A 72,089-nucleotide genomic window follows, 5' to 3' on the forward strand; every position below is an offset into this window, starting at 1 on the left:
AGAGAAAAATCTCCTGAAAATAAGCTTAGAGACCTAGATATATACGAAGTAAATGACAGAGAATTCAGGATGGTACTTCTGACAAAACTCAATGAGTTCCAAAATGAGTCATATCAACAATTTCAGGAATTAAAAAAATAACTAGATGAGCAGAGCAAGGAGATTGAAACCCTCAAAAAGAACAGATCTATTGGAGATAAAAAATAAAACATAAAAACATAATGCAAGAGTTGAAAAATGAAATAGCAAGCTTGGGAAATAGAGTCAATCAAATGGAGGAAAGGATCAGTGATATCTAAGACAGAAATCTAGAAATAAATCAGAAAGAAGAGAGAAACCGAAGAATGAAAAATACTTAAAGAGAAATACAAGAACTAGCTGATATCATCAGGAGAAGAAACATAAGAATAATGGGCATTCTCGAAGGCAACAAAAAGGAGCAGGTATTAGAAAGCATTTTCAGACAAACGGTTGATGAGAATTTCCCAAATCTAAGGAATGAGCTGGAGTTTGGAATTCAAGAAGTCAATAGGACGCCCAGTTATGTGAACTCCAAAAGGCCTTCACCAAGATACATTGTATCAAAGTTATCAAAAATCAACGAAAAAGATAGAATTCTCAAGGCAGCCAGGGAGAAGAAAACAGTAACTTATAAAGGAAAATCCATTAAATTATCCTCAGACTTCTCAGAGCAAACCTTACAAGCCAGAAAGGAATGGAATCAAATATTTAAACTATTAAGTAAAAGGAACTACCAGCCTAGAATAATGTATCCAGCTAAGCTCTCCTTTACATATGAAGGAGAAATAAAGACCTTTCCAGATATACAAACATTGAGGGAATTCTCTACTATGAGGCCTGCACTACAGGAAATACTGAAAGAGGTCAGTTCACTTAAAACAAAATGAAAAAAAAAACATAATTAAGAGTAAAGTGACTATCAGGCAAATAGAAGCAGAAGAGTGCAATCTTTACTAAGAACAAGGCATTATAAGCTTAAATAATAAGAGAATTGGTATAGCAGGTAGTAATGTCCATTCAGCATACATAGGGACAAATTGAGATAACAACGACTGAAAAGGGGAATACTCAAAGATCCAAATTCACAATGGGGAATTGAGATAAGGCACACGCAGAAGAAAATAGATGATTTTATGTATATAACTATCCTTTTCATACTCATAATGGTAACCACACACCAAAGATTCAGAACTGAAGTATGTAACATAAAAAAGGAAGAACCAGAGGGACAACCCACAAAACCCAACCACAATAAAGAAAACAGAAACACAAGGAGAAGGAAGCAATGGAAACACCATGCTAACAGAAAGCGAAAAATAAAATGGCTAAAAGAAGATCTTATATTTCACTAATCAACCAAAATGTAAATGGACTGAACTCAACAATAAAAAGGCACAGAAATGTATACGGCCATGCCACCCTGAACAAGCCCAATTACATCTGATCTTGGAAGCTAAGCAGGGTCAGGCCTGATTACTATTTGGATGGGAGACCACCTAGGAAGACTAGGTGCTATAGGTGTAAAAAAATAAGGGATTGTAAGCTGACAATGTCCTTGCAATCTGTGAGGTAAACCAATGGTTGCCTCGCCTATAAATAAATTAAACAAACAAACAAACAAATAAATAAATTTCCAATTCTGTCATATAAAAAATGAAAAATAAAATTAAAATATTAAAAAGACAGAATTGCAGATTGGATCAAAAAACAAAACCCAACCATATGCTGTCTCCAGGAGACACATCTCAGCTCCAAAGACAAATATAGACTCAAAGTGAAAGGGTGGGAAATGATATTGCAAGAAAATGGCATTCAAGAAAAGCAGGAGTAGCAGTACTAATATCGGATGAAATAGACTTCAAAATAAAAAAAGTTGAAGAAAGATACAGAGGGACAATTCATAATGATAAAGAGAATCATGCACCAAGAAGACTTAACACATTAATATCTATGCTCCCAATCAGGGAGCCCCGAAAGATGCAAAGCAATTACTAACATAACTAAAGGAAGAAACAGACCAAAACACTATCATAGTAGGGGACCTAAATACCCCACTGTCAGATATGGACATATCATTAAAAACAGATAATTAATAAGAAAATAACATCCTTAAATGACACATTAGACCAACTGGACATAATTGACATTTACAGAGCCTTCCATCCCAAAACAGCTGCTTATACATTCTTCTCTTAATGCACATGGAACATTCTCAAAAATCTACCACATACTGGGACACATAGATAACCTCAACAAATAGAAAGTTGAAATCATACTAACTCTACTATCTGACCATAATGCTTTGAAATTAGATCCACTGCAAAAAGAAATCAGGAAGAACCATAAATACATGGAGATTAAACAACACGCTACTGAAGAATAACTGGGTGAGGAAGAAATAAAAAGAGATGTCAAAAGATACATAGAAACAAATGATCATGATGGTACAACATATCAAAACTTTTGGGACATAGCAAATGTGGTCATAAGAGGAAAGTTAATAACATTACAGGCCTATCTCCAAAAACAAGAATGAGCCCAAATAAACAACCTAATGCTTCATCTTAAAAAACTAGAAAAGGAAGAACAAATGAACCCTAAAGTCAGCAGAAGGAAAGAAATAATCAAAATTAGGTCAGAAATAAATGCAATTGAAAACAAAGAAACAATTAAAATAAATGCAACAAAGAGCTGGTTCTTTGAAAAGTTTAATAAAATTGACTACCCCTTTGCTAGTCTTACTAAAGAAAAAAGACAAAGGACACAAATAAAGAAAATCAGGGATGAAAGAGGGGAAATTACGACTGACATTGCAAAACTACAAAGGATCATGCAAGAATACTAAGAAAAAGTATATAATACCGAATTTAATAACCTTGAAGAAATGAACCAGTACTTAGAAAAATATGATCTTCCTAGCCTGAATCGAAAAGATCTGGAAAATCTAAATAGACCAATTAGTAGCAGCGTGGAAATTGAAAGAATCATCAAAAGCTTAACAAAAAGTAAAAGTCCAGGACCAGATGGCTTCACCAGTGACTTCTACTGAACATTCAAAGAAGATTTAATACCTACGCTCCTCAAACTCTTCCAAAAAATTGAAGAGGCCAATATTTCATGAGGCCAATATTACTCTGATATCAAAACCTGGTAAAGGAACACAAAAAAAGAAAACTACCAACCAATATCGTAAATAGGATACTAGCAAACTGTATATAGCAACATATTAAAAAGATAATACACCACAATCAAGTGGGCTTCATCCTAGGGGCACGGGGATGGTTCAACATATGAAAATCGATTAATGTGATACACCACATGAACAAATTAAAAAATAAGAATCATAAGATCATATCAATAGATGCAGAGAAAGCCTTCAACAAGATATGGCACCCATTTATGATCAAAACACTTAACAAAATTGGTATAGAAGGAAAGTACCTTAACATATTAAAGGCCATCTATAACAAACCCTCAGCCAATATTACACTTGATGGTGAAAAACTAAAAATCTTCCCTCTAAGATCAGGAACAAGACAAGGCTGTCCACTATTGCCACTATTATTCAATATAATATTGGAGGTCCTAGAGAGTACAACCAGGCAAGAGAAAGTGGGAAATGAAATATCGAACTGTCATTATTTGCAGATGACATGATTCTCTATATAGAAAATCCTAAAAACTGCATGAGAACACTGCAAGAAACAATAAGAAAATACAGTAAAGTTTCTGGATACAAAATTAATGTTCAAAAATCAATAGAGCTCCTATATTCTAATAATGAAGTGTCAAAAAAAGTGGGAAAATAATTCCTTTTGCGATTGTACCAAAAAGAATAAAATACCTAGGAATAAATTTAGTGAAACATGTGAAGGACCTATATAATGAAAACTACAAGGCCTTGTTACAAGAAATTGAAGAAGATACAAAGAAATGGAAAGATATTTCATACCGTTGGATTAGAAGAATCAACATAATTAAAATGACCATATTACCTAAAGCATTATACAGATTAATGCAATCCCCATCAAAATCCCATTGGCATTTTTTAAAGAAACAGAACAAAAATCATCAGTTTTGTATGGAAGCACAAAAGACCTCAAATCGCCAAAGCCATCCTGAGAAAAAAGAACGAGGCTGGAGGCATCATTCTGCCCGACTTCAAATTATACTACAAAGCAACAATAATCAAAATGGCATGATATTGGCAGCAAAACATATACACGAACCAGTGAAATAGAATCGAGAGTTCAGAAGTAAACCCATATTTATATGGGCAAATAATTTTTGACAAAAAAAGCCTGAAACATACAGTGGAGAAAAGAAAGCCTGTTCAATAAATGGTGCTGGGAAAACTGGAAAGCCACCTGCAAAATAACGAAACTAGACTGTTGTGTATAACCACATACCAAAATTAACTCAAAATGAATTAAGGATTTGAATATAAGACTTGAAACAACAAAATGCATAGAAGAAAACATAGGAAGTAAACAAGAACCTTGGACTTAAAGAGGATTTTATGAATTCGACCTCAAAAGCAAAGGAAGTAAAAGCTAAAATAAATGAATGAGACTACATCAAGCTAAAAAGCTTCTGCACAACAGAAGAAACTGTCAACAAGGTAAAGAGACAACAATCCGAATGGGAAAATATATTTGCAAGCAATACCTCCGATAAGGGCCTAATATCCCAAATATACAAAAAATTCATATAACTCGATACTGACAAAAAAAAAAAACCAATCTAATCAAAAACTGGGCAGAGGACCTAAACAGACACGTCTCCATAGAGGACATACGAGTGGCCAACAAATATATGAAAAGATGCTCAACATTGCTACCTGTTAAGGAAATATAAATCAAAACCATAATGAGATACCATCTCATACCTGTTAGAATAACTATAATCAACAGGATGAGCAATAACAAATGTTGGAGAGGATGCAGAGAAAAAAGTAACCCTCATGCACTGTTGGTGGGACTGCAAATTGGTACAGCCACTTTGGAAAAACTAAGAATTGATCTACCATATGATTCAGCAATCCCTCTACTGGGTATTTACCCCAAAGACTTGAAAACTCATGTCCAAAAAGATATTTGCACAGCGATGTTCATAGCAGCATTATTCACAATATCCAGGACATGGAAGCAACTAAAGTGTCCTATGATAGATGATTGGCTGAAGAAGCTGTGGTACATATTTACAATGAAATATTACTCAGCCATAAGAAGAGTTGAAATACTGCCATTTGCGACAACATGGATGATCCTCAACACGGATGCTAAGTGAAATAAGCCAGAGAGAAAAGGTGAAAATCACATATATGTGGGATATAAATCACTTATATGTGGGATATAAATCTAAAAGCAACAAAGGAACAAGACAAACAAACAGAGACTCATGGACATGGACAATGGACTAGTGCCTACCTGAGGGGAGGGGGTGATGGAAGAGGGGGTAGGTAGACAGGGTAAAGGGGGTCAAATATAGAGGAATAAGGGGAGGGTGAAGTGGATAAAGGGGATCAAATATATAGTAGCTGAAAGAAACTGGACTTTAGACAGTAAACATACAATAGAATATATAGATGTAAAATTAAAATGTATGCCTGAAAATTATATAATTATATTAACCAATGTTATCCCAATAAACTTAATAAAAATTTTAAAATAATTTAAAAAATATATTACATTGGCAATCCTTCTAGCTTATCTACTTGACATATGAGGGCAAAAAGCTGAACACAAGGTGCAATTAATAGTCTTGTCACTTTCTGTGGACACTTGTATTTAGATCCCATTCATACTTAGATGGCATATCCACCCCACTGACTCACCCCACCATCAGATAACCAACTTACTGGACATCCCCAGAGCTAACAGGGAAGAACAGAAGAAAACATAGACAAATGGACATCATTGAGAGTCAGTAGAACTGCTGAGGGGACTTTATGAAATTGAGTCTCTGAAGCCTAAATGAAGAGCGACAATCAGGAGTGGAGAGAGCTACTCTCTCCCGATAAGCTATTAGGTTCCTAGTCCAATTCAGCTAGATCAGGGTACTAGGGCAATGCAGAGGAGGTGGCCAAAAAGTTTAGTTTATCGGTCATCCCCAGAATTACTCTTCTCTAAATCCAAATCCTGCCAAGAACTGTGTTTTTCTAACTGCTGGCCATAACCCACTCATGGGTCATGAAATCATAACCAGTATGTTAAAAATGCAATAGTGGCACACTGCCAGAGGCTCTTTGAGTGGCAGGCAGCCAAACTCAGCCCACGCAACACCGGAGGTTCTTTCAGCGGTAGGCAGCCGGCCTTGGTCTGTGTTACAGTCTTTCTTAAAAACTCACAAAGATCTGCAGGCCTCAGACAAACAGTAGTTGGCTTCAGTGTAATGTGTGCCTCTCACTGAGTGACCCCAGGCTTGGCAATGATGCCAATTCTGAATCTGTATTAACTAAATAAATACCACTCACACATCCCTGGTGTATCCCTAAACCCCAGCCTCACCAAACTCATGTACTCCATGAGGCTCTTTCAGAGGCTGAGCCTTATAGGCAGCTGGCAAAGGTAACAGGCCTGGGAGGCCCCCTGTGCCTTTGGCTAAGCAGACGCAGGCCTGGTACTCACGGCAGCAAGCCTTGGTTAACAATGTGGCCTCTCCCAAGTGCCTCCAGACACTTTGCAGGATCTACTACATAATCTTGGGCCAGTCACAGGCAGCAGCTGACCTTGGCCGGCACCAAAATCCCTTGCAAGAGGCCCCAGAACCAATACACTTGGTGGTTCACTTCAGACAATAACAGAGGACCACCTGATTAGCTTTACAAGTGGCACAACCAAAGGATGGTCTCAGCAAGCACCAGAGCCTGCTGGAGTGAATCCTGATCCATAAAGTTAGCCCACACACAGAAATGTTTTAATTGTGGTCATGGCCGATTATCACATCATTTCAGTCTGAGGATCGATTTCGCCCATTGACATTGCAACACCAATCAGGCTCAACTACAACAGGAAGGCACATGCAACCCACACAAGGGACAGTCCTGGAGCACCCAGCTCAAGTGATCAGGGACATTGCACCACTGGGCACCACAGGACACCTACTACATAAGGCCACCCAGCTAAGATTGTCGGATGTAGCAGATCTATCTAATACATAGAAAGAAACACAAAGAGGCAGCCAAAATGAGGAAACAAAGAAACATGTCCCAAAAAAAGAAAAAGAGAAAATTCCAGAAAAAGAACTAAACAAAATGGAGATAAGCAATCTACTAGATACAGAGTTCAAAATACTGGTTATAAAGATGCTCAAGGAACTCAGTGATAACTTCAACAAAGAAAAGAAAGCATAAGAAAAGACATATAAACCATGAAAATGAACCAATCAGAAATGAAAAATACAGCAAAAAAATTAAGAATAAACTAGAAGACATCAACAGTAGCTTAGATGAAACAGAGGATTGAATCAGTGATTTAGAAGATAAAGTAGCAGAAAACACCAAATCAGAAAAGCAAAAAAAAAAAAAAAATAGAATTTAAAAAATGAAGATAGTTTAAGGGACCTCTGGGACAACATTAGGCTTAACAATATTCACATCATAGGGGTACCAAAAAGAAAAGAAACAATTGAAAACCTTTTTAAGAAATAATGACAAAAAAAACTTCCCTAATCTGGGGACGAAAATAGACATTCAAGTCAAGGAAACACAAGAAGTCCCAAACAAGATGAATTCAAAGAGGCCAACACCAAGACACATCATAATTAAAATGACAAAGGTTAAAGACAAGGAGAGAATCTTAAAAGCATCAAGAGAAAAGCAGCTAGTTACAAAGGGGCTCCCATAAGACAAACTGAACAATCTGTAAGAAATGGATAAATTCCTAGAAACAGAATCTTCTAAGGCTGAATCAAGAAGAAACAGAAAATCTGAACAGACCAATTACTACTAAGGAAATCGAATCAGTAATTAAAAAACTCTCCACAAACGAAAGTTCTGGACCAGATAGCTTCACAGGTGACTTTTACCAAACATTCAAAGAAAAATTAACACCTATCCTCAAACTGTTTTTTAAAATCAAGAGGGTAGTAGGCTCCCAACCTAATTTTATGAGATCACTATTACCTTGATTTCAAATTCAGAAAAAGATATTGAGAAAAAAGAAAATTATAGGCTGATAACCCTGATGAACATAGATGCAAAAATCCTCAACAAAATATTAGCAAACCTAATTCAGCAGTACAGTAAAAAGATCATACACAATGATCAAGTGGGATTTATTCCTGGGAAGTAAGATTGGTTCAATATCCATAAATCAATTAACATAAAATATCACATAAACAAAATGAAGGAAAAAATCCTATGATCATATCAATAGATGCAAAAAGGTGTTTGACAAAATCCAGCATTCTTTTAAGGTAAAAACTCTCAGGAAAGTAGAATTAAAGAGAACATTCTTTAACATAGCAAAGATTATATACGACAAACCCACAACTAACATCATACTCAATGGAGAAAAGCTAACAGTGTTTTCCTTAATATCAAGTCAAAGATATCCACTTTCACCACTTTTATTCAACATAGTATTGGAAGTCCTAGCCACAGCAATCAGACACACAAAAAAAGAAATAAAAGTCATCCACATTGGAAATTAAAAGTAAAACTGTCAGTTGCAGATGACATGATACTATAAATAGAGAACCTTAAAGATTCCATAAAAAAAAAAACTATTAGAACTGATAAGTGGAAGGTATCGGGATACAAAATTAATATTCAGAAATTGGTTGCATTTTTTCTCTTCTATTTTAACATTTTATTTAAACCAGTATAAGCACCATACTTAATAGAAGACTATCCCAAATAAACATGTGATATGGACTGTCAGAGACTGAAACCACAGCTTAAGAAGTTGTGTCAGTTGTTGATTTTGTTAAATGATGACAGGGGACTGTTAAAATTCACAAGACTAAACCATTAATATTTCAAGCCTCTTGAATGAGATTGTACTGGATCATATAAATCAGTGGGAACTGTCCTGGCATGTTAATAATCTTAAACAATATTAAGGTAATTATATGCATACGAACTATATTCCAAAAAGCAAGAAAACATAGTTTCTATCACAACCTTAATGTAGTTGTTTTTAAATATTACAGGCACATGTTTACTGGTTTGAAACGTTGAATGACATAATAGGAAACAAATTTCTCAAGAGTATTCTACTTGGGGCTATTGGTTTTAAGTTGCCTAGAAGGTTTACATTCTTCCAGAAATCCAACATAAGATTTGTCCAGAAATGTTTGAGACAATTATTCACAGAATTTGTAAAGTTTCAAGTTCTATAGATTTCAGTATCATCAGTCTATTGAACAAATAGGGAAAGCAATTGTACTAAGAATATGTGTTACTCTCTATTTCTACCAAATATCAGCATTTAAACTCTTACGAAAATATCTATTCATCATCAATCTGTATTATGAATTAATAATATTACTTGAGTTTTTAAATAATCCAAACATTTTTTTAAAGTACACCTTCCTTACTATTTATATGAGTGGTGAATAAAGACAGCCTAATTTAGTTTGGCATTAAACTCCTCTAACTGGAAATTTTTAGTTAAAATCTCAGATCATGATACGATTTATGGGTATGTTTCATTTCTGAAAATAGGAGATAAAATAGTAGAGAAAAGTTATGACAGATATTTTGCTGCAAAGATTATTTAGTAATGACAATAAAAAATTTAGCAACGCACTCTTAAATAAGATTGTTTTAAATGCACTAGGTATTTAGTAAACTTTTTAGAAATAGACAATTTGAACATTTATTTTAGAAGTCAATTAAACAAAAAAGTCAATCAACCAACAGTTTCCCTAACATAATTGCTTCAATACCAGAACAAAATGAATACTGTTCAAAACTCTGATGTTTTGAAATTTCAGCATAGTAAACTGAACAATTTCTTCATATGTCACTTACCCTGCTATAAAAACCAGACTAAAAACATGCTGTCATTACTAGTGGGTTCTATTTTGACAATATTAGATGCCATGCAGAGGCCCACAATTTCAAAACTAATGCTGATTTAGAAGACCATGAAAGAGATTTGGGGGGGGGAGGGGCGGGGAATTCTGCTGCCAAAAGAGGAAAAATTAAGATTCAAGATTGAATGGGAAAGTTGTGCCAGAAAGTTATGGAATGTAAATAATGAAATTATGAAATCTGGAGTTGCTATTTGAAAGAAGGCAGGAAAAGAGATTAAATACTTAAAATGAACACTGCAAAATTTGGTTAAGTTGAAGGGAAATTTATATAAACGTCCACGAATATGCTAGAGCATGAAATATGTAAATCTCCCTATATGACAAAGGGAGTAAAATATGTTTTATTGCCCCCCTAATCTCAATCTATTGTCTTGAAAATATATGTCATTGATAAGCAGACCAGCTCAAAAGTTATGGTTTATCACAGTTCTCTGCCCCTGTTAGAGAACAGGGAAACTAAGAGTTCTGTGTCTGGAGGGCAATATTACCTTACATTATGAAGGATTTTAGAGTTTAAAAAAACTAAAATGTACAAGACAAAATAAGGAACCTCATTAAAAAAATACATTCTGGCAGCACTAGTTTCTCTTATTGCTGTGAACTAGGTAAAACAAAATCTCATTTTAATTTGAAACATTAAAACACTCTTCATTCACTTGGATTACATTGCATTTCTGCAGAATTATAAGCATTATTCTCCAATATCAAAATAGATGTTTAAAGAAGTTTCTCTCTCTCTCTCTCAATTGAAATGAAAAATTCTTTCTATTCATTAACCAAAACAAATACTCACTCTAGCACTTCCTCATCTCCAACTAACTTGCTTCCTGTTTCTAGATTAGTAAAGTCAAACAGTGTTGGGAACTGAAGATGCTCTATTCGACATTGTGAAATTCCAACTATCTTTTGTTAAAGTTGGCACAGAAACTTCAAAAAGAGCAAAGGACAGATGAGCGGAAAATATGCCAACATAAAAAATAATGCTTTTGCTAGTTTCAAAATGACAAACATATTCTTAATATAAAAAATTTGCTCACCAAATTTGGTTAGCCTTTAGAGTCTCAAGACCTTTTCTCAAATTAATGTTAAACAGTTACTCATATGTTTGTTTTTAAAGTACACTTTATATTAGAATTCTTGCTTTATGTCAAGGATGCTATTTTCTAATGAGGCAGATATCTAATTTAGAGTATCTTCTGAAATTTAGGCTATAAGGTGCAATTTCTATTGATGTGTTAATGTTATTAACTACCACCGAAGTTTTAAGATAAGTAATTTTTTTCCTATGGCACAAAACTAATCACAAATATGTCCCAAATTATAACTCTCAACTGCCATATATTCTCCAATGCAACCTCATAGTTGGCATTTTAAAACTATGAAGTTGGTTTCATTACAAATTTCATATATACACATTAGAAAATTGTTTTACTGGGACCCTTTACAAAAGTATTAATTTTACCAAATCTGAAATGAAATACTGGCAGCGTAAAAGTCTTAAACTAACTTTAAAGCTAAGAAACAAAAGACACAGTATTAACACATTTAAAATAACTACTTTTCACAGAACAACATTAAGTGGTGCTTTAGTAATAATGTGTTATTAACCTAGATTCAAAACTATCTAGAAATGGCACAATCAGGAATGAAGACCTTGATTAGTTACAACCCATCAATTCCTAAGATGCTGTTTTCCATAAGAATAAACATAATTATTATAAAATTTAACTCCCAGAACTTAAGCATGAACAACTGATGAAAAGTTTCTGAACTTAATTAAAAAGATACAGGAAACCAAAGAAAGGATAGAATTGGCGAAAAATGTACTTGTAATAAAGGTTACACTATAGTTAATTATTACTCTTGGTTTGAAATTTGGTCTCTCAAGTCTTTTACCCCAAATTAATTTCAAATTTCACAAGTGATAATATGCTATTTTTATATATAGATTGTTAATATCCAGTATTTGTCAAAAAGAGGCAACTCTTGTCTATCACATTGTAATACTCACTTTCCAATGTTATCTGTAAATAGTAACAAATCTTGAACAAATGAATTTTTCCTTATGGCAGGAAACAATTTGTAAGTAACAGTGCATTTTTAGGCATAAGTAAGTATTTACATGTGATTCCAGTATGGTTAGGTTAATATATAAATAATTAGAAACACAGAACTTCACATTAGTGGAAAAATCCAGGTTTCTCAGGTAACCATTCTTTAGTTAGGTGTTCAGTATTTCTGATTTCAAATACCTTGGTTAGTTTAGCTGTTTGGACTAGCTTATTCTTACTCCCCTCATACATCGTCTATTGTTCAGGCTTACATACAACAGGACTGGAGAAAATTTTAAAAATCCCAAAAATATGAACTCTACCATTATCATGTTGATATTTATAACTACACACAATGTTCTTCAGGTAGTTCATCTTTTTTTCAAGTTTTAAAACTTTGTATTTGCATATTTAAAAATTATACATTCCAATAATCAAAATCATTTAAACAACAAAAAAAATGACACTCTGATTAAACTGAATTTGACATCCTGCAGGATACCTTGGACCAGCTTGGTTTTCACTCTGGATTTCACTATCATTCCACCTATCTTCTGCCTTCACCAACATACAAGCTCTTTTCCTTTCCTGCCAGCCAGACAGGCAGGTGGGAGAGGCAGGTGTGGCCTTTGTTGTCAGTAGTTCTTGGATTTGAAAAGGGGGCAGCACAGTCATTTAAACTTGACCCAACCTCGTTGCCTCTTACACAGTTGAACAGCTAAAAGAAGTCAAATAAGAAGGCAATGCTTGTGGAATGTACAGTGCACATTGACGATGCATGCCTCATTACAATTCGCCTCCTTCCTTCTCCTATTCAATCATTTCTTTTGATGGCAGTGGTTTTTCTCTTGCTTTTTGTCTTCTTCAATTTTGACTTATCAAATCTCTCAATCTTAGCCATATCAGACTTGCCAGAAATGGTCACAGAGGAAGCTGAGCAAGGCAGTGAGAACGAGTGAATCCAATCTGCTCAGTAGCAGTTGCAGAGTCAGATAGTTCATCTTTAAGTTCATCCCATGAAATGCCCTCAAGCTCCTCATCCAGTATAACCAGGCATTTATCCTTATCAATCTTCATTATAAGGACAGCATTATTTGTTTCTTTGTAAAAAAAAAAAACTTTCTCAGTTTTTCCACCAAATATTTAGCATCATCACAGACCACCAGAGACTAATGGACACGGATAATAAACTAATGGTTACCAGAGGGTAGGGGAGAATGAGGGAGGTAGATAAGGTAAATGGGTCAAATATGTAGTGAGAGAAAGAAATCTAACTATGGGTGGTGAACACACAATGCAATATATATATACACACACACATATACCTTACTGTTGAATTGTACTCCTGAAGCTTACTGGATTTCATTAACCAATGTTGCCATAATAAAAATAAAAATTTTAAAAATAGATACTCAGTATCACTAAGCATCAGAGAAATGCAAATTAAAATCACAATGAGATATTGCCTCACACCTGTCAGTATGGCTATCATCAATAAATCATAGAAGAACAAGTGTCAGCGAGGATGTGGAGAAAAGGGAGCCCTCACGCATTGCTGGTGGGGTTGCAATTGGTACAGTCACTATGGAAAACAGCGCTGCTGTTCCTCAAAAAATTAAAAATAAAACTACCATATGACTTCTAGTTATGTATCTGAAGAAACCCAAAACACTGATTCGAGAAGATATATGCACTCTTATACAACCTAAGTACTTATCAATAGATGATTGGATAAAGAAGTTGTACATATATACTGTGAAATATTAGTTAGCCATAAAAAGGAATGAAATCTTACCATTTGCAATGATATTGTTGGACCTAGAGCATACTATGCTAAGTGAAGTAAGTCAGACAGAAAAAGACAAATACTATATGATTTTACTTACATGTGGAATCTGAAGAACAAAATAAACTAACAAACAAAATGAAGCAGACTTATGGATACAGAGAACAAACTGGCAATTACCAGTTGAGAGGGGGTTTGGGGGGTAAAGTGCAAATGGGTAGTTACAAAATAGTCATGGAGATGTGAAGTACAGCATAGGGAATATAGTCCATGATATTGTAACAACTATGTGTAGTGCCAGGTAAGTAGTAGATTAATGAGGGGATGGGAGTCACTTCATAAATTATATAAATGTCTAACCACTATGCTGTACACCTGAAACTAATATAATATATTGAATGTCAGCTGTAATGAAAAATTTTAAGAAAAAAATAAAAGATTTTGCTATAATGAGAACACCACACACACACACACACACACACACACACACACACACAGTGGCAAGCTTCCCTTTCCCTGATAAGATACCAATTAAAAACTTCAGGGATTGAAAAATAAAACAAGATCTGTGGACATGCTAAAAAATTAAATGTAAAGGAATAGTATGGGTTAAGATAGGAATAGGATAATATGTGATAGAAAATGTGAGAGTGCCTCCTGGGTGGTAAGAAAATAAATGTATTTTGTTTGTGTGCCTGTGCATGTGTACCAGTAGTGATGTTTAATGTATTACGCTGGCGCATGACAAAAAGTTTGAAAGTTAAGAACCTGAAGCTTTATGCTTGGATGCTACTGTCCACGAGACTCCAGGGTTGTCACTTGAATCTCCTAACCAACATTTGCTACCTGTCCTCCACTTTGGACTAATTATTCTCTTTATTCAGACATCTTCTGACTGAGCCTGACTTTTAAAAAATACAAGCCCAATGCCATAGTTTTTTTTTTCTGAGAAAAAAGCATTTTTTCTCCCACCTACTTATGTGCAAAAGTTAAATTCATTTTATAAAACAAAAGAATTTATTTTTTTTATTTTATACTTTTCTAGAATATTCACTCTTTAAAAACATGCTTTAATATTAATCATTACTAATAGATAGTATGCTCGGCTTACAGAAAGAAATAGGTTTATTAAGTGACTAGTTTAAAAAAATAACTAAAAATATAATTGAATCAAGAAGTACAAGAAAAATTAATCTCAACAAAGTATGTCCTAGACTCAGTCTCTGAGCAATTGCCCTGTAGTCTATAATGATGAATAAAATACCCTTCGAAAAGACCTCATCAGAATCTGAGACAAATGAGAACAATAGGGTAGGTATTATAAAAGAATGGTTTTTCTCAGATAATTGTTTTTAATAAAATGGTAAAAGTGTAGAAAACACCAGGCAACTATAATTAGGATAATAATCTATTGTTCTAAAGGAATATGTATTCTGTTGTCTCTTCTTTTTTGGAAATTAACAAAAAAAATGAAGTAAAGTATGGGTGGAGACATTTGAAAGATAGTCACATATTGAACTGTAGAGGCCATTCATTAATTTCTCCTTATATAAGAATAGGTAAATAATGAGTGGAAACTGTGCTTTACGCAGGTTCTGAGAGCACACTACTTTTGGTGAGAAGCCCAGAGACATATGACTGTGTGTGTTTTCTATTTATTTGCTTTGGTACAATTGTATTCAGAGACAAAGCATCTCCTCTACACTGTTGAATTCTATTGTCAGTCATAAATGTGCTATCATTAATCTCTTTAGCTGAGAGAAATTCCAAGAAGACCTTAATTTCATCCAAACTTGACAGAGATGTTTTCAAAACAGGGGGCCTAAAAAAATGAAAGACAACTGAATGAAAAAATCGTTTTCATATTCAATTTCCAGATAAAAAATAAGAATAGGGAAAATCAAACCATCTCCACTGGTCAAGGCTGGGGAGGGAAGGAACACCTTTGTCCAGGAGTACACACCCTGGCTGCTCTGGATCAGAGGACAGCCAGACCTTTCCCTAGTACCTATAAAAGTGTGCCCTTGCTCATCGAGAGAGATTGCCACTACACGCTGGGCCTAGTGACCCGACATGAGAGCTATGCCAAACAAGCTTCAAGAAGAGGTTCTTGCCTCCTGAGCTACACTTCTTTTTCTTCTCACCTGAAGCTGTGAATCCTCAAATGGTTAGGTTCCAAGAATCCTGACTTAAGTATAAATTTGGCAGTATAGTCCAGTAGTTAATAGCACAGGCTCTGGAGTAGAATTGTATAAGTTCATGTCCTGTGCCATCTATAGCTGTGAGGCCTTGGCAAGTCCATTAACTTCTCTAAGCCTCGATTTATTCATCTGTAAAATGGGAGTGAACATAGTTCCTACCTCAAAAGGCTATGATGAGAATCAAATAATTAAATGCGGGTAAAATTCTTAGCCTGGAACATTTAAATACCAGCTATTTTTATATTTATCATCAACTAGTGGGAATATTCATCTCTCTTTTTTCAGTCTAATAGGAGATTGAGGACTATATTAAGGAAGAACTAAGTGATCATCTCTAGAAAAGAAGTTTATACTTTTAAAGTAAATCCTAATGATCTAGGATTGTCTTCTCTAACCAATTGTTGTTTTTCCATCATAGCAGAATCTTCTCTGCCCCCTTCCCTTAGACGACTCCTGTTACTCAACACACACACTCACATACAATCATATTCCCCCAGGCACACATACACATTCACCTGGTGAGACACTTAAATTAATTCTAACTTAGTTTGCTATGAGGACCCTAAGATGAGGGGAGGCGTGTGTGTGTGTGTGTGTGTGTGTGTGTGTGTGTGTGTGTGTGTGTGTTTGCTGGAGTCTTTCTTTGCCAAGTCAAATAGATGGATCTTTGCTTTAAGAGAATCCTTTGAACTTCTCCATCCCCGATTCTGTTTGATTCCTCTCCACACCTTATCTGCCAAACGGCATTTCATCTTCTACTTTGAACACCCCCAGAGTGAGCTCAGTATGCTCTGAGGCCACCAAGTTTATCTTTAGCAAACTCTTTCTACTTACAATTTCTTTTTTATTTTTGGTCTGAAATCTGCTTCCTTCTAGCTACATCTACATCCTAGTTCAGCATCCTCAGGGGCCTTAACAGCAGAGAGTAAAATAAAGCCATTTATATCATGAACATCAGCAAGAAAGATCCTATTCTTTCCAAAGAGAAGGATCTTGTATCTCTGCATCTCCATTTACAGTCTTTTGAAATGACTGATGTCTTGGATTGCATGAATTTATCTTGGAGTTGAATACCAGCTGCCATAGGCAGTTCCTCTGACCATCTCCCACCTCGAGGAGCAATATTCCACCTTTCTTTTCCCTGACTACTCTAGGCCCAGCTTGGGCACATATATCCTCCACCTCACCTGACTTGACAGACACTTGGTTTTAATTGGGATCTCCTCAGGACTCAAGTTGCCATGAGTCACCTCGGGGTATAAATACTGGCAGCTGAAAGCCAGGATGCCAAGACTGTGAGAAGCAGAAGTATAATTTCTGCTTCCCCAACCCTCATATTACAGTTTAAACAGAATCATTTAAGTCTCATGAACTATCAGGAAGTCAGGACATTGTTTCCTTTCGACATAGATTGAAACAGATGACGTAGGAAAATAAAGTTAATCAGCTAAAGATGCTGTTGGAGATGCTATTGGAGGGATTCCAGATGTCCTCTGAACTGGACTTCTAGGGGATGGTACTCTGAGAAGGTTGTCATGTTACCCAGGCTGACCATACATATCTCTTTAGTTACAGCCTCATAATGTGCAGGTGATTTGGTTTAAGACCATCAATGATCATTTACCCTTCACTATAAGCAAATCCTAAAGTTGACAGACTGCTGAAGAGGGGAGTACAAGTGTGTGTATGTGTGTGTGTGTTTTAGGGTAGAAGGTGTCATTTGCACCCACGAATGGCTGTACCACATCTACATGTTGTTACAAATTTCCTTCAAAATTTATTTTCTTTTGATCTTTGTATTGGTTGTATTTAACTTACTTATTTCACAATCTTAAAAATTTTAAGGTCACTTTAGATGCTTAGAAGTATATGTTATCTTAGGTTTTCCTATCAATTATTTAGTTAATACAGTGATAGAACAGAACGTTGGAAATTGCACAGTATCGTTTCTTGTCTACCCTAGGAAGACTTGATAACTGAATGTTAAATGCCTTTTTCTATCTCTATCTGCTGAAGAAAGGGAACAAGCTTTCATGTAGCTATCCAATTTTAAACATAACTTCTGGTTCAATAAAATACTGTTAAAAAATCAATTTTGTTTTCTAAATTAAAAAAGGGATGGAATATGGGATTAAAGTTTATTTAACCCAAATTATTTTACTTATATTAATGGTAAAATTCTGAGGGAGAGTTTCATTTGTCTAGTAAAGATAACGGATCATTTACTTCAATGTGCTAAGAAAAGGAAATACATTATCAAACCTGGATTGTACTTAAAATCAGTTTATACCACAATTTCCCGGAGTCTATTTTGATGAGCACTAGTATTTTTAAAACTTTTTATTTTGAATTAATTTTAGATTTACAGAACAATTGCAAAGTGTAGAGAGTTCCACATATTGTTCACTCAGCTTCCCCTGAGGTGAGCATTTTACATAACCATGGTAAATTTATCAAAACTAAGAAATAAATACTGGTATTAACTAAACTCCAGACTTTACTTGGATTTTACCAGTTTTTCCACTAATATCCTTTTTCCAGAATTGGAGTTCCAGGCTTTAATCCAGAATATCACATTGTATTTATTCATCAAGTTTCTTTAGTCTCCTCCAACCTATTGTATTTCTAGGTCTTTTATTGTCTTTCATGACCTTGACACAGGTGAACACTAGTTTTACTGAGTCTTCCTTCTGTGAGAAAAAAGAGAATTATGTGTTCGGTTAAGTTTAAAATGCTAAATAAAACAAAGACTTCTTAGACACTTAGAAGAGTATGCTAGTGTATTTTGTGAATACTCAAGAGAGGTCTGTAATAAGCAAACATTTGGCCACAGAGGCCACTATTCACAGAGCCTATCTGAGAAATCCATAGGGAAATTCTAGTTTATATGATTTGTATTACAATTATCTCCTACTTGTTCTTCCTATCTCTAGTTCTGTACATCTTCCTTCCATTCTTTAGTCACTACTAGAATGAGTTTTCCAAACTGCAAAATTGATCTAAAAACTTTCTTCAGACTCCCCTTAGTTATAGGACTTAAACTCACACTCTTTAGTATGCATTCTAAGCCCACCACAACCTAGTTCTGGCCTACCTTCCCAGCTGCAGCTGTCTCTTGCCCTTCAGTCCTCTTTAAACTCTGATCCAGCCACACTAGGTGCTCCAATATCCCTGAAACCTGTCTCTTAGCTTCACTCTACCTTTCACAACTTCCTTGTCTATCAAAACCCATTTCATCCTTCTAGTCCAGTACAGATGCTACCTCCTTTCTGAAGTCTTCCTCTCTCTTTCATTCTCCCAAGCCTAAGATCAAGAATGAATTATTCTTCGCCTGGGTTCTCATAATCATAGTATCTACTTGCACCGCCCATAGCACTCATTTTATTTGGCCACCTATTAGAGTTAGCTGCAGGTTTGTGCCCAACTCCAGGCCATGAGCTGCTCGATGATGAGAAATGGACCCTAGTTGCCATTATAAGCCTAGTTGCTCATCTTTTGCCTTGAACAAAATAGGCGCTCATTAAATGCTTGACAAATGAATAAATAAAAGTCTGTAGCACTTTACACTTTATAAGTCTGTCATTTGAGTCTCACAATAATTTACTGAAGGAGTTATAATTATCCCCAGGTTACCATTAAGGAAACAGAGGCATAGATTGGTTAATTGACTTGCCCATATGTCACATAGCTAATCAAGTGATATTTACTGATCCCAGTTCGTAACTATTCTTTTAAACCTCACTACATGGCCTTCTTGAGGAAGTAAGCAAATGGACATCAAATATTAAGCATACAAAAAAAATTAAGCATCCAGAAGTTGCTGAAAACTGGAAGATGGGGAACCCGGGAATAAAGAAGAAAAAGGAGTAGTTCTATTGGAATAAGTAGGAGTGGAATATTTTGTGGACAAACACACCCTGACCTGAGGAAGGCAATAGGGAGATAAAAGGATCATAAAAGGCTTGGAGGCAGGGAGGAGTTGGTGGCAATCAGGAGATAGCTACTGGTTGTCAAAGATCAGGGAAGCTGGGAAGAGTTGTGTCAAGCTGGAAATATGTTCAGAGACAGTGAGGAAGCCAACACTCTTTGATTGCCTAAAATTGGCTGTACAGAAATGGATGGCAATGGAGACGTTTGCTGCTGGGGAGAGAATATACTTTAAATTTAATGAGGACAACTCTAGAAGCCCTGCTGATTCCTGATTGATAAGTACTAAGGCGCCTCACTTAACTTGCAGGCACAGCTGTCTGCATTGAACATTGGTGAGTACTGGGCAGCGGCTCAGCCCACAGGGAAACAGTTCCTGCCTTTTGCCTGTTGAAGATTTCACCTCCTAGACAGCAAATAGGAGAAGGAGCCAGTGCACAGCCCTGCAACCCCCCAAAAGGTTATTTTGTCCAAGGCGAATATTGCCTATTGAATTCTCACCAGCCTGATTAGAAAGATTATTCCGAAGGTCTGTGAAGTATCTAGTAACCAATCTTCCTGAGTTATTTTTGAATAGCTATTGAATGGATAATTTCCATACCCATTATCAAAATGATATGCTGGAGGTGAAATTTAGCTGCATTGTATTTGATCAGTAATTGCAGAAATGTTTCCCTCAGATTTAATGCCTTATTGGCAGCAGGTCTCCCTCACAGGCACAAAAGACTTTGGGATACTTTTTGGTTAACACAAATGCTTTATTATTGTAATATTTTTGTTGCAGTGGGGTGTATGTGTGTGTGGGGGGGGTGAAATGAGATTTATTTGGGCATCTGAACTGAAAGTTTTTTTTTTGCTCCCCCGAGAGTACCATTTGACAACATGGAGTTTTCTACAAGCAACAGCAAGTGAATAATATCTCTCCCTGTAGCCCAATCCTCAATGCTCTGGAGCAAGAGCAGACCTCGAGGCTCCCCATGGACAGCAAATCCAATGACAACAGCCAGTTGTGCAGGTCCCTATTACTAGAAATAAATGGAAAAAGAGATGAAGGTTGAGATATTTGATTATGGAAAGGGAACTCGAGTCCTGAGGTACACTTTGTGTGCCTCTGCATTGCAAAGCTCAGATCAGCTTCTGCCAATAGAAATATAATGCAAGCCACATACATAATTTTAATTATTACAGTGGCCCTATTAAAAAATTGAAAAGAAGCAGCTGAAATTAATTTTAATAATATATTTTATTTAACCAAATATATTCAAAATATCATTTCAACATAAAATCAATATAAATTATTAACAGAATAATTTACATACTTTTCCATACTAACTCTTTGAAATCAGATGTGTATTTTATTTACCCTTATGGCACATCTCAATTCAAATTGGCCACATTTCAAGTGCTCTATAACCACATGTGGCTCATTAGTGGCCACTGTATTGAACAGAGCAGGTCTAGCTTGAGCTACATACCAGAAATTGCAGCTTCCGATTAGTCCCTGATTTGAACTTGTCCTATGGTTCGCTCTGACCTTAGACCAGGGAAAAGCTCAGATTGGTCTCATTTTTTATATGGACCCCTGTCCACATTCAATCCTGTAGTCTTATGCAGACCCTGCCAAGGCTGTCAAATTCAAAAATCAAAATCATATGCTGACAGTCAGGGCAAGTAACATTGCATGATAATGATTTATGCAAGGAAAGGAAAAGGCAGCCTTCCACATCACTTTCAGAAGGAAAAGAAAGTAGAAATTCAGCTAGCTTCCAAGTGATTCAAGTGCATTAAAACCCAGCAAGACATCTTAGCCCTGATCACCTTTCAGCACTAGACACTTCACCTTGGCTAGGCTGGGTTTTCCAATAGTAATTTCAGAAACAAATCCCAGTAGAACTAAACAAAAATACCTCATTGGGTTGGGTTTATACTGCCATATTAGAATTATGAAATGAATATTGTTGAAAATTGACAAGGCCAAATTTATTTCTTCTGATTGCAGGACTTTTTAGTTGCAGAATATGTCATTTTAATTTCCTTTGTTGGGATGGGTTTGGACCCATAGATGCATATTCTAGTCATACTGAAGGAATATTATTACATGGGACATTCATGGCCACAGTATAGGCTACTATACTGTGTAGTTTGATATATGTAAACTGATTGGTATTGATTTCTCCTCTCTCTGGTACTGCAACCGAATCCTATCAGTCTCTAATTGTTTCACATTATGAGATTTGTCCCTTTCATAATACAGTTTAATTACTGGAAGACAAAGTAATTTACATGCTACTATGTTCCTCTAGCCTCCCACCCGAGCCTAGCATAGTGTGGAGGATTTAATGCCATTAATGCTCGTCTACTTGACTTAATTCCAAGTCGTCTAGCGACCTACCTCTGAAAAAGCTATACTTATTCTTCTGGGATCTTGGAAAATTGGTATTAATGCTCATTCCTCTTCCTTAAATGGCCTCATTTAGATATTGGATGTCTTATGATTAAAGCAACTAACGATATTTTCTATACTGTAGAGCAAATGTGAGCAGGTAGAAAACTTTGTCACCTCATTGATTTCTCTACTTGGCATTAAGAACTGTTTGTAGATCTTTTCCACTGAATCAGTTGAAAGAGCTGGGGATATGGACATTCTCTATAACGTTTCAGTCTCTTTTCAGTTCATCAGGCATTTTGTTGAATGCCTACCATGTGGTAAGCCTGGACAATGGTTTCAAAGAGCTTGGCCTGTATGTTTAGCAGTGTCTATTGGGAACATTTTAGAATATTGTATTACATTTTTTTCTTAGAAAAATAAATGGAAATTCATAAAAACAAAAGGATTAATATTAATGACAAGAAACATCATCTCAAACTTAAGACAAACATGGAAGTCACTGAATATGCTGTAACATGGCAAATATTTAGCTTCATTTGGATTCTCATTTGGCTTAAGGCATTTATGTCTCCAATTGTGAACATAAAGATTACAATTTTGGAGCATAAGATTATGAAAATGTATTTTTGAAAATCGTAACTAGAAGTAAGGTATAATTGGGGATTTCTACACTACTTTTTAGCTCTGGGAATCAAGTCTCTCCCATGTCCCCAATAACATGTGAGTCTACTGTCTGACTCTTATATATTGGATTTTTGCACATATTTTCAAGATTATTTTCTGTAGGAATGCAGAAACTACTTGCATAATGTTTGGAGTCATCAACCTTAAGATGACAGTTAAACCTTCAACTAGCTGTAGCTATTTCCTAAATGTCTTGCTGTTTGGTGGTCTTGTCATCATCTTATTCAGCCAAGTTCCTTGTTCGACAAAAATATATAAAGATAATTCATTGCTACAATTAATCACTAGGAAATGTTCCATTTTTGAAAATTATACTTTCATAATTTCTATTATTTTTCATTTTATACCATTCAGGATTGAAATGGACAGAGGATTAAGTGAAGTAATGAAGTTAATTAAAATAAAAGAGTAAATGAAAGGCTGCCATGAAGAACAGCTTTTCCATAATGACTCTTAATAGTTGAACATGTATTTTATGTTCTGGTTTTGACTGAAAGTGGCCTAATATGTTGAGAGGCAAAATAAAATTATTAAACCATAAAAATTCTCTTTTGAAAACAGGCTATCCAATTTGCTTGGCTAAAAGACATAGCTTCCAGGCACTTCCACCTCTTTGGAAATTGGTCCCAGAAGGTGACTTATTATGTTCCTACCTTGGGCTGGGATAGATTTTTAGTATGTGCTGGGCATCACCAGCCTCATAATCTTGGAATTTATGTAAAATAATATACCCATGAACTTTACAAATCAAATAAATAAATTTAAGACATAATTTAGACTCTGCTTTATTGAAAGAAACAAATGAGAATGGATGCTTTTATTTTAAATAATATGTCTTCCACATACATAAACAGACTGCTCTCCTCTTATGTCAACATCTAGATCAAGGATCAGTTCATATAAAATAAAAGTATTCGTGTTCTATTTAGTACTTTCAAAAATTGGATTTTATTTCCCCTTTCCTGTTGTGAAACTCATTAAATGTTGCAAACAAAACAATGTATTCGTCATTTCTACTGTTGTAATGTTGAGGTTCATTAGTTAAGATGTACGTTAAGAGAAATCAGGTCACAGCCTATTGGGATAGCTTCCAGCTTTTTTCAGAAAGGCAGTACCTAGAGCTGTGCTTCTCTCAAGATTGGTACTAGACTTATAGAGGTGACTACTTTATAAGTTATGTAAATGTCTAATCACTGTGTTGTATACCTGAAATTAATATAATATTATATGTCAGCTGTAGCTAAAAAATAATATTTAAAAAATGTGCATATGACTCAATCAGGGATCTTGTTAAAATGTATATTCTGATTCTGTGGGTCTGGGATGGGGTCTTAGATTGAATTTTTTTTATAAGCTCCCAGATGATACTGATGCTGCTGATCCACAGCCCACACTTTGAGTAGCAAGAGACCTAGAATATAGGCTATGTTTATGCATTCGGGAATGCATGTTGTTTGCTTTACAGGATGCAGGATTCACTTAGGAAATGGATGTATTTGTCTCTCTATCTAAATATTTATGTGAAGAGTATTCATCTTTGTGAGCATTTTTTTAACATAATTTAAACTGAAAATATTTTACCTCATTCCATGAAATGTAATAGAGCTCCATGACAGAATAGCTTACTATTTCATAACTCACTTTGTGTCCCTGAAAATATAGCAGTTATGTTCGGTAACGGCCTAGTATCACATCCTTAAGCAGGAAATCAGGGGTTAGTTTTGTCCTCTGACCCCACATGTCTGTCTTTAGTCACTCACCTGTGGCCAGACCTCCTGAATGCCAAAACAAAGCCAATTAATCATTTTTTATTTATCAAAATTAAGTCAAGAAATCAGTTTACATTCATCATTGACTTGTTCTGCCACTAAAGCTAAGAGGGCATAGAAATGCTGTGCACGAAACACTTCAAACAGGCATTCAAAGAAAACGCTTTTCAATAGGTCATGGATCGAATATGACCCAATTTAAATCAATAAACAAGTTTCTTTTCAACAGAAAAAGGGAACAGGGAACAGAAGACAGAATCTATACATAGCATTTTGAAGCAACTTGGTCTCTGAATCCTGAAAAGAGATTTTATTCTGCCTGGGAATAAGGGACCTGATCAGGAGTAAACCAAACAAGTAAGTTATTCTACCAAATTAAACTTACCAAGCAATTACCAAGCACCTTCTGCATGCACATTTTGGATGCTAAGGAGACTAAAAACAATAAGGGTCAAATTCTGCTCTCAAGACCTCATGAGCAGGTACACAAGTGATTCACACAAGGTCTAGTAAGTCATGGACAGGAAGAAAATGCCAAGCAAATGACATCTAGAGTTAGAGTAAGGAAAGTCGTATCCTATCAAAAAAAGGCTTTGTGGATAAAGTGATATTTGAGATGAGCATTGTAGGATGGGTAAATATTTCTACAGGGAGCCCTGACAAAGGAGGGGTTCATCCAGGAGAAGCAAAGAAAGGCATAAAATCAAGAAAGTGAAGAATATATTCATGGGACTCTGGTCTGGCTAGAAAGTAGGACACACTTACTACACAAGTAGATAAAAGGACAGATAAAGCCAGGCAAGTGGTTAGAAGCCAAATTGTAGAAGACCCTAAAAAAACCATTTGACCAGTAAGGCTCTTATTATTAAAAAGGCTATATTATGGCTTATATGATTCTTAAATTATGCCCACACAAAATATCTTAATCTCTACTAAAATATCACCAAGCTTTGACATAATGCTATAAATAGGCTATGTCAGCATTGTATATAAAATTTTAAAACTTGAGTATCACCCTTCTAGTTATTAAGGCATACTGTAAAGTGTGTTAAGAACAGTGTGTTACTGACTCCAGACAGACCAATAGTCCAGTGGATCAGAATTGAGTACTCATAGTCACACACACACACTTTCAGGTATATACTGCTACTTAACAAACTGCACTAGCCTCCCTCAGTCTATGCTCCGCAGAGCAGCCAGAGTGATTACTTTAAAACTGTAAGTCACATTATGCCATTTATGTGCTCAAAATCCTACAATGGCTTCTGAACATACTCCAAATAAAATTCAAAGTCCTGGCATGCCCTAGAAGGCCTTCCATGTTCTGGTACTTGTTACCTCTCTAACCTTATCTTTGAACACATTCTCCTTTGCTCACTTAGCTCCAGTCACCTCTTTGGGATCCTTTAACAGACCTACTTCAGGCAATTTTCCACTTCCTAGTCCTAAACTACAATCCCCCCATGTAACCCCCACAGCTCAATTCAGGTCTTTACTCAAATGTTGCTGCTTCAGAGAGGCTTTCCCTGACCACTGATCTCCAAGTTTTACTCTAGCCACTTGTGATTACCTTGGATTATAAGCAGGTTACCAGTTTCCATTGGACAGGGTCCCAGATAGCTACTTTCCATAAGCACTTGGCATTCAGTCTCACTCTTCCACGAGGACCCCTTCTAGTAATCCTGCTGAGTACCAAAAACACAGCCAGCTTTGTGCTTGTTCCTTGCCAATGAACCACTGCATAAATTTCCACAATAAGAAAGACAAAAGGTCTAGGGAGAAGCCAATGATGGTAAGACGTTCTACTAGATAGATCATCCCTCTTGCCTCCAAATATCCAAGTGGTTGAAAATAAATAACACCACCTGCCACAGCCTATACCTAATACTGCACTCATCACTGGGTGGTCCCAAACACATCCTGTAGTAGCAAAGAGACCTGTTACAGACTGAATGCTTGTATCTCTTAAACTTCATATGTTGAAATCCTACCACCTCCCTAAAGGAATGGTATTAAGAGGTGGAGACTTTGAGAGGTAATTAGGTCTTGAGGGCAGAGCCTTCATGAATGACATTAGCACTCTTATGAAAGAGACCCCGGAGAAGTATTTGTAGGCAAACTGCTGCCATTAAAGGTAGAAAGAGGCAAGAAATGTATTACTTTTCCCTGATGAGAGGGGAAACTATTCTTCTATCTTGATTCACTGTGGCTGGGCTTACCTGAACCTTCTTTCCATCAGAGGTAGACTTTAGCTCAGCACTTACAAAGGTAATGCTTTTATGATGAATGACTCTTATCTGCATACTTTATTAAGATTTGCTCATTGAAGTATTTATGATGAGATTCTTTGAAGCTGTTTCTACATCTTTCTTACCCACTTTCCCCCCAAAAGCAAACAGTTTGTTCAGTTAATTCAGAAGGGGAAAACTCAAACTGGCTATATTTTTGTTCAACATGCCAGGTGCTATTCTAAAAGCTTTACATACATCAGCTCATTTAATTTTCAATTCAAGCCATTGAGTTAGGTCCTGTTATCATATCCATTTCATAAATCAAAAATGCAAGGGTGTGAAAAGTTCTTACTTAACAAAAAACCAGACAGGCTGTCTTCTAGCTTTATCCTTACCACAGGGCAAGAATCTCCAGGGTGAAGAGAAAGTGTCCACCCAGAGCCTGACCTCCCTCCACCCTACTTCTAGGCCAAACACAGGGAAAACGGGACCCCAAATTTTCCCAATTTATGTCTGGGACCCCAAATAACTCCAAACTCACTTCTAGGGCTTAAGGGAGACTCTTCCTTATGTCCATCTTCTCCAAGGTAAAACAACAATACTGCTAGTGTGAGCACCACCCCTGGGTCTGACGAATGACCAATAGGTGACTGTTGAAGTTTTTTGATGAATTTTGGAAATAAGGGCTACTTGCATGTACATGAAGCCTCTGTTGTGAGGGAAGGAACCCAGGGTAGGAAGAGGAGAGGATAAAGCTGTGGGACAGGGGACTAGGTCTCTACATGTGGCTATGTTGTAGCCCAGAATTCAGAGTAGTACAAGAAGTTTAAATTCCAACCCAACCTTCGGATTGTTATAAAGATAAATTTGTCCGAATAGGAGGATAGAACATATTTTATTGGCCAATTTTCTAGTTTGTCCCAGATAAATCTTGTCAAACCTTGTAAATTTTAAGGACAGGCTCCTGCCCAGATATACACTAGACACAGTTGAATTCTTCCCCGGGTCACTTCAAATATACCTTCTTCCAGGAATTTCTTCCGAAGGGCATGAACCAGAGCAGTTTTTCCTCTCTCTTCTTGTGCCAGCCTTTTCCCCAGCATGCCTGCCCACACTGTCTAAGCTTCATCTGTCTTCTCCCATGAGACAGTAAACTAAGAACTAAAACTGGTCCATCTGCTTGCCCCTCAAGGCCCAGCACAGTGTCTTCCGAAAATAAGTGTCTGGAGATGTTTGCTGAATGAAAAGATAAAAAAAAAGGAGAAAATGAGGCTATACTCCTTAGGGAGAAAGAAAAGAATATAAAACAATCAAGAAAGTCCTTGACATAAAGACAGGTGAACTGACAAGAGCTTCCCTTTTTGTAATGGAAAATATCCAATACATAAAAAAGTAGAGAGTCGTATAATGAACATCCAGCTACAGCAATGAACTCATGGCCAATTTTGTTTCACCTATACCTTCACTCACTCTCTCTACCCCAATCTTGGATTACTTTGAAGTGAGTCTCAAACAAATCATTTCAACTATAAGTATTTCAGAATGAAAAGCAAGAGTTTGTTTATCAGAAATTTGGTATCATGCCCAGCTGAGCAACCACTGGAAAATGACATGACCTGAGTAGAATTAACTTTGGCAACTGCAGAGGTTTGTGACATAGGGGCTCATGTGAACTGATAACTTGTTTGTGAGCAGAGAAGACAGTTTCTTCTTCTTCCCACTATGATTCTCAGAGGCAAGGAGCTTGGCCAGCATGGGGCCCATGGCTGTGGATTCTCACTGAGCTGGTCATCTTTCTTTGCTCGTTGCAAACCCTATACTTACTGATTTTAGACACCTTTGTGCATATCCATGCTGACTTGTCTTAATTCTGTCAAAGCCTTCTCCTTCTCCCCCGGAGCTGTCTGGGAATTCTGGTTCATTGTTACTGGTAGTTTTTTAATTCCTTTGTGCTTAACTTGTTGAAATACAAAAAAGGGGTTGAACAGTGTTAGACAATATGGCCCCCGTCACGCCACATTTTACATTGAAATCATCTTTAAGCACTTTGCTCCTTGACACAGATGGTCTCCATATCCTAGGAGATAGTCTTTTGGCATGAAAAAGAAAAATCTGTGCCCCCTGTGAATCAAGAAACTTAGTGAGTTTATTCTGGCTCAAATAAAATGGACATTTCATTGTCTTGAGGACTCTCAGTTTTTCCTCCTGTGGGAAGCATTTTTGACTCCTCTGTTAAACACTTATATGAGTTTGCACTCCTCTTTCCTACCTAGTAGTGGGCCCCCATGCACACTAAGGCTCCTCCCGTTTTCTAAGTCATGAACTGGCTTTCTCCTTTAATATTGCCACATACAGTGTGACCTGCCTGAGTTCACTCATTGCTTCCCCAGAGCTCTTCTAAGGAAGCCTGTGCTTCTTCCTCCTGTCTACATCTGATCCATCCTTTCACATCCTGCTGTTAATTATTCTATTTTTGCCCATTTTAGCTATACAACCATCACCTCTTAGAAACTTCACTTTCTTTTTTAGTGACATTTTTTGGTTTCTGCAGTAATTAATACCTCTTTTACAGTAAGAGAAGTAAGCGAATATAAAATTGCTCTTTTAGTCTCTTTTCCTGACTTGTTTTATACTTCACTGACTCTGAGTCTTAGATAGCACATATTGTACTCATTCTATTTCTCCCTATTTAGGTCCTAGTAACTCTTTGCTTTCCATGGATTTGCCATCCTCTGGGCCAAACTGACATCAGCCACTTAATGCTCCTGAAAAAATTCCTTTCCACTTCGTCAATGCAGTCCATACTCTCCTTGGTAGCATATCTCCAATTGTAATGTATCCAGTGACTTCAGAACTAGATATTGAACTGCTGTTTTTTTCCTCCTCACTACTAACCTCCAGGAGGACAAGGATAGTACCTGGGTCATAATGGTCCTTGATAAATATTTGTTGAAAAGGAAATAAAATCAAAGAATGAATGAAAATTCTTGAGTCAATTTCTTTTGGCATTTTTCTATTTGAAATTTGACCTTGAATTACTCTCTTTTAGTTTTATTTTATTTATTATTACAAATCAAATCAATTGTTCCTTGAGAAAAACTCCTCTTATTCTACAATTCCACATACTTCAAGTCAGACACTTCTTGTTTGTTTTTCAGCTATTATGTTTGTCTGGATACTGCTTCTTATTATTTTTTTATTATTATTTATGCCTACAGCACCTGCTCTTCCTAGGAGGTCTCCCATCCGAGTACTAACCAGGCCCAATGCTGCTTAGCTTCCAATATCAGACATCAGGCTTGTTCAGGGTAGCATGACCATAGAATGTGGCTCCACTGTGGCGTGAACCCAGGACCTTCTGTGTGTAAAGAAGATGTGCTAACAGCTACACTATGGAACCACATTCTGGATACTGCTTCATAAATTCACAGTTTTAGAGGAACAGTGGATTCTTGTTTTTATGGGGATATTTTTTCATCTGACTTTAATAGCATAATTAATTGGATCAGCTATGCTACAATGTAAAACACTTTATGTACATTCATCATTCAGTACTAACTACTTTTCAATAATACCTATAACTCTCTAGGCTCTCTTGTTTGGTGCCAGGAAATATCTAATTGTGTGTAGGTATGTTAGTGTATATATGTGAGTTCCACTTAAGAATTATGAAAAAGACAAGAAAATCCAAGTTGTATGAACCTGAGAATAAATGATGTTTGAATTTCTGTCTTGCTCCCTATCATATTTTAAGATATTAAGTTAAACTTTCCAAGATTAAGAGATTCCAAGAGGAAGAATTCTGGTGATCGCAGAAGCATCTATTTCAAAGGCTTTTTCTTACTAATAAAGACTAAATATAGGTGAATGGAATCCAGCCACTGCATGTTATGTTCAAATGAAATCAGGCTTGAACACAAAGCAAAAAAACAGCCAGATCTTAAGACCCAGAACTAGCACAGTATCATTTCTATTGCATTTTATTGATTAAATCAAGTCCAAGCTCCAGCCCCAGCCCAAATGCAAGAAGAGAGAAATACACACAGAACTGAATACTTGACTATTGCCTCATCCACCCAGTCTGGTGTCTCAAGAGAGTAGAAGTGAGTCCTCTATAATAGCCCCCTGGATCACTGAGGAAGACAGACTGCAGGCAGCACCAAGCAGAGACTTCAACCATCAGATCAACACTTGCCACTCCACATGCTCCCCTCTTCACTCTAGGTTCATTCATCAATTCCTCTTGATTTATAAGCTCTCAATTCTACATACATATATTGCATGATCATGGGTACTAGGTACTATGCTGTGCTCTGGAAACTCCAGATTGAATAGCAGTGGTTTGCATCCTTGAGCATTTCATAGTGTAGCCAACAAATAAGGGGGGTTAGTATCTATCTTCCCAGCTGACCTCGCAAACTAAATCAAAAGCTTGGAAATATGCAGGCTAGATGACAGCCACGATAGCCACTTGACCTAACAGGCTGAGCCCTTGATCACAAAAGGACATCTGATTAGTTTAACAAGGCATAATTTTTATAAGGACATGAAGCTGTTACTAGTCTGTGGCTTTACTATTTAGATCAACATTTTCTAGATTCTGAAACTATAAACTAGTTACCTTTGCGCTGTAGGACCTAGTACCATTTGCCTCATTTGCAACAGGTGCCAAACAAACATTTATTTTTAAGTTGAATTGAATTATCCAGTGATTTTTTTAATGTCTAAGAAATGTTGTTTACTACATGTGATTCTTAGAACACTACTATTAAAAAATACTCAATAAACTTCCCGAAACACATAGATACATACATACATATACATATATAAAATAGCTATTAGTCCTATATTATTTTATTTTGCTTTCAGGCAATTGCATTTTGTAAAGTTTCCAGACACTTCAAAAAGCAAATAGGCACCACTTATACTCTGCAGCTATTCACTTTTAATTCTTCCAGCAGTCATTTTGATAATATCAGACATAATGAAATTGCTTATCAGTAATATGGGTCTAATTTCCTCTATGCAAAATAGTCTATTTTATTTCATTTTTTGAATTCCTGACAAAGCTCTTGAGGCTGCTCTTTCTATAGGGTCATTATTGAAGGAAGCTTATTTTCATGCTAATAAATTCTTATACAAATGGATCTCACACAATAACACAGAATCCCAGCTAGTCTTTCTAAACAGTTGTCATGAGGTGTTATCATACTACATGTTACATGAGTAAACAAGAAGCTGGCAGTTTCTGAACTATGCCAAGTATACTGATAGGGGTTATGAAGATGACTCCTGGATGCCTGATAATCTGTCATTACAATAAGGATTTAGATTAAATAAAATATTATTAAATCATATATGAAGAAAATGAGAGCAGAACTATGATTATCTCTAATATAAATAAATTTTGGAGCATTTTTTTTTCACTCTTTAAAGTGACGTGAGTTCGGTTCATAGAAAAAAGATGAACCCCCAAGGATCCTCAGCTAAAAGCATTACTTACAGGAGAAATCTGTCTTCTATTTGGGTTGGAGAAAATCAGCCAAAGAGAGATGTTGAAAGGCCAGGAAATGGAAAGGAAGTTAAAGAAAGGAAAATGAGAAAGGAATGAGTCAAAGCTATCTCCATGATCTTGACCATTCTTCTTCACAATTGGATCCTTTCTCTTCTCCACACTCTTCCTTTCACACGTGGAGCCTGACAGCCTAAAATTGCAGGGGGAAGAGTGACAGTACCATTAATAGCTAAAGGGAAGAAATGTCCAGGCGACTCTTTCAGCATAAAACTTGGAAAAGAGCACACATGGTAAGAAAAATAGTTTTATCTTAAAGCATCCAAAGAGAAAAAAAGTCAACTGAAACCTTAAACTTACTGTGAAAGTTTTATTCCATTTTACTGTCTTGGTACATCTACATCCTTACAAAGGGATTTGTGCTGTATCAACCACTATTCATGTTGGAATTCTTGGATCAAATAAGTAGAAAAAGATTCAGCTCTAATTCTCTTGCATATTTTTGGCTGTGGTTTAAGTCAACCAGATCAGTGATTCATTAACTGCTTGTCATGTTTGATATATGGATCAGTAATTGATCAATAGCTGGCAAATTTTAATAAAAGGAACTCATTTCTGAAGAAACAAGCTCATTGCCATGCCAACTATCGATCTTCTCTGATGGAGGATTGGCAGTCAGTCACAAAATGGGTCCTATTAGGCAGGTCCTACTGTCTGTCCATAGGCAATCACTGAGTGCCAACCTCAAGTGAGTTCCTATAAATGACTTAAGGTTCGCAGTGGAAAGAAGTGGGCTATACATGTTTGCAGGAAAGACTGCTTCACGATTGCACAGGACACATCCATTCCACTGAGCACCCAAGAATCATGTCATTATAGCTGGTATGGAATGCAACATTATTAAAATACAGCATTGCATTCTGCCTTGTGTAGTGCTTCACATATTATAACTATGAGAGAGAATGAACAGCTTAATCTGTTTACCACTTCATGTTTATGAAGTGTAAATGCAAATAAATCTGTTTACTGTGTGTCATTATGTACTCCCTTCTTAGGTGTGAGAAAGATTAATAGAGCATTTATCAAAGAGAAATCTAGGTCTGTACTGTGTTGTAGAACATAAAGGCCAAGGGTTATTTAAAAAGAGAGAGAGAATAATAATCAAAGAACTTTTTGAACTTTTTGAAACTCTGAAAATTCTTTTAAAGTTAAGGAGTTATCTGGCAGTGCCCTCGGCAGTCCCCATGATCAGCAGTGTTTGGACAGAACAGAGCCAGGGATGCTCCTTTTCCAGCCTCCAATCACCCTCCAACCTCTTTTCCAGTAGCATCTTCCAGAACCTTCTCAGCCATCCTTGGCCTTGGCAACCAGCCAACACCGTGTTTTGAGCTTAATTCCTTATTGCTGAGCAACCATGAGCTCTCAATTCCATCAGAATTACTCCACTGAGATGGAGACTTCCATCAACCACCTGGTCAATCTTCATTTGCAGGCCCCCTACACCTACCTCTCTCTGTACTTCTATTTTGACCTCAATGATGTGGCTCTGGAAGGTGTGGGCCACTTCTTCCGCGAGTTGGCCAAGGAGAAATGTGAGGGTGTGGAGCATCTCTCGAAGATGCAAAACCAGAGTGTCAGCCGCGCCCTCTTTCGGAACCCACAGAAGCCTTCCCAGGATGAGTGTATTAAAACTCATGATGCCATGGAAGCCACCATGGCCCTGGAGAAGAACCTGAATCAAGCCCTTCTGGATCTTCATGCCCTGGGTTCTGCCCGCACAGACCCCCATCTCTGTGACTTCCTGGAGAGCCACTTCCTAGACAAGGAGGAAACTCATCAAGAAGATGGGCGTCCACCTGACTAACCTTCCCAGGCTGGCCATTCCCCAGGCTGGGCTGGGCGAGTATCTCTTTGAAAGGCTCATCCTCAAGCATGACTATGAGCCTTTGGAGCCCAGAGGTCATTGAGGGGCTCCTCTGTATCCGCCTGGCGTTGGCCTTGTGCTTGAGCCTCTTCTTTCAACCACTAGGGAGCCTTCTAACCACCCTGGAGTCCTCTTCCAGGCCTTGTACCAAATTGAAACAAAAAAAAAGCTTTCTGCAGCAAAAAACAAACAAACAAACAAACAAAAACCTTTTAAGAATCCATTGGAATATTTGAAAATGTCACAGATTCTAATTTGAGGAATTCCATTTGTTTTTATATGAACTAAGACATCTTTAAATATAAAAATTGGATTTCAATATATTGTTACCAAGTGAGTAAAGTGCTTTTACTGTTTGTTCAACGAATACTTATTTGAGCACCCACAATGTAGAAGGCAAACTCATAACTATAACTGCTATATGTTGAACATGTTTTTGGAATCAATCTCCCCTATATAATGAGATGAGAGGTAAAGCTGTCCTTTTTAAGCTTTGTCTAGTAATCTCCAAGCCTTGTAGACATGATTTCTCCCTCTTCAGTCAACTAAACTCAGAAACCATTTCACGATGGTGAGAAAGGGCCACACCCAAAACAGAGTCAACTCTCATATATGCAGTGAATTAATTTTTTTTTAGACAAGGCAACCCTTGGTTGACCTCACAGATTGCAAGGACCTTGTCAGCTTACCATCCCTTATTTTTTTCTATTTTTTATGCCTACAGCACCTGGTCTTCCTAAGTGGTCTCCCATCCAAGTACTACCCAGGCCCGACGCTAGTTAGCTTCCAAGATCAGATGGGCTTGAACTTGTTCAGGGTGGCATGGCTGTAGACCTGTGGTAAATTGATTTTTGACTAGTGTCCCAAAACCATTTATTGGGGAAAGAACAGTTTTTTCAACAAATGGTGGTGAAAAAACTGGATATCCACACACAAAAGAATAAAATTGAACCTTTACTTAACATCATATACAAAAATTAACTCAAAGTGGATCAAAGACCTAAATGTAAGACCCATAACTAGAACACTTGGAAGAAATCACTGGAGAAAATATTCATGCTGTCTGATTTGGCAATGACTTCATGGATGTGATACCAAAAGCATGGACAAAAAAAGAAATAAATAAATTGGATTTCTTCAAAATTAAGAACTTGTGTGCATTAAAAGATACTATCAAAAAAGCAAAAAGACAACCTACTGAATGGGAGTAAATATTTGCAAATCATATGTCTGATAAGGCAGTAATATCCAGAATATGTAAAGAACTCCTACTATTCAACAACAAACAAACAAACTCAAAAATCAGCAAATAATTAATAGATATATTTCAAAAGTAGATATACAAATGTCCAATAGGCTTACGAAATGTCCCCTTTCTCTAATGAGTAATGATACATTAGAGAAATGCAAATTAAAACCATAATAAGATACCACCTCACACATAGTAGAATGGCTGTAATTAGAAAAAAAAAACAGAAAATAATTGTTGGTGAGGATATGAAGAAATTAGAACCCTCATGTGTTGCTGGTGGAGATGTTAAATTGTGCAGTCACTGTGGAAAACAGTGTTAGTTTCTCAAAAGGTTTAACATAAAACTACCATATGACCTAGCAATTCCACTCCAAAAGAATCAAAATCAGGGATTCAAACAGATATTTGTACATAGGAGCATTATTCGCAATAGGCGAAAGGTGAAAAGAGCCTAAGTGTCCATCAACAGATGAAATGGATAAACAAAATGTGATATATACATACAGTGGCATATTATTTAGCCATAAAAAGGAATGAAGTTTGTTAAATTGTTACAACACGGATGAATCTTGAGATATTATGCTAAGTAAAATGAGCAAGAGAGTAAAAGTAGAGTAGTATATGATTCTACTTATATGAGGTACCTAGAATAATCAGATTCATAGAGACAAAGAGTAGAATAGTGGTTATCAAGGACTGAGGTGAGGGGGAGTAGCAAGTTATTGTTTAATGGGCACAGGGTTTCAGTTTGGTTTGATGAAAAAGTTCTGGAAATAGTTGGTGGTGATGGTTGTACATCAGTTTGAATGTACTTGAGGTCACTAAATTGTATCCTTAAAAGTGATTAAAATGATAATTATTGCTATGCATATTTTACCACAATAAAAAATAAACTTTCGAGATTTCCTGGTTTAAAAAGAATCAGAACCCTCTACTCGGTATTTATCCTAAACACTTAAAAACCCATATCCAAAAAGAGAGATTCAGTAGAATATTTCTTACTTGACATCTTTAAAGTGTGTTTAAATGATCTCATGGTTGTCATGCATGTAGAGTTATACAGATAAATAGGAGTCTGTCCATGTTTTCAGCTATTAGTGGGGAGGAAGTAGGAGATGGTAATGAGTTGAGGGGATACAACAGGGAAAATAATAAAAGCCCAAGAATTTTCCATATGAAAGGTATTAAAATAGCAGGCAAAGGGGAAAAGAAAGAAAAAAATTAAAGAATCTTGGAAAGAGAAAACTCATGGACATTTGTACACTACCATCTAGAGGCAAGAAATTAACAGAGCATCACTTTTATTTAGAATTATAGTATTACGATGCTGCTCTTTCCCTCCCCTGTGATCTCCTCCTTAAAATAATGTTTTTCCATTTACTGGCTAGTTCCCCTTACAATTTTCAGTTTGAAAAGTCTAGATTAAAAACAGTCCAGTGAGTTGACTCCATTTTGCATAATCGTCCCTGTCTTCTGAGTTCTATATTGAGATCTCCTAACTTTCTTTCAAAATATTACAAGATTGACTAGAGCAGATGTTCATCCTAGAACATGCTTTACCATCAGGAACAATGAATTACTCCTTCCTGGCATATGTGTTAGTGATGGTTCTTCACCATCACCAGGACATATACCATTGTGTGGTTTTGCCAGGGAACAGTTACAGTCGGCAGCACTGAAAATCAGAATCAGTCAAATCCTGTAGCTCCTGGTTACATAGGGCCGTCAGCTACATCTGCAAGCAGACCTGCATGGCATCCATTCTCCATGGCTGATCCTGCATGCCATCCACAGTCCAGTTAGGCCTCACAGGGACCCAGAATTTAGCTCCAGTGACAGGTTAAATCCTGCTAGAACAAACTGCATGAGCTGGTGCCAAATTCCTTAGCTGTACAGGAACTCAGCTATAATAAATAGTCCTTGAAATCCAGCCATCAGGGGGACTTCCTGCCATATGGAGTTTTTGTGTGTATGTGATAGTATTTCTTGTAACACAAGTTGCCCTACATCATTGGGGGCCCTGCAGGGCTTCCTTCTAAGCATGAATGTTTGAAGGGGACTGGTTACTCAGATTATGACTTTGAAAGGGCCCTTCCATTTTTAAATATTTGGTAGAAAAAGTAGTGTTAAGATACACAAAAGTGGGCATCTCAATTTTCACAAAGAAGAGGTCTGTAGGTATTTCTAATTACAAAAGGTAAAGTAAACTTCAATTTGTCAAATACACAAACAAAAAGACAACAATGCTAAAATCTTTTGGAGACTGATAAAGCAATTGTACAAATTATATATCTTTATGTCTCAGTACAACCTCGTCTTATCTGTAGACATCTGTTTCCAATTCTTTTTGTAGTTTTCGAGGAAAGGCAAATTCAAAATTTCTCCACACTCAGGTAACCCCATTCATACAGTCTTTCAAGATGGCTTGCACTCATTGCTGCTCTACTCAGAATTCTCATATTCTATGAGACATTATCTTTGCTAGGTGCCATTTGGCACTTGAAATGAATCTATTGTGCCAATGAGAATATCTCTTATAGCTCAGTATGTTCAAGGCACACACTGAGCTATACTCTGAGGAGAAAGTAAGGAGAAGGACACAGTTCTTAGCCTTCCTTGAGGAGCTCCCAGGCTAATGAAGAAGAGAGCCTAGGAATTATAATCTGTTGTGATTCATGGTGCAGAGAGGGGCACACAGTAGATACATGGAACTAGTCATTGGCTTATTTTCAGATACATAACCAAGCCAATAACAACAACAACAACAACAACAAAAACTAACCTAAAGACTTCTTAAAAATTTGTGTATCTACTCTACATTATTTCTTTAAAATGGAGTTGAATACAGGTAGGCTTCTACCTAGTAGTAATTTAAGCCAAAGCCTCTCCTGTGGTTTTCATTTTTAATTTTAAATGTCTGAAGAGTTTTCTTATAGATATACAGAAAGGTTTCTTTAAAAAGCTTTAAACATTTACTTAGCAGTAACTAGGTGCCAGGCATTGTACTAACCCTTTATTCACCAGCATAATTCTTTTTACAAATGGGGAAATTGAGCTTCCGGGAATTTAAATAACTTGCCAAATTACAGTTAGTAATTTGCAGGGCTGAAAAGGACTTTCCACCTCTTATGAGCATATAAGGGTTCCTCTTTTATATAAATGCTGAATTAACATGATTACAAACTACTGTTCTTCCTCTTATTACTGAGGCAGGATATCCTGGATTAGAATTTGAAATGCATTTTACCTAGGGAAAATATTATAGATGCTATTCAGGTGTGGTTGAAGTGAAGTGGAAAAATAAGCAGGAAATTAAATCTCAGAGAAAAAGCAAAGTCAGAAACCACTGAACACTAAGGTGCCTCACACCCCTATACCAGCCACACAGATTTTTTAAAGATAAATCCAGCAGATTATCATCCCAGGTGTCAATGACTTTAAATATTGACCTTGGAAGTTTAAAGAACCCTGTTGCCTCTCTGAGCCAGGCAGAGACTGTTAACAACAAAGTGCACTTCTCCAAAATTGTATTCAAAGCAACTATCTGAACTTACAGAACACAAAGCCATGGACACTAGACTCACATGGCCAAAGCCACATAATTTTACTTGGTAGCAAGGGCAAAGCCATGGTATTTTTAGAGCATTTTACCCTAACTATATTGTTTCTTCTTCACAGAAAATCCAAAGCATAAATCTATATACTAGAAACTAATATGAAAAAAAAAATGGAAAAAGAAAAAAAGTCCGAAACAGAGGAAAACTCAAGTGTGAATATATTCTTCCTGAACCCAATGAGGCTGCCTATCTAAATGCTCTACTGTTCAGTTTAACAGAAATCTAAGCCAAACTACAATCACCTAATGCCAAAACAGCTTTGAATTTTCTTTCCTTTCTTCATACATTGCGACTTTTTGACATGAAGAAATATAACAGCTATTAAAACATGACTGAAAATGTGCTGTGACTCAAGTAGGATCACTTAAAATTACAGAGTCATTGATTCCAGAATGAGCTGTTTGAAGTGCATATTACAGAAGTTTAATAAGAACTTAAATGATACAAACCAAATCCAAATGTAAGGAGTACACAAAAATCTTTTTCTTAATTGAGAAATATTTTACATGATTCTTTACTTCTATGTTAAAAGAATATCCTTATTTGTGAAAATATTCCTTGTGGTTGATATTTTCAGTTATAATAATGGACATTTGGGGACCCCAGACATACTTAGCCCACAACTCATTAGATAAAAAGAATGCAATTTTGCCAGAGATATTAGTTGGCTAGGGTTATCAACCTGGTCACTGTCAGATGGCTCTGAGATGCCTGGGAGACAGATGTGCTCTCCCTTGGAAAGAATAGAGAGAAAAGATTCCACCTGATTTTTAACCAGTGAATTCTCTAGGGAACAAATACCACTCCCTGAAGTTAGGCTAACCAAGGCTAAGCAAAAACACAGGAGTTCAAAGTAATTTCCCAGAGGCATAAAATGCTATCCAATATAGGTGCAGTTAAGGAATACAGACTCTTTGACTATGGTTGACAGATTCAGCTGGAATGTGGGATCATTATGACACCAGGAAGGAGGTCAGGGCATCCTCTGCAAGCCACAGTAACCTGCTTCTATTTTCTCTGTTAGGCTGCACTTCCCTTCCTCTCGATTTGTGAAGTAATGGATAATGGAGATTTCTTGCCTCTTAGGAAAAATCCTGTGCTCAGAAGTAATCCAAAGAGCCTAGAAATGCCATGACTCCCAGGCCCATCCTGGCTCCACCTGACCATTCTCTCAATGCTATCAAAGTGGATCTTAGAAGTAGACAGGTTTGTAGAGATCATCCAGTCCAGCTATCTCAGATTTGCACATGAGTTCAGTAGAAACCTAGATAGCTTAAGTGACTTGTCCAAGGTCACTTGGCTAGCTTAAGGTACCCCATTCAGGTGCCTAGTGTTGTCTTCACTTCACTGCCTTCTTTGTCTTCAGATCACATTTCCAGTGTGCTGCTACTGGCAAATCTCAGGGCCAGGGCTGACTCTAGGCTTTGTGAGTTGTTGTCATGCTTCTGGGTACCTTATTAGGGGTTGGAGTTGAGCTTAACTATTGATAATTAAAGAGAAACTGATGGGGTTTCAGGAGTTTCAGACATTTTCCCAACTCCCACTATGCATATAGCTCAAGGCCAACCCAGAGGGTCCCCTCCCCACCTTCTACTTCCAATTCTTTAGATTGCATTTTGTGACTCCTTTCATATGTTCTGGGCTGCTACTAATAATCCTTTCATCTTCACTTCATCTGAGAATACATTGGAATGGAAATGAAGGAAATGACAGTCTTTCTGTTGGTCCACATCCCCTTGGGACAAGGTCTTTGGTTCCCCTGGGCAACCATAGGCAACTGGATCAGGGAAGATTTGCTCTATTATAGGAAGTACCAGCTTTGCCCTAGTTAGGTCTGTACCGAAAGGAAGTCAGCTAGGGTATCTCCAGGTGGTAATGCAATTGCTCTTTGGGGATCTGAGAGACAAAAGTATCTGCCATCAATTGGTATGATGGCAAGTAGGATAAGGTGCTATAATCATAGGTTCATGTTTGGAAGGGATTTTAAAAGTAACTTTATCTGACTTATTTCACTCAGCACAATAACTTCTAGGTCTATCCATGTCGTTGCAAATGGTAGGATTTTATTTTTTTAATGACTAAGTAATATTCCATGATATATGTATATAATACACACACACACCATAATTTATTTATCCAATCATTTGTTGATAGGCAGTTAAGCTGCTTCCATATCTTGGCTATTGTAAATTGTGCTGCCATGAATATTGGAGTGCATAGATCTTTATGAATTATTGTTTTGGTTTTCTTTGGATAAATACCCAGAGAAAGATAAATACCATATGATTTCACTTATATGCAGAATCTAAGGAACAAAAAGAACAAACTAATCAAAAACAGACTTAAAAATAAAGTGGACAATTTGGTGACAGAGGCGAGGGGGTTCGTGGGGCTGGGAGAATGGGGTGAAGGATTAAAGAAGTATAAATTAGTAGTTGGTAGTTGGTCATGGGCATGGGGAGCATGGCAGAGGGAATGCAGTTAGCATTAATATGATAGCGAGGTGGTGGGCCAGGGGAAGGAGGGAGCAATTGGGGGGATTGTTTTATGAACTATAGAGATGTCTAACCAATGTACTGTACACTTGAAACAAATTTAAATAAATTTTTAAAAATTAAAAAAATAAGTAACTTTATACAACATATTTTTCTCCAAGACTCCACAAATATGGTGAAGTACATTTACCCCTGCTAGCCACTTTCCCTGCTTTGACATTACAGAGAAAGACACTCTTATCAGAGATTATTCATATCAGTAGCTACAACTGAATAACCATTGTTGGGTGCCACTCCTCCTATTTCATTTAATTCACCTGAAAACCCTAAAAATAGGTACCATTACTAACCTCCTTTCACAGATGTGGAAACTAAGGTTCAGAGTTCTTAAGTCATTTGTTCCAGGTCAAGAAGCTAGTTAGTGGTAAGATGTAGAGATTCAAACCTTCTTAAAGCTGTTTGATCAAAGCCTGTGAACTGACCACTAAAATTTTGAGAAAGAGAATGAGCAAATGTATGAAGTGTTTGCATGGGAGGTGATTGTTGTGGAGTGAGGAGGTCAGACTAGATTTTCCATAATTTCAGCTTGCATAGAGGGGAGGAGCCAGTTAAAACTTTGGGAGAAATGGAACATTTTGAGGTGTGTAGGATGGGGCACTGTTCCCCATGCCAGATGCACTAACAGCGAAAGCCACTGCTTACCCAGGGTGCCATTGAGTTCTGGTCCCAAAATCTCTCAGAACCTGAGACAGGCACACTTGTCAAAACTAGAGCCATATTTAATCACTTGTTCACTCATTCCTCCTCACCATCCTGAGATGCTCCAGTAATCAAAAAAGCACCACACTTTTTCTACTTAAACCTTTCCAAAGCATAAAAGCTGTGCCCATTTCCCCTCCCGGAGCCTAGGGGTCCTCAAGGCCGGGTTGAATGTGGGTTACTTGGTCAGAGAAACACCAGCACCATGGTGCTATCATGCACACTGTAATTTCCTCCCTAATGCTCCCTGTGTGCATCTTCTGGAATGACTACAAGGAACTGAGTGTAGACACTCTTGTTTACACTTGACCCCCCACAGTTTGCAGACCCAAGCTGGATGTAGCCCCAGGTGAGTTTGAAATAGCAGCAGGGTAGCTGGGCTCTCTGGAGTACAAGGCATTGTCCAAACAACAATGGTCACCAGAGGTGTTGACTCTCAGACCTCCAGGTGCACCTGTAACTCTCCCACAAACTTTCTGCATGCCTCAGTGGGCTCCTGGACATTGCGGAGTCATGCTCCAGAGGCTGCTCTAGGAGAGGTCAAGGAACTTCCCAGCCTCAGTTCCTACAAGCTCGCTTCCCGTGACATAAGCTACTGCATCATGCCCAGCATCCCAGGTGAACAAGAACCATTAAATTCTGCCTTAGCCCACAAAGATCAGCTAATTTTAACAATGCATTGTACTTGACAGTACCACAGATATTTTCTTCCGATTCTGGCATTGAGCCAATGTAGGAGTTAGTGATTATCATTCCCAATTTAAAGATGAAGAAGAAACAGAGAGATGACATGAGTCCCCAAGGACCATGACTGGTCAGCAGTAGTCTAGACAGGACTCTAGATCTTGTACCTAATGCTGGGCAGTTGCTGAGGCCAGACTGGGTGGGCAATTGTTTCTCCCACCCAAAGCCTCTTCAACTGTGGCACTTCCTTTCCAGCCTCAGGAGGAAAAGAGATTAGGAAACACTAACCCCAATTAAGAAAGGAGGCTTCAAACTTGAGTTCTGTGGGAGAGGGGCCTACTAGATTATAAACACTTGGATGCAATTCGCTTTCAGCCCTGTGCCTCGGTTTCCTTACATGAAAAATGGGTGATAATAGTATCAACCTCAGAGCATTGTGGAGGGGATTTCTTGAGATGATTTATAGGCGGCACCTTATATTTAATAGGTGCTAAATAAAACGCTGCTTTTCTGTTTTCTGGAGCATGCTGAACACCTTGTTTCTTGCAAAGTTGTGAAGTCATTTTCTAAATGACTGGAAAGCCCAAGGTGAAGTGGGGAAGCTGAGAGAGGAAGCAACTTTGATGTGGCTGGAAGCAAAGGTTAGTGGGGGGAAACTAGTTGACATGGATAGAAGTCAAAAAAAAAGTTACAAGCGAAAACGGCAAAAGTGCCAGTTGGTGCACTAGGCAAACAGGGCTGAGCCAGCGGGTGGCTTTTTTGTGGCCAGATTGGCAGGGAGGAGCCAAACTGGGGGCAGTGGGAGAAGGGATGGTTGCTCCAGGGCCTTCGAGGGTCATCAAGCCTCCTGTGCAGAGTACCAAGTGTTTACTCTAGGCATACTCATTCCTGATGCTCAATCCTGGGAGAGCAAGGGACACGTTCCTCCCACCTGCCTCTTGGCCTTGGATGCAGCACGGAAGCAGGGGAAAGCGAGAGGAGAAGACACGGGCTGGGAAGCAGCGGCCCTGGGAAGCAGTGGCCCGGGGAAAAGATGGAATGGCTGAGTTGTGGGGAGCACAAAGCACCAGACCAGCATTGCACCATGCGGGGGTTCAACAGACTGCTGGAATCTTCGCTTATCGCCAGTCTTCAGCGTGTGGGGCAGAAGAGGTCCCATCGAAGAAATGGTCACACGGCGTGGGAAAAGAGCTATTTGTGTGAGGTGTTCTCCGCGGGTGCAGTTTTATAACCAGACAGAGATATCTGTCCAGCACTGGAGAGGGAGCTGGAGCTATGTATCTGCAAGGTCTTGGCCCACCCGGAGCTGGTTGGGCCAAGGCTGAGATCGGCCTCGGATTTTTAGCAGGAGCTTGGATCACCTTATTTGTATGATCCTTAAACATATAAAGCCCCTGGTTTTGAAGAGGTAGCCCAGGAGTAAAGTGGCCCTCTGTTCCCCAGAGAGGGGGTGCGGTCAGCCCTTTTAGGTCTAAGTCCGGGAAAGGCCTGGCACAGACAGAAGGGACAAATGAGTCCCCACTCTACCCCTACTGCTCTGGAGCAGCTATTTCTAGCCTTTGGGAATGCTGATCTCAGGGTCTGAGGTGAGTGGCGCTGCACTGCCAAGTCCCCAGCAACCTCTGGCTGCTGCAGTGGAAAACTTCCCTCAGGCAGCGCTCTGGGGACAGAGAAGGTAGTAGAAGATTCAATCCATTTAGAGGACAGATGGGCTCAAAGGAAGTTTTTAGAAGGCCTTGTGAGATGGGAGTAAGAGGGATAAGCAGGAGTCTGTCCATTTGCTCATGTCTATGGCAAGATACCAGGCACTGTGCAGGATGCATTAGAAGGTCCCTTTCTTTTACTTGAGGAGAAATTGAGGCTTGGACAGGGGCCAGGATTAGCTTATAGGAGGCTACATGAGACTGGAAGACAGCTCCTAATTCCGATTTGAATGATGTCCGGCACCGTCCTTTCTCTGAAAGTTTGATATCACTGCACCCTGTCACACCCACAGCTTTCGACCCTCCAAGCGAGGATAGATCAAAAGGGCGGAAGCCATCTCGCTTGCTGGGGCAGCAGTATATCCTCCCCGATCCATGATCCATGGCTTTGGGCCTTGATTGCCAGCCTCTCCTCCCAGTTTGGCCTAAGACAACAGCCGGCTCTGGGGCGGTGGCGGTGCAGGTGGTCTCTGCGAGCCTGGGAGAGAGTGCAGCTGCCAGAGGTAAACGCTAAGGGCGGCTGCTTGGGCAGGGGCCTGTGTTCAGTCTGAGATTCCTAGCTTGGCCCTGGGACTCTGAGCAAACACCGGTTGAGTACTCAAGCGGTAGTGTGGAGGCAGAAGGGGGGCTCATTCGGGTCCCCGGTAGCAGGCGGCAGAGGCTCAGGAAAGACCAGGGCTGTCTTTTCTTCCGGCTCTTCCTCCGAGGTTCGGTTAGCCACAAGGCTTCCCAGAAGACCGTGGCTTGTTGCCTGTGTGCATGTGAGTGCTCGTTTCCCTGTTATGGCTGTTGGCAAACTGCCTATTACAGCCGTAGAGTTCACACTTGAACTGCTTTATGCCTAGAAATAGGAACCTAAATGCTCACCTCTATCCCTGGAGCCGCGGTGCAGTACTAAAGAAGGGTAATAACCTGTTCACTGGAGGCAACGAGTAATCCCCTCTGCATCAAAAGAATCCATTATTTTCAGGATTTCTTTTTTATTTGGATATACCTATATACCAAGAATTCACACCGCTCCCCCTCGCACCCAGCATTTCAGAAATTTCCATGTGATCTGCCAGAGACTGACACCCGCATGGTCTGGTAGTCACAGTGAAATCCCAGTCCTGTCAACTTGCTAAAACCAAAGCTGCATTCCATGGTGGATGAGCTCCTGTGGCCCTCAATGCTTATAGTGGGGCCACTTTCTTACTTGGAAAACTTTGTCAAAGGCTGTGGCAAAACCCCACCCTTTGTCTTACAAAATGCAGAAGGGGAGCAAGCCCAGAAACAGGCTTCCCAGCAGGCTCCGCAGGCCTCTCCAGGTGCACCAGGTAGCAGTAACCATCCTCTTTATGGAGAGGGAGGCACCCCTCATCCTGCCGGTGGCCCTACATGCACAAATTTAGGGAACTCTAAAGAAGCTACTGACCTACAGGGCCAGCTCTTCATGATGGGGGCCGTGGATAGAAGATGAGGCAAGCTTCTGGGAGCTGCAAAGAGCCAGGCAGGGATGGGTGAGGATTCCAGCTCATCAGAGTTCCAACTATCGTGTGGGCCCAGCCCCGGAGGCTGTGCTGTAAGGGGAGATGAGGATTTCTTCTTTCCTCATTGTAGAGTAAGCCTGAGGATCTAGTCGTCACTGAGGAGACCCCTGGAAAGGGACCGGAGCCAGTAGCGATTTTATTTCCAACGAGAGAAAGCCTAGGGGTTGAGCAAAAATTGGGCGGAGCTGAGCTCTCTCCTCCACTGGCCTTAGCCTCTTGGATGGACCCAGACCCCTGCCAACAAACTGTAAGTCCTTTTGCGAAACGCTAGAGAAAGAGATTGGCAGGCGAGGTAAATAGGTGTGCCTGGGCATCGGAGTGGGACGGGTAGTCCCGTGGAAATCGAACAAGTGCAGGTAGGGCGCATGTAATTGGAGATGAAGGGATATGTGTATTAGTGTGCGAAGGAGAGAACAGAGGCACAGAAACAAGAGCAGAGGGACAGAATGGATCACACTGGATGCCTATTTCGAAATGCAGAGCTTCGTTTATTCTACAAATGCTTAAGTCTCATACAGTTTTCACTTGTTCCCCTAAGCCAAATCGCACTCTCCTGGTTCAAGTTCGAAATGGAACTGGAAACAAAAGCAGGCAAGGATCCTGGTGCTGCGGGAAAGGAGGACCACTGAGCCTCGTCCCCCGTCTCCCCTCCCGGAGCCTAGAAGCCAACGTGAAGATCAAAAGCTTCCACATCACCCCAGCGGGGCGCGCCCCCAGCCCTGAAAGAGGCTACTAAAGGGAGGGGATGGAGGAGGGGATCCTTGGGACTCTGGAGCTGAGCGACTCCTGTTGACCTTTTCTTGTATCCAGGGAAGATGCGGGCATGGGCCCTTTCTCCCTTGGTTTCCCCACAGCGGTTTAAGACTTTATATTTGGCCTTTCAGGGCCACCCGTGCCTGCCCGGTGGCTCCGAGGGCCATTAGACCAGTAAGCATCCCGAATGGGGAGTTTGTAGGCTCTACCCGGCCGGGGCCCGCCAATTCAGTTCTACCGGTGAGTGTCTCTAACTGGGCCTCGCTTTCAGGGCTAGGGTTCTTGGAGCACAGCTGGGGTCTGCGTTGTGTCGTGGCCCCTCTAGGGCGGTAACAGCTGTTCTCGGAAGGCTGGGGAAGTCCGCGAACCTCTGGGTATGATGGGTCAGGGAGAGGGGGACAGAGAGGGGAAAACTGCTGTTTGCTAGAAACCAACTCCCTAGCCTAAGCCTGAGCAAGGCGAGACAGAGAGAACTCTTTCATGGGGGCGACTCACCCCGCCCCCCCCAACTCGCCTGTCCCATAGCTCTGGAGAGGAGGCACATCCCTAGGGGCCCCACGACTCTGTGGTCGAGGGGAAACATCGGGCTGTGATGGCTCTTGCTTTCATGGAGCAGACAGACCAGGAGGGTGGCTACTGAGCCGATCCAGGCCAGTGGCTGCCGGGTGGAAGCGATTGCGTGGCCATGATAAGCTGGGTCCCCAACCTTGACCTGAGCTGACGTCGGAATACCCCTGCGAAGCGACTGACACGTGATAAAGCCGGGGCTGCGCACAATGCGGCGGAGCCCGGTTAGGGCTGGGCGGACACTCAGGGAGCCAGGCCTGCACTGTCCGCGGCCTCATCATTCATTTCCCTGGACGTGCTGGTAAAAATGCATCAAAATAGGCTGTGGAGCGCGGTATAAAAGCACAGCGGGATGAGCTGCTTTCCAAAAAGGATCTCGATGATTGGACCGGGCTTGGCGTGATTGACAAGAGCTTAGTTTGATAAAGGGAAGACACGCAAGCTTTCACAGCGGGATCTCTTTTCTAAAATATATCACACTAGCCTTTGAAAAGCGCCGCACACTATAAGGAAATAGCGTTTCACGGCTCGCTTTATGGAGCGATGACATTTCTATAAAACACAGCGAAGATCAAACAAGGGAGAGAGAAATAAAATGTGTTGCAAACACAATGTTTTAATTAGTTTATTCTGCGCGTTGCTTTTATCTGACGTATACATTGCGGGTTCCCCTTTAATTAAACAGCCCCTCTCGAGCGACGGCGGGCAAGGAAGGGAGGTGAGGCGCTGCGCCCCTTCATTCTCCTTAGGAAAATCGGAAGGGCTGGCCGGCCCCAAAGTGGGAGCTCGCAGGCCCCCATACCCTCTGGGCCAGGATCAGGCGGCCGAGGCTTTGAGGCTTGGGGAAACGGCGGGACCTGAGCGCCCCACGGAGGCAGAGGGGAGAAAGGGGAGGAAGTTTCTCCATCCAGGGAACTGAATGCATCGAAGGCCGTCGGAGTAGCTCAGGGGCGCCAATCTCCAATCTCCTCCCCCTGGGAGTCGCCTCCCTCCCTCCCCCCGCCTGCGGTCAGCAGCAGAAGTCCTTCCTCCTCTTCCTTCCCCTACCCCCAGCCCTCTCGGACCTCCAGGTTGAGGGCAGGGAATATTAGGAACCAGATCAACTCTGGGGTCTCTGCCCACGCCTTGGCTTTCAGGCTCCGACTTCCTCTACTTCACCCTCCCTAGGTCCCAAAGTAGCGGATCCTCTGATTTCTGACCAACAGGAAGAGACTTCGCAAGCATCTGCTCACTGAAAGCGCGCAGTGGCCTCAGGCGCTGTCATAAGTGGCGCCTAAAGAAAAGCGAGGGAGAAGCCAACGGTAGGATGTACTGTGAGCCTAAGCAAAGCCTGTTCTTGCATTCACACACACGCTACACGCTTACTTCTTGGGATGCTCTACAGACTTCTGCTCCACCTATAACCACTCTCTCCCTCCTACACATGCCGGTGGCCTGGTTTCAGTCTCAGCACAGCCCACCAGCCTGGCACAGAGCCAGCCCATGTAGCACTCTCAACAATATTAGCTGCTCAGGCTGGTAAGTAGTGATGGTAGGCCTGTTGTAGCCTTAAACTAATAAGGCATTGTTTGTTCATTCTGCTGGTAAGAACACAAAACAAAATATAAATCTGTGGAATCTGGTGAGGAGGAAGAATAAGAGATGCAGATGTGGCTCTACAGACAAACCCCGGAACACAACCCAATAAATTGATGGACTGGATATAAGACCCCCTCCCCTGTCCAAATTTGTTCTTCTGCTGAAACCTGGAATGGAAGTCAAGGTGTTTAGCCTGGAATTGGGGATGGGGTTGACGACAGCCACCATATGTCTGAAATGCCTTGTTTCCACCTTTTCTCAAAGGAAAATTTCCTTCTGACACCTTTCCACTAAAGGATGTGAGACAGAAAGCAGGGCGATCTGTGGGATACCTCTGAAGCCTGTTTGACTAGGCAGAGGTCTGCAATGTTGTCTTTCTTGAGGAAAGGGGAAGATCTATTACTTCTCCCACAAATATTTTTAAGTATTGAAATTAAAATATTGGGATTTGTGTAAATGTCTGAAATTTATGATCTTCAATATCAAGGATTCCTTTTTAAATTGTATATACTATTTCCATGTAATAATATAAACAGCAAATGATATGTTTGGATGAAACTTTTTAAACAACTGCAAAGATAATTTGATAACAACCAAAATAATTCATTTAATATGTGGTTTGAAATCAGAATTCATAAAATTCAATATTACAGAGTATATGCACAATATGCTTTCTCCACTGTATTATCATTTAAAGCTCCTTTTTCTTCCATTAAATGATATGTGATGACAGAGTGGTGCCAAGACAGCTTCTGGAGAAATTTGCCTCCCAACTTTTCTGAGCATACAATTAAAATAATGATTTGAGCCTACCACAGCTATAGAATAACGACATAGCTCAAGAAATGAAGCTCATGTATGGAACTGAGCTATAAATCACTCTCTTATAGCTAGTCTCTCTCTCTCTCTCTCTCTCTCTCTCTCTCTCTCTCTCTCTCTCTCTCTGTGTGTGTGTGTGTGTGTGTGTGTGTGTGTGTGTGTGCACAAGTCCTTGGGAGTCCACCTAGGGTGAGGAGGGGGGAGCAAAGAAAGTATTACTGGGGAGCAATTCCAAGTGAAAGGAGATGTCTTCCCATTACCATCCCCTTTTCCTATCTTCAGGAAGGAGGTCAGGACTGGACTGGGTAAGATGGAGAGAAGTGGGATCAGAACAGTCCTTTTCTTCAAGCATTCCACTCCTCATTGTCTTCTAGTGGAAATTTTATTATGTAATAGCAAAAGTGTAGCTTTTTAGTTGAAATAAATGAGACCATGAGCAAACTATTTTTTTTAACAGAAAACCATTATTTCTTCCACTTCAGACCAGGACATGGCAAGGGTATAGTTCTAGAAAGCAGATAGTAAGGCAGGAGTTGAAGGTGAGGCTTTTCTTCATGGGAACATCTGGTAGGCAAAGAGGATAGGGATAGCAGTCTGAAATGGGTATCCCAAGTTTAATCTCATTGCACACCAAGCTGGTGCATCTTAGACCTGGGTAGTGATGGCAGTGTTAAGAATTTAAGCCTGGAAAGATTCTAAAGTGGGAGCAAAGAGGCTCCAGATATTGATCTACTCCAACTCAGTGATTCCTTCATTAGAATCACTTGAGGAACTTTAAAAAAAAAGTAATATGGCATCCTTCCCTAGATCAAGTGAATCGGAAGCTCTGGGGAGGGTGTGGGCATCTGAATATTTCAAAGATCCTCAGGAGATTCCAATAGGAAGTCAGGGTTTCCAATCCTGGGAACCCTGGCTTCACCCTCTTGTTTCTGGGGCAGAAGGTAGGCAAGTTCTCCCTCTCCAAAATTTGAGTTGTGACATTTGAAAAAGAAAACCAGATATTGCAATTTAGCTTTCTAATTCAAAACCACAAAAATAACAATTCAGGCTGGAGTTAGAGCTTTTAAGTGTGTGCATAAAGGAAATGGGTCCTCCTCCACTCCTAGGGAGTGTTAGAAACTGAGGAGGACAGGAAAGTAAGCGTGTACAGATTCCACAGTGATTAAGGGCTATATAAACCACCGAGAAGGTTAGTTTGCATCGGTAGGCAGTGGAGGCTTCCTTAGCTTCAGAAATACTTAGAGGCTAAAACCACTTCAGGACTAAGCAGGGGCTAGGTAAGAGATAAGAATTAGTGAGCTTTATATAAAGTGGGAAAGGGGTATTTAGGTGCTGGGGGTAGAGGGGTCTTCTAGAGCAAGGGTTCCCAACCCTCAGGCTGCAGACAAGTACCATCAATGGTCTGATAGGAACCAGCCACACAGCAGGAGGTGAGTAGCAGGCTAGAGAACAAAGCTTCATCAGTATTTGCAGCAGCGCCCCAGCACCAGAAACACCCCTTCAGCTCCCCCTCAGATGATCAGGCATTAGATTCTTAAAGGAGCACTGGTCCCTGGTGCCAAAAGGATTGGGGACCACTGTTCTAGAGTGTTCTTGAGGCCACTGAGGTAGGTTTGACCCTTGGATTTAATACTGAGGGAGTGGGAAAAGGTGTGTTCTAGGTGGTGTTTTTCCCTTTAATTTACTAGGTAGATAGATAAGAACCTCGACTGAGAACTGTGTAATACAGTGGGGAAGCAGGAGAGGAAAAAAAGGGATGTTTGCTGATAAAATGTACTTCAGAAGGCCCTTGGTCCTGAGGAAAACTTGACCTTTAGCCCTAGACTGCTAAAGCAGGGCTTTCTGTACAGCTGGTGTTGACTGAAGCTTGTGTGTCAAGGTCAGGAGAAGGATAAGGCTGAGCAGAGGGACCACCGGCTCTGAGAACTCCTGTTGACTGTTGACAAGGGCCCATCTGGGATGTTCTTGCTCAAATTAAGCTCTTTGATTCTTAAAGGACTGTCTGTTAAAGTGAGGGAAATGGGGAGAGAGGGCAAGGCACAGAGGTTTTTGGGGGCCAGGTTAGCAGCATGGGACTTGGAACCTAGGGGAAAAAAGAGAGGGGACTTCGGGTGTACATAGGGTGAACAAATTAGGAACGGATGCACAGGGTAGACCCAAGCCTCCAGTTCCATCAGGGTGGCAAGAGGTCAATGTACTGGACTTCGAGGCCTGTAGTACATGGAGCCTCAAGGCCCCCAGCTCATGGTTCCTCAATGTCTGCAGTGTACCAGACCTTGTGGTTGGTAGTGCAGGCATAGGGCTTCCTACAAGAGGTTAAGGGCCTCCTCTGAGGGGAGAGGCAGGAGCCCTAGGTCAGGGGTTTGGGGGCAGGGCAACAAGATAGTATTAATCCCTGAGTTATTGCCCCTCCCAACCTTCTAAGAGCTGAGGGTTTCTCTAGGCTGGGACAGAAGGAGGCTGTTTTTAAATTTCATGTCTTCTGCAACAATCTCACTAAAATGGCTCCTGACCCTCATGAATAAAAATGGCACCTTTACTAAGCTGGAACAGGAATGTCAACTGGGCCTTTCTTGGGCTTGCCTTTCTTTCATGGCCTTGTTGGGGTGACCTGGTCCTCAAGCTGATTTTCCACAAATGGTGTCTGTGGAAAACCCTAGGTGAAGTGTAATCTACCAGAGCTGAGTCTGAGGGGACAAGTGTTGAGGGCAGCAGGAAATTTAACCTTAAAGAGAAATTCACGATAGGGCTAGAGTTACGGAGGAAAAAGTAGGGAGGGGGAGAAACATACCTAAGAGGACAAGCTAAGGCAGTAGCTGGCCAACTGGGTTGTTGGGGGAACCCTTGAATCTTTATATTAACCTACCCTTATCATTTAAAGGAGAGACATTCAGGGAGGGAGCCTAAAATTCTCCAAGTGTACAGGCTAATGACATTTGTCTGTGGTAAAAAGGGAGGGGAGTGTTTCTGGGAGAGAAAGAGAAAAGGAGTAAACTCCTGGCCCTCACTGAGGAGGAATAGTTGAATTAGGTATGAGTCCACTCTCAGGCATAGGGAATTGGGGTCACTTCCTTTGGGCTTCCTGAAGGCAGGCTTCTCATCCGCCACCTTAGCTTGGACTCACATACCTTGCTTGGTTTGACCTCTGAAGTTGCCCATCAGCGCTCAGGCATGCGGGAAGGGTCAATAAACTATGTATCTATAGCCAAATAAAAAAGACTAAAACCAACCTCAGAGTCAGAGGTCCCCTAGTCATGGATATAGATAATCGCAACTCTTTCTTCTTGTCCCTTCTTTCTCCTGCAGTTCATCCTCACTTGACTCTTTTTTTCACCTTTCTCTAAAGCCAAAGTTATCCTTGCAAATAATTGAGGTATAAGGCTGAAAAAATCATGTCATGAGAAATTAAGCCTGAAAAATAGGAGAGTGATGGTGAATAGAATCTAACAGTTAAGATTACCTAGTCTAGGGGTCAGTAAAGTTTTTCTGTAAAAGGTCAGATAGAAATATTTTAGACTTTGTGGGCCTGTAGCATAATCGCACCCATCCCTCCCTTCTCCTTCTTTTTCTACTTCTAACCCTTTAAAGATTAACACACACACACACACACACACACACACACATTCTTGGCTCCTAGGGTCATAAAAATACAACAGGCTATGGGTCAGATTTGGCTTGCAAGTTGCCAAATCCCATTCAAATTAGAAGTTAGTTTTATTTATCCCCACTCTGTCTTGTTTGGGGGTGAGAGAAATAAAAGGGGGAGAAGGGAGGTACCCATGCTTTTAATATGAAAGCGCTTTCCTCCCATCTCCAACCCCCAAGGAAAGAACTAGATGACTCCAAACCAAATGAAACAAGAGGCAATTTGATTTTACAAAATGTCATTCCTGAACTACATGAAGTTCCTTGGGAGTTGAATAGGCTTGGTATGGCATTTTTTTTAGATGGAATTCTTATTTTCGGTTTGGGCAAGAGAAAATAATTCAAATAATATAGCTTCTGCCCCAGGGGGGTAGAGGAGAAGGAAGAAGGAATGGTAGAATAGGCCTGAACCAAGGAAATGGAGCTTGACAAATGGAGATGGACGGGGTGGGGGGGGCAGAACTAGGCACCAAGGATGAAAGTCACTGCCAAAAACCATGATGTGGTCCAGAGGTCATTTTACGTGCAGAATCCTGTCTCAAAGCAGAGAAATGAATGAACCTCAGGGTAATCAAATGTTTATCTCCACTTGTTTTAGAGCTGAAATCATTTATATTTTAAAACTAATGGAGAATTTAGCATCTAGAAGGAACTTGGGTTCTTGGCTAAACATGTGTTCCAAAATGTTAGGCAAGCTTCACACCCCAAATTCATTCTCCTTATCCCAATTCTTCAGGTCTCTGTGGAAAGACTTGTAAACATAAGTGAAATGCAGCTTTTCATATTTCTGCCTCTGTGTGGGTCTCCCTCTTCCCTTGCCTGGGCACTCCCCACCTACAACGGGTTCTGATACCAAAGGAATCAGAAGTCCTCTTCCAATGTGACTTGTCCTTCTGGCACCCAGAGCCACTGCCGGTGTACCGTAGAGCCTGGAGGCTAACATCTAGGCACCCCCAGAATAGTAAAGGTACTCAATGGCAGTGAGATCTGGCTGGTCAGGATCATGGCTCACCATGAGCCTTGCGACCAGACATAGCTGGTGTCTGAACACTGCCCACAATCTAGAGTTTCACTTAATTCCCTGTATTTCCAGGGCTCTCTTCATAATTCAGAATTGGATTCTGTTAGCTTTAGTTCAACTCTCTGACTTCCTTCTCCAGATTCAACCTGCATCTATGAAGTTCAAGATTATATATAATCTGTCTACACAGCCTTGATTGACAAGTACAATGAAAATGTCTCATTCCTGTCTGGTTTGCATTTCGTTACATTGGGCAGTGATACGTCTTGGACTGCAGAGGACAAAGACAAAACAGATTTTTAAAAAGGGTTAACAATATCTATTTATTTATTCTATGTTGAATTTTAAATGTATTTAGGGCTTATAAAATATTTGTCAAATGATGGGACTGTAGTGAAAACTCTGGGACTGTAGCTAATAAAACCTTGAACCCAAATGAGCGGTTGGTGAGTGTGTCCGAAGGTCCCGGAGCTTCAGAGAGCTCAGCCTCTGAAACCAAATAAGAGCTTTATCTTAGCATAAAAATAAAGAGGAATTAAAAACGCATTCCTTTCCCATCTTTCTTCCCCCTTCACTTTTTATTGTGATTTGCAGTTTTTCTTTTTAAAAAGATCTGGGACTCTGAAGAGAGGGTGGGGATTTATGTAAAGAAAGTGTCGTTTATCAGGAAAAAAATGCCAATAATGATGACTTTCAAGGACATGTTTCAACGAGAAACACTGTGCTCCACTAGAAAAGAGGCAGGGGCACCAAATTTAGTGTCTTGGAATAATTCCCTTCCTGGATTCAAAGATTCATTTATTGAAATAAATCAGGAAGCATTGGCAGAACGGAAATCCGCTTGCTGGGTTTAAAGGGTCTTTAAAATGTTGCGAGTGTTAGATTGCAAGTCTTTTCTAAATACAAAACAGAAGAAAAGACTGCAGTGTTTCCCTTGGACTTAAAGAAAACTGCTAGCTCTCTGACTTAGGGTAATTTTATGTCCACCACAGCAAATGTGTTTAGAAAGAAATTCTGCCCGATAGTACAACGTGCTGTACGTGTTTTGTTTTTTAGGAGGCTTGTGAGAAAAGTGCTGCAGAGGGGGCTCTGGGTTGTATGGAGAAACGGACCCTCATGCCCCTCTGGACATTTTGTTTCCCTCCCGCCTCTCCAAGATAAATCTCAAAATTTGGGCTCAAAAAGCTTTGCTCATTGGTAATGATCCGTTTCTCTGATTGTATTTATTGCTTCAGATTTGGACAAGAAAATAAATCTTTTTCCTATTTACTGTTTGAACTCAGTATGAGTGAAAGAATCCCATTATATTTCCTATCCATACAGACATGTGGATATTTAGACCAGACCACATACAACTGGGGGACGCATAAAAGAGATTTATTGGTTAATTTACGCCGCCTAATACACATGTAAACCCCAGTAAGCCAAAGCTGCCGAGGGAGCCTCCGTTATAGCGTAAAATAAGAATCACGACCCCTGGGTTTGAACTGTCTTGACCTGCTCTGGCTCGGCCCGGCCCAGCCCAGCCCAGCCTAACCCAGCCCAGTGAGTCCTTTCTCCACCTGAGAAAGAAAGAAGCTAGAGTTCTCTTCTGCTATGCCCCAGCCTCTGTGCAAGAAAAACTTTTCTCTTTTGCGCTTTCCTTTTTCAGCCACCACTTTGCTCTCAGACCCAGCTCCCCAAAAGCCTACTGTCTCCCTAAGCTGTTCCTAGGGTCTCCTCTGAAAAGCAAGTTGAGGGGTGGGGGCCGCAGGATAATCAGGAAAACTTCAATTATTATTATTGCCTGATAGAAGTGGTTTGCTTGGAAGGGGAGAGCGCTTTGTTTCCACATACAGTAACTTGCTGTATCTGGAGAGATTTTGCTTTCTACCCTGTTTTAAGGACAGGGTTCCCCCTGTCCCCCAAAAGGAAATCTCCACCCAAACCAACCGAAATAGAATTTGAAATGGCTTGCCTCTGCCTTGCTGTTTATAAATCCCTCAGCCTCGTCTTTTTAGGGGGCATCTGGGATCCCTGAGCCCCACCGAGCCACGGCATCCCCTGAGTTGCACCCTCGGGCTGGGCCGGGTTGCCTCAGGAATGGCTCTACTGCCCGGGGTTTTGGCCTGGCTGAATTGCCTCAGGTCTGCCCCTTAACAAGCATTTCCCTTCCCCACTCCTCGGTTGATGATCTAATTGAATTATGCCTTTTTGTTCCAGTGACTACAGAGCACGTGCTGGAGGCAATTAATTATCGGAATGTGGCCATATCAAAACGGTCACTGGGCATCCGATAGGTCAGCGGCAGCAACATCCTCCTGTCCTGCCCTCGGGACCTCCCCCCACCAAAGGGGCAGGCTGAGCTCCCTCCGACGCCTTACTTCCTCAGCCCCTCGCCGGATCCCCTCCTTGACTCCCAAACGCGCAAGGCCCCTGGTTCTCCGCGTACCTGGCGGGACTACTCGGAAACCCTTGCTTCTGTGCTGACCCGGCTGGGGCTCGACAGCCACTCCCTCCCCGTCCCTGAGCCTCGAAAATCGCTCTTCTCTGGACAGGCGCCATGAGGAAATCCAAACTTTTAAAAACCAACTAACAGCCCAGGGTCCGTGGGGGTTGGTGAGAGGTGAAGAGAGGTAAAGGGAAGGAAGATTATAAAGGGGAACGTGAAAAGAAAGGAGGAAAGGAAAGAAAAGCAGCTCTCCCTTTTTGTAAACCTGATTCCAGGGAATTTATTTGCATGATTTAGGCGTATTTGTTCTTCTCAGAACCCCCCTGTGCCTGGAGGCAGCCTCCCCCCCCCCCCCGCCCCCAAAAGAAACCCTCTGTTGAGGGACACTGAAACCATTCTTGGAGAGCCTGTTCTCAGTAAATGTAATAATTTTAGCTAGCAGTGAACTCACCTTCCAATCTGGGGAGAGAGCTCTGGATGTAGAGGGAAAATTTGGGCAAGTTTGATGGGAAGAGGTGACTATCAGCAGGGTCTCCCCCCCCCCACCCCCGACCCCAGCAAACTGGCAAAGAAAGAAGGTGAAGTCTTGGCCTGGCCAGGCGGATTGGGGGACAGGAAGTGACAGGCTGCAGTTACAAAGCGCTGCTTGAGGCGGTCTCTCCAAGCGCCTCTGAACTTGATCAGATGTTATTTCCTATAGAGAGATGGCCGCCAGACTGTGAGGCTGCCTCAAGGCACAGACTTTTGGGCTTGGACCTGCTGGGGATGTGACAGTCACAGCCATCTTTCTCTCGGCCTTTTCTTTCCATTCTCACTGTCCTTCATTCTTTGCAAAGGCCCCGCCAGACCAAAAAATGAGTGGATTTATAGCCCTTTCTGGTCATTATGTCCAGAAAGACCTTGCACCAGACAGGAGATGGGAGTGATCCCATACGCACCCCTGTAAAGTAAATCCTTAAGGGGTAAGAAGTCCCCGAAGTCACTACACGCTTCTCCCGATAGAAAAAGAAGAGCAAAGCCTTGGCTGTTCAGAGGGAGGAAAATGCCACCTCACAGTCTTCGGTCCCGCCCCGCACTTTTGCGTTTGAAAATGTTGAGAATTCGAAGCCGATTAGCCCTGTGGTTTAAAAACGGCACGGATCCTGTGTGTGTTCAGTAAGTTTGCTATGTAGTGTGTTTAGTTTGTTGTGTGCATGTTTCGTGTATACCGGCTAAGTGTATTGTGTGCGTATTTAGTATGTGCGCTTTTGTGTGCGTTTGCTATGTCATGTACGTGTAATTTACTGTTGTGTGCCTGCGTACTGTTTGGTGTGTAGTTTATTGTTACTGGGTTGTGTGTTCACTGTTGTGTTTAGTTGTGTGCGTGTTTAGTGTGTTGTGTGCATGTTTCCTGCTGTGTGCTTGTGTTTACTGTGTTCTTTGTGTTTGCTGTGTTGTCTGGTGTGTTGTGGGGAGCGGGCGGGGGCAGTGGCGAGTATAGCCACTACTCTCACAAACTAAAGTCAACGCTTGGCTCAGATGGAAGGGAGATCGGCTCTAATTATAATCGTTTCTCCTCGTTTGGGCCTCAGTCGGTTGGCAGCAGCTCAGAGCACAGACGGAGAGCTGACCAGCCAGGGTCCAGTGTCTCGGGGCCATCAGGGCCCACAGTGGTGTGTGGGGAGGACGCAGCCAGACGGCGGTAAGCGTGGAACTGCTGCGCTCCCCCGAGAGCTGCGCCCTGCGACCGCGGAGGAAGCACCTACTTGGGGGTGGTGAGGCACCGCGCCGACGGTGGGAACAATCCTTGCGGGCAAAAGAGTTCATTTTGCCCAAGCGGGTACAGCGAGTGATAGCAGTGCTTGCTCGCTTCGGGATTGAGGAAGCTGAAGAGAGGCCCAGCTCTGCCCTGCCGGTCGCGGGCTGGAGCCTGGCTTCAGTTCCCCATAGCAGCGCGAGCCTGGCAGAGCCCACTCGCGGGCGCCGGGCCGCAGCCGCCTCACCTGCCAAGCGGCCGGCTATGGTCCAATCAGCGGCGGTCGCTCGGCCGCGGCTGCCATGTTCCCCGCTCCGCGCTGTCAATCAGTGTGGCAGTGGCCAATGGGCTGCAGGGCCGGGGGTCAGGTGACCGCGGGCTAGCAGGCTCCCCATTGGCGCGCGCGGCGCGGCCTCCCGCTTGGTTTATGTGAGAGGAGTGAGTGATTGACTTTATCAGTCCAAGGACATTACTCTGAAGGCGAAGAGGCTTGGACTCGCGCGGCGAGCGGCGCAGACCGAGCCTGCCTCTTACTCGCTTGCTGGCTGCGAGCCGGCTCTGCTACTTAGTGCAGCCCAGCCCGGAAGCCCAAGTGGAGGGAGCCTCCTGGTCCCGCAGTTCTGCGCTCTTCGGGAAAGGAGGGGTAACCCGGCCAGGATTGCCAAACTCCACCCTCCACTTGTTATTTTGCTTATTTTTCTTTGTGCGCTCCTGTTAGTTTGTTAAACCAGATCTAGTCCCAGAGTCTTTCTCCTCCTTTCTCCCCTCCTCTTTCTTCCCCTCTCCTCCCCCCTCCAGCTTCTTCTACTTCCCCTCCTCCCTCCTACTCCTCTGCAGGAGACTCTTGAAGCGACGGAAAGTTGCAGCCCCTGGTACTGCCTTGGAGGTCTCCCGGCAGTGTCCACCCGCCGCCACCCTTCTCCGACTACGGCACTTCGGAGATCTCTTCCTTCGCCCGCGCCTTCGCTCATTGCAGCCGGATCGCCTATCCCCAGAACTCCCCACCCATGACGATGCTCCTGGACGGAGGCCCGCAGTTCCCCGGGCTAGGAGTGGGCAGCTTCGGCGCTCCGCGCCACCACGATATGCCCAACCGCGAGCCGGCGGGCATGGGGCTGAATCCCTTCGGGGACTCACCCCACGCCGCCGCTGCCGCTGCCGCTGCCGCCGCCGCCGCCTTCAAGCTGAGCCCCGCCGCGGCTCACGATCTATCTTCTGGCCAGAGCTCAGCATTCACGCCACAGGGTTCGGGTTACGCCAACGCCCTGGGCCATCACCACCACCACCACCATCACCACCATCACCACGCCAGCCAGGTGCCCAGCTACGGCGGTGCCGCCTCCGCTGCTTTCAACTCCACTCGCGACTTTCTGTTCCGCCAGCGCGGCTCCGGGTTCGGTGAGGCGGCCTCGGGTGGTGGGCAGCACGGGCTCTTCGCTGGCTCGGCGAGCAGCCTGCATGCTCCAGCTGGCATTCCCGAGCCCCCAGGCTACCTGCTCTTCCCTGGGCTGCACGAGCAGGGCGCCGGGCATCCGTCACCCACCGGGCACGTGGACAACAACCAGGTCCACCTGGGGCTCCGCGGGGAGCTGTTTGGCCGTGCAGACCCGTACCGCCCCGTGGCCAGCCCGCGCACCGACCCGTACACGGCGGGCGCGCAGTTCCCTAACTACAGCCCCATGAACATGAACATGGGAGTGAACGTGGCGGCCCACCACGGGCCTGGCGCCTTCTTCCGTTACATGCGGCAGCCCATCAAACAGGAGCTGTCGTGCAAGTGGATTGACGAGGCTCAGCTGAGTCGGCCCAAGAAGAGCTGCGACCGGACCTTCAGCACCATGCACGAGTTGGTGACACATGTCACCATGGAGCATGTGGGGGGCCCGGAGCAGAACAACCATGTCTGCTACTGGGAGGAGTGCCCCCGCGAGGGCAAGTCCTTCAAGGCGAAGTACAAACTGGTCAATCACATTCGAGTGCACACGGGCGAGAAACCTTTCCCATGCCCTTTCCCGGGCTGCGGGAAGATCTTTGCCCGCTCTGAGAACCTCAAGATCCACAAGAGGACCCACACAGGTAAGGTGGAAGGCAGGCAGGCGCGGATTCACCTCGGCACCACGCCATTGAGCTTACTTTCCGCGTTAGGGAGTGGGGTGGTTGCCAAAGAGGGGCGGCGCCCCGCCAGGGCTGTTCGAAAAAGAAGCCCCTGTCAGTGTCCCTCCATCTCTTGCCTTTTCCTGTTCCGCAGCACTTTTGCCCATTTCTAAATTCCTAGGCAGGCGGCTCTGCGGTCTGAGGAACTAATTGGAATCTTCTCGCGCCCAGGAACAAACTGGCGCCGCCTCTTTTTGTCTCTCTCTCTGGGTTACTATGAAGGGACTTCGAAAGTGTTGAGAGCGTATTGCTTACAAGAGACTTAGCTTTCGGCACACATTCGGGAAAGGCAACCATAGAAATGCTAATGAAAGCTAACTTTCGGTTACTTCCGTTCTTTTTTTACCTCTTTTTACCCGTGATTGGCACATCTCCTAATTAAATGACTGATACTTTTGTCAAACTATTTTTATTTGGAGTTCTATGTTCAATTCAGTCCTCTGGGAGGAAAGCTAAAGTAGCAAAGGCACTACAGTTTTGAGGTTTGTTCAGAGCATCTTATAAAACTGTCTGGGGGCCCGGGATTTATAGTTTTCTCTTTTCGTACGTTAAGTACGATGACCCAAGCTTTTTAATACTGGGCTTAAGAAAACCGTTGCATTTGAAAGAGGCAAATTAAAAGGTACAAAGAAGGAACTGAACTGAACGGGGTTGTCCCATTCCCGGTCTATTGTCCCTCCCGGGCTTCGTTACATCGCCGAGGTAGCGGCAGAACGTGGCCGCGCGTTGGAAGCCCTGGGCCAGGTTGTGTGAAACCACAACTTAGGGGAAACTTTGTAGGAGCCAGGGGCTTTCCCATCCTGCGTGAGAACAAAGGGACTGGCAGGTTCTGGGCTGGCCCTGCCCTACCCCCGCCCACCACTCCCCAACCCAGCAGGCTCAACCAGCGCTCTCCATTTTTCTCCAGGGAAAAGAGATGCCACAGCCGCCCCCAGTCAGCGCTCCCTCTCTGGGAAGATCGCCGGGCGCTCTGTCTCCCGCTGCTCAACTCTAGGAAGCTCCACGCCCTGACCATATTTCCCCCCCCTTTGTGTTTTTTCCTTTTGCAGGTGAGAAACCTTTCAAATGTGAATTTGAAGGCTGTGACAGACGCTTTGCCAACAGCAGCGACCGCAAGAAGCACATGCACGTGCACACCTCCGACAAGCCCTATATCTGCAAAGTGTGCGACAAGTCCTACACACACCCGAGCTCCCTGCGCAAGCACATGAAGGTAATTACCTCTTTATTAGCGGTCGGCGGTTTATAAATACTCCTCCCAACACTGGGCGGCGGAACAGAAGCACTTACGCTGCCAACCCGGTATCCTCCACGTTAAATCCTATTTACTCCAGCGATGACACCTTGAACCCATTTTGGGGACCCAGAGGGGGGCGGGGGCGAGCACTGTGGGGTGGAGGAGGGAGCGCAGGGAACAATCGGTTGTTTACTGGGAAGCTCTAACCGAGCTCGCCAGGGTTTGAGGTTGCTGTAGCTGTGCCTCTTCCTGGCTCATCCCGCAGTGGGAACCAAGAGTGCCCGTACCGAACCCGGTGATGGGTGGTTCATTCGCTCTTCAGCTTCTGATAAAATAATATGGCCAAGGAGCGCTGTCTGATTCCCACACCTTTCTCTTTACCTGCTTTCCCAAGCCAAAACGGGCTTGGTGAAACCTGGGCCCGGAGTATTTTATAGGCACCAGAGACTAAGTGCTTATCCCACTCCATCTGCGGAGAAAGCATTTTTGAAGAGACATGAATGAAACAAGAGTGCTTTATTCCTTTTCCATAATGCCAATACTAGGACTGAAACTGTTTTGTTGGCGAACATCTCCGGGTTTTCTAGACATCGGTAATATGGAAATTAAAAACGAACAAAAATCAGCAGCGTTTCACTTTTAAGTGGGTCACTGGGCGGTCTTGCTCTTACAGTGCTCGAATTCTGCTCTTGTTTTTGCTTGCACAATGCCAGTTGGAATTATATTCATTATAATATATACATGTTAATTTTAGGTTCATGAATCTCAAGGGTCAGATTCCTCCCCTGCTGCCAGTTCAGGCTATGAATCTTCCACTCCACCCGCTATAGCTTCTGCAAACAGTAAAGATACCACTAAAACCCCTTCTGCAGTTCAAACTAGCACCAGCCACAACCCTGGACTTCCTCCCAATTTTAACGAATGGTACGTCTGAGGACAAATACAAACACAAACCCTGTTAATCATAGAATGGACCAAATGTATTTTTAAAAAACTGAGACCAATCAGATGGAAATGGAGTTTTAAGGCAAGAGGCCATATATAGGGCTGCATCTTGTTCATTGTAATTGTCCAGGAAGGTTTCTGAGTAAGATCCAAAAGTAGCCATTCCCTTTTCTCAGGATTAGGAAATATGTTTTGGCATTTGAAGGATTTTTTAAAAAAGTATTTTCACTGCTTTTTCCTTCTCTTTCTCTTGCTCTCTGCACACCCCATCCCTAAACTACTTCAGTTCATTTTAACACTTGTCCTATTTCTTGAGAGGAAGTTACAGAAGGCTTGGTGGTGGTAATGTTAAACTGATGGAAATTCTTCGCCTTAGTGGTGATTGTTTAAACTCTCACAGTCTTAAACCGTGCCAAAGTCCTGTTATGTCTTGAACTTTTCCTCAGAGCATTACTCTTGTGAATGTATTTTTGTCTAATGGGGTCAAACTGTTGTTCAGTATTTTTTCAGGCTGAGGATGTGATGTTACTCTACACAGATTGTGACATTTAGTATTCAGTTGCCTTTTGTAATAACTTTTTTTTTGTAAATACATATCCATTGATGCCATATTTATCGTTGTAATTTAATTATTGCTACAAGTGCCGGGAACTGAACAATATTTATGGATAAATGTTTTCTAACAAATTCTGTACAGCTTTTGATTATAACTGCTTTAGCATTAAATTTTATTGTTTTGAAAGAACAAAATTTACAATTTTTGAACTTCTGACTCCTTTCTCTTGTTTTGTAACAGCCTCCTACAAAGAGGAGACGTGAGCAAATGAGTCTTGTTTGTTGGTATTTATAACTCACTCAGATCCCTTTTTTAATCGTTAAATTATTTTTCTATTGCAGTATAGATTCCTTACAGTGTCAGTTTCCATCTAGGAAGACCCTCCTTTCTTTATCCCTAGCTCAGATAGTTGTTTAACTGCGAGTTTAAATGTGTTTGTCCTGAATTTTCAGCATGCAAATCAAATATTACTAATCAATTCAGTTAGTGGCCATGACATCTCAATCTTGTACTTCAAAGACTGAGAACCTGGATTTAATCACCCTTGCCCTACATATATAAACATAAGGTAACCTAATGAATTTTATGTCCCTTAGTTTATTATCTTACATAAAAATGAACATTGCAGCAGGATGCATGTCTGTTTATTGAGAGATCACCCGTATACCTATATATGTTTGTATCTATGACTTATCTATCTGCCTATCAAATCTATCTAGTTCTCTATATATTTTAAAAAGTAAGCATATGTCTGAAACCATGGTGATGAGTAAAGCCAATCAAGCGGTGCTTACTTATGGTTAAGTGCTTCTTAAAAAAAAAACATAGTCCATTAACATTTTTGGAAGGCAAAGACTGAATCGTTTTGCTGTATATAGTTCAAGTTATAATTTTCACAATTATTCATAACATTTTTATAGCGGTGTAATTGCAGCAGTTCTGAAATGATATGGAAAGAAACACTTGGAAAATATGTATTTTTAAAGTTCATGGTTTGTAGGCAAAGATGTTAAGAGCATTGTTTCCATTAAAATCAATAATAATGAAAAATGGTTGTTTGCTTTGTGATATTAACAATCCATTTAATCTTCAGTGAAGCAACTCATTTGGACAAACAGTTCTTTTACATTTGTTATATGAAAAAGAAACTGATTACTATTGGGGGAGGTTGGAATGTGTAGAGTATTGAGAGACTATTTTTATTATTAATTTAGGATGTTCTTTAATATTGAGAGCCCAATATGTACATGAATAACCAGCTTGCAAATCAGTAAATAGAATGATGGAGATAACGAATTATAAAGAATTTGGAAATCTAATAGATAGGCTTAGGTACCTCCTCATGAAGGGGCAGTGCTCCAGGTTTTTTGGTGGTAGTCAATTTGATATTTATTATACATAAATGGTTTGCATTCTAGAATTTTCTTTATTGTTATGTTTGAAGAAATAAAGTCTTGGCACATCTTATTTATGTAATAACATTTTTTTGTATTAGGTGCCTGATTTTTTTTCGTATTTAAATAGATCAACCTTAAATTGAAATGCTCAGAGAACTGAAGATTAAATTTTGATTACCTTGATACAGTTGAAGCAGTCTATTTTAAGTTATCTACTGATCTTTGTCAACAGATAATTATTGATAGTTTCTAATTACTAATTGGATGCAACTTTTTGTTTGTGGAGAATTGGGTCGGTTTTTTTTGTTTTGTTTTGTTTTGCTTTTTGCCCTTTCCACCACCAGTAGACAAGGCAAGGGCTTGAATGCTGGGAACAGAGATTTGGGATGACTTCACAGGTGATGAGCAGGTAACCTGGTCGATCTACCACTCCTACCTCAAATATTCCAGTCTTGACCTTGACATTTAGGGTGCTAGACCAAATTCCCGTTTCAGGATTTTTCCTTCACTTCAAAACAGTGTTTTAAATGGTCAGGAAGTTTTCAGAAAGTGTATATTCATAAGATTGGTTCTAAATGTGTTCCATCTGAAGTCTAAATAGTGTTTTTCTTTTGAAATATTCATTGAACTTCAACAGTTTACTATTTTCTTCATTAATTCCAATTCTGCCCCAACTTAACCTAACCTTAAATGGGAGTAATGATGGGCTGGTTGCCAGATTCTCAGAAACTTGCTTCTCCCCCCATTACAGTATATTAAATGTCTCATTAGGATGCATAGAGTTTCATCCCTAGGCTTGAATTTATTCTATCATAAAACTTTACACTAGAGCATTGTGTACTAAGGGAAAATGCCAATTAATAATGACGATAACCAATATATAAAATGATGTAAGTTTTTGTCCCTCTACATGATTTCCTCTAATTTGGGTGTAGTATCATATTTCCCAAATAGTCTATGTCCTCTGCCCTTGTCATTTGTTGCAAAGAAAAGCTTACTTTAGTAGAAAACTTTTAACAGATTTTCTTCCTATAATCTGGATCTGACTCTGGGAGTGCATATTTACATTCTTGAATTTTCATTAAATACCTTAAAGAATAAGTATTTTTTCTCCCACCCCAACAACAACAACAAAACCTTGCAACCCTAAAGATGGATCAGCTGGAAACCATGAATGTTAGTTAGGCTCTTAGTGATCTACCCGTTATTTTTCTTCTTGCACCTGGTAAGACCTTTGTTAAAAGTCCATTATCTTTTTCAAAATGGATGGTTTCGTTTAAGCTTTCTGCTGTTAGGTAGGGGAAGAGGGCGGTGCCTATTTCCACGCAGTCAGGACGGAAGTATGGCCTTCATCCAGTTTGGAACGTTAAAGATCTGGGTCCAAGCTAAGGAGGGCAGTCAGTCTTAGCTACTGCCATCAAGGACCGCCTCTATTCACAAAGCCTACCAGGAAAGTTGTGTTCAGGACTTCCTCGCCCCTGCCCCCTTCTCGCCGCCTACTGTCTCCTTGCCTCTTCGCCCCTAGTTCCCTGTCCTTCCTATAAAACCCCTCAAACGAAAAAAAGTCTAAGGGCCTCTTTCCGCTTAAGTTTCTGAAAGAATCGCCACCGGCGTGCCCATTCCCTGAAGAGCGGTTCTTTGCTAAGCAGATAGGGTTGGTTTTCTCCCAGGCTGTCTTGACACTCAAGTCCCTAGTCGTCTTTGCCCCAGCACGAGACCAGGCATATTGGAAGTAAGGGCTCCTGCTCGGCGTTCTTCAGGCCCCTTTTTGGGGCGCCCAGTTTCTCTGTGCACACGGCAAATTATTGAAAGTCCCTATCGAAGGGCGGGTGGGGGGCGGTTGAGGGGACCTCATTTCCTAGGGTCAATTCTCTTGCGGTCTTGGCCCGCTGACCCTTTAACCTCCACCTACAGGGCCCTTGGCGGCCGTAAGCCGGCGGTCGCCCGGGCTCCGAGGACGCTTTGCGCCCCATCGCCTCCCGGCCTCATTAGGCTGGCGGGGCTGTAAAGCAGGAATCAGCCACTGCCTAATCCGGACCTGGGGTCAATACGAGCCCAAACAATGGTGAGATACGAAGGCCACAGCGTAGCGCTGGCCGCAAGCTGTGTTCCATTCATTTTCTTAAAGGGAAGAGGAGGGGCGGCGAAGGAGAGAGGTAATGGTACACCCAAAGGCCGCTCTGGGTTCCCGAGGATCTTAAGCAAGCGTCCTCTCGTTGGGCCCTCAGGCCTCTTCGCATTGCTAGGGATTGGAAGGGGTGCGAGGCCTGGTTGGCAGCGCGCATGAGAGGCTGTCCCCGCTCGGGGAACAGACTTTGAAGTGGGTTTTTAGCGCGCACAAATGAGAGCCGGGCCAGGGCAGGAGCGGGGACCCGCTGAGAGGAGGAGGCCCGGCCTGAGCCCCAACCCCTCCCCCGCTCCCCGCCGCTCCGGCCTTTTCAAGCCGCGGCCGGGCGGGGACCCGCCGCCCCCCACCCGGTTCCCGCGCCGCGCGCAGGCGCACACCCCACAGCCGTCGGGTAGGATCTTGCTGCGTGGGGTGGGGGGATTGAAAGCATCTGCAGCACGCCGCGGTCTTGGCTGAGCCAAGAGGGAGGGGAAGAGAGGGATGTAGGAAAGGGGGGTTGGTTTGGGGGCGGCTCTCGAGTCGCGAACATGGCGGCCGGATGCGAACCCCCGCGGAGCGTAGCAAAGCGCGGTCTGCCGAGCTGTTGTGTGGTTTAAACTCCCTTATTATAGTCCTCACTTCTGAACGCCTCACGGGAGAATGTTCTTCCAGAGCATTCTGGGAGTGGGAAGTTAGCGAGCCTTCTTGAGGTTGGGGTTCCCAGGAGACTTGGACCTGAAACCCGCCAGAGACCGACCCACCTTCCCATCCTGAGTTAAAACATTTCCCCCCGACCTTCATGAGTGGGGAATGCCATTTTGACTTATGCCCGAGCCAGGGTTCCACAGCACCTTCCAGTCCCTAAAAATGCCAATGAGTGAACACTGTGTTTTCTTCTAGGACAATGGTGGGGCCTGTGAGGGAAGCACTTAAGGCCCTATTACCAAATGAAATGCCCCAGCTTATCGACCGAGACGTGCCATTTCGAGTTCGAACAAACCACATTGCTCAGACCCCGTTTTCTGCATATCTCAATTAAATGTAGGCCTATGAAAAATGGCAGCTTTTGCGTGTGTTCTAAGAACTGGTGGTCTTAGGTTAAGGAAAAAGCCCCAATCCCGCAAACTTTCATTCAGCTTTTGCACAACTGCTTTTATGTTGCATGTGAAAGAACTTCTAGTAGCTCTGAGCTCGTGTTTCCTCCGCAGAAAAATGCTGCGGGTTCACCTTCAGAAGTGTCTTCCATAAGAAAAAAAAAACCTGGGATAAAACAGTATAGTTATTGATTCCCTGGATCCTCTAGGAAAATAAGCAGCACGAATTCTTTCAGGTTGCGTGTTCCTGAAGGCCAACAGCTAAACGAAAAATCCGCTTCGGGGCTGCCCACTGTCAAACATTTGGGCTCCCGAAGGTGTGGGGTAGTTCCTGTGGACCACCTTGGGGAGGGCCCCAGGTGGGTGGGCAGGTCATTAGCAAAGCTGGCCCAGATCTAGGGGGAATCTACAGAACAGTGCTTTTATCTGAAGAGAACAATTGATGGGGTTGTCTTTCCTCCTTTTCACTGCACAGAGAAAGAATAAGGCTTTGGAGCAAGAATTTGGAATATGCATTTAAGTTCTCATGCTTTGTATTGGAAACCTCTGGGCAATTAAAATAAGCATGCTCTGTAGTATTTTCTGTCCTTATATATGACTCCTTCAAGTCAATGGGGCTGCAAACAGTTTGGAAACTTGTTTTGAAATTGCTACCAAACAGATCTATCTTTCCCTTTGGATGAAGTTTCCTTCTTTGGCTCAGCCACTCCCCTCCATCCCTTCACTGAACTATAGTTTTGACATCCTTGAGCGATAAAAGGAAGTGCATGGTATTTGTTGTATACTCTATTTTTCATGCTGTAGTTTGAGCTTTTTTTTCTAGTTAAAGCGCTTGGTACCAAAAATGTGGAAAGTGAAAAATTCATTGAATTGAAAAGCTTTAGTTAATAGTAATGCAGTTTGCCTCTTTAAGAACTACAGAGCCCAGATTGTCTCTTAAGTTGACTTTAAAATCAAGCTAAAGATGCACTGGTCAAATGTCTCCCCTGGATATCTGTGGTGTTCTTTGAGTCATTTGATATGGTAAAACTCTAGTTGATTTTCCTAGGAGTTATGTGAACAGAACTTCTGCAAAACTGGATGAATGATAAATAGGTAGAACTCTTATATTTGTTTGAATGACTATTCCAAAGGGCACTGCTTTTCCCACTGAGATTTGGTTTCTGTGATAACTATTGAAATTTACAGCTTGAAAAACAGTTTGCAGAAAGCATTTAAAGGAGGGAGTGTTCAGAGCGTTTGGACTAATAGTAATTTAACACATGAGCAAAACTTCTTTATAAAAAAAACCTTCTTTGAATAATATTCGAGAAACCTCTGTTAAAAAAATCTGTTAAAACTAAAGAAAATATATTTATTTAAAAATCATCTACCGAAACATACAATTTTATATATTTTTAATGTGATAACAGTTCAATCTGTTTACAAATCTTTTGAATAGAAAGAAATGTGAGCTTTACATATAACTATGAAAATAAACTTCACCAGATTGCAAGTTTATAATGTTTGATCTCTGATAGGATATATATAGATACACACACACACACACACACACACACACACACACACATAATGTGTTTTATTAAAATACAACCTCTATAAAGACCATTTGAACATAACGTGTTAAAAATAAGATTCCATTGTGTTTTATTATAAACTAGCATTTAAAACAACATAGCCAGTAAGATTTTATGAATTTTTTTCTAAGTAAATGTAGCCTGTTTTGACCTATCTGCAGTTCACTTTTTGTTTTTTTGCCAGTGTTGTCCTGCTTGGTATCCGGGACAGTCTCTAATTCCTGATGAAGAACTTGATACTGACGTTGGTATGCAGCAGCCAGCCCTCCATAATACTACCTATGCTAAATGCAGGGTTAATGCCGAACCTACTGTGCAAGAAATGATTTACTGATGAGGTTTCAAAGAAAACCACATCAATTTTATTGTTTGTTACCTTGAAGTGATCATTTTAAGAGTAGTGGCTTCTTCCCTAGGTATAAAAAAAACTGTTTTCTTCTTTTGGTATATTTCATTTTGTGTTGAGCAATCATTTGTAAAATGAAAAAGCAAAAGAGCCCCCCCCCATTATAAATTGGAGGATGGAGGTGAAGACTGGTCTAATTCATAACCCAGTGTGTATTATCTTATGCATTGTGTTGACCTTGTTGAAAATCTCTTTAAAATATCTACATTTCACATATAGAACTGAAGTGTTTAAAACTAGAAACATGAAAGATTGTTTTATTAATTTCATATGTTCATGTTCAAAAAGCAATACCCAGAGTCCCTACAACTGTTGTTTGACTTAAATAAAACCATTTAAATTATTTTTTGTGATTATTGTTTTATTACAGTGACAACTATAGCCCCTAAATAACCTTGATTAACCTGTTGAATTGGGACAATTTGTATTGTATTCACATTGCTCATGATATATAGCTGGGCTTTCAATGAGCAATAAACTTGGGGGAAAATACGACCCACTGAACAAACCCCAACCATTTTGAGCTTACAGTGTTTTCCTGGAGGGATTAAGATCCAGGTGCTGGGGAGGTCAGGGGAAAAATTTAGAGTCAGGGGTCGATTAGGGTATTTTGAAGGGAAGACTGGAGGAAAGAGTTTGGGAGAAAAAGAGCATTTGAACACCACTATTTGGGTATGAAATAGAGGGAAAGACAAAGCCGAAAATAAAGGATAAGGGGTCCTTTAGAGAGGAGACATTGCAGCATAGCGTATTACATGTATGTTATTCAGAAGCCTCAAAGTGGTTCTTGGGGCAGACAATTTGCAACCATTGATTAGAACACAGAGAATCGTGGAATGTAGGTGTTATTAAAACACGAGTTGTCATTAACTGTAGTGTTAGATAAGATGAAGACATTTCAGAGAATTTCCTGGAACTCTAGATATTTGATTTCTCATTTTAAATTTAACATCTGTAATCTAATCTGTGAGTAGCCATCATTCTATTTATTTGACATGATTATGCCATGATGAGGTACTGTAAAATTGAAGCCTGATAGAGTATATTGCTATTGGTTCTTTAGATCCTGTTTTATTACAATTTCTGCTAAGTAGACTGATGATACTGTAATTTTTAAGTAGAGGGAAAACCACTCATCTCCCTTTGATTTTCGTTGTTCATTTAGATTGAGAGTAGGAGTACTGACCAGTCAGGAAGGACTATGATTCTTTTATTCTTATCTCCCTAAAACTTGACATTTTTATATCCCTATAATGATATTGGTAGAATTTTTTGTGTTGTTTTGTTTTTAAGAACAAGAACTGTGTTCTTTCAGACAGGCAGTGGAGTATTATAATGGGATTATTTTAAAAGCCTTTGGAAAAGTAAACTACAAAGTTGTGCATGAGTCAGCTGCACTGTGATAATAATACCTCCTAGGGTTATTCTAAAGATTAAACAAGAAAACGTCCATAAAGAGCCTGGCACAGAATTGTCCCTGAACAAATGT

At 41.0% G+C, this 72,089-nt stretch overlaps 1 protein-coding gene and 4 pseudogenes across 2 annotated transcripts; 3 read left to right on the top strand and 2 right to left on the bottom strand.

Moving 5' to 3' along the window:
- Positions 1-1,423: 1,423 nt before the first annotated feature.
- Positions 1,424-1,542, top strand: LOC118608019 (annotated as a pseudogene).
- Positions 1,543-12,245: 10,703 nt separating this feature from the next.
- Positions 12,246-33,967, bottom strand: LOC107506834 (annotated as a pseudogene).
- A 62-nt stretch (positions 33,968-34,029) lies between these two features.
- LOC107506835 lies at positions 34,030-34,582 on the top strand (annotated as a pseudogene).
- A 672-nt stretch (positions 34,583-35,254) lies between these two features.
- On the bottom strand, positions 35,255-35,373 carry LOC118608366 (annotated as a pseudogene).
- Positions 35,374-59,581: 24,208 nt separating this feature from the next.
- ZIC3 (Zic family member 3) lies at positions 59,582-70,943 on the top strand. 2 transcript variants are annotated; one of them, XM_036227060.1, is made up of 3 exons: positions 59,582-61,203; positions 62,331-62,494; positions 70,379-70,943. In XM_036227060.1, the coding sequence occupies exons 1-3, from the start codon at positions 60,135-60,137 to the stop codon at positions 70,526-70,528; spliced, it is 1,383 nt and encodes a 460-aa protein (XP_036082953.1). In that variant the 5' UTR covers positions 59,582-60,134; the 3' UTR covers positions 70,529-70,943. The 2 variants fall into 2 exon arrangements, with proteins under 2 accessions (XP_036082953.1, XP_015992640.1); XM_016137154.2 differs by lacking the exon at positions 70,379-70,943 and adding an exon at positions 63,273-64,224.
- The last annotated feature ends 1,146 nt before the right edge of the window (positions 70,944-72,089 follow it).

Source organism: Rousettus aegyptiacus, unplaced genomic scaffold (assembly GCF_014176215.1).
Source record: "Rousettus aegyptiacus isolate mRouAeg1 unplaced genomic scaffold, mRouAeg1.p scaffold_m13_p_9, whole genome shotgun sequence".
In the NCBI taxonomy this organism is placed as follows: Eukaryota; Metazoa; Chordata; class Mammalia; order Chiroptera; family Pteropodidae; genus Rousettus; species Rousettus aegyptiacus.

Bases quoted from the DNA above. Each gene is read 5' to 3' on its own strand.
- ZIC3 (XM_016137154.2), top strand. From the start codon at position 60,135: ATGACGATGCTCCTGGACGGAGGCCCGCAGTTCCCCGGGCTAGGAGTG. The intron at 61,204-62,330 runs GTAAGGTGGAAG...TTCCTTTTGCAG, and splicing joins CCACAAGAGGACCCACACAG to GTGAGAAACCTTTCAAATGT. The intron at 62,495-63,272 runs GTAATTACCTCT...TGTTAATTTTAG, and splicing joins CCCTGCGCAAGCACATGAAG to GTTCATGAATCTCAAGGGTC.